At 34.7% G+C, this 70,179-nt stretch overlaps 9 protein-coding genes across 14 annotated transcripts in view; 4 read left to right on the forward strand and 5 right to left on the reverse strand.

The window, feature by feature from the left end:
• Positions 1-2,849: 2,849 nt before the first annotated feature.
• On the forward strand, positions 2,850-4,984 carry LOC109011366 (protein DMR6-LIKE OXYGENASE 2-like). The gene is made up of 4 exons (XM_018992528.2): positions 2,850-3,179; positions 3,277-3,524; positions 3,772-4,114; positions 4,706-4,984. The coding sequence occupies exons 1-4, from the start codon at positions 2,883-2,885 to the stop codon at positions 4,949-4,951; spliced, it is 1,134 nt and encodes a 377-aa protein (XP_018848073.2). The 5' UTR covers positions 2,850-2,882; the 3' UTR covers positions 4,952-4,984.
• A 1,865-nt stretch (positions 4,985-6,849) lies between these two features.
• On the reverse strand, positions 6,850-13,614 carry LOC109011347. Its single transcript, XM_018992509.2, has 8 exons — positions 13,342-13,614; positions 11,790-13,172; positions 11,139-11,257; positions 9,324-9,950; positions 8,903-9,215; positions 7,693-7,858; positions 7,368-7,470; positions 6,850-7,241 (listed from the first exon to the last, which is right to left on the reverse strand). The coding sequence occupies exons 2-8, from the start codon at positions 12,924-12,926 to the stop codon at positions 7,124-7,126; spliced, it is 2,583 nt and encodes an 860-aa protein (XP_018848054.1). The 5' UTR covers positions 12,927-13,172; positions 13,342-13,614; the 3' UTR covers positions 6,850-7,123.
• An 8,238-nt stretch (positions 13,615-21,852) lies between these two features.
• On the reverse strand, positions 21,853-25,598 carry LOC109011346 (uncharacterized protein SYNPCC7002_A1590-like). The gene is made up of 6 exons (XM_018992507.2): positions 25,218-25,598; positions 24,939-25,129; positions 24,815-24,860; positions 23,897-23,979; positions 23,682-23,798; positions 21,853-22,479 (listed from the first exon to the last, which is right to left on the reverse strand). Exons 1-6 carry the CDS (start codon positions 25,447-25,449, stop codon positions 22,408-22,410), a joined length of 741 nt encoding a protein of 246 aa, XP_018848052.1. The 5' UTR covers positions 25,450-25,598; the 3' UTR covers positions 21,853-22,407.
• Positions 25,599-25,934: 336 nt separating this feature from the next.
• On the reverse strand, positions 25,935-26,590 carry LOC109011345 (histone H2B.3-like). The gene has a single exon (XM_018992506.2). It carries the CDS (start codon positions 26,533-26,535, stop codon positions 26,098-26,100), a length of 438 nt encoding a protein of 145 aa, XP_018848051.1. The 5' UTR covers positions 26,536-26,590; the 3' UTR covers positions 25,935-26,097.
• A 4,393-nt stretch (positions 26,591-30,983) lies between these two features.
• On the forward strand, positions 30,984-38,716 carry LOC109011343 (protein BTR1-like). Of its 4 annotated transcripts, none has more exons than XM_018992503.2 (8): positions 30,984-31,569; positions 32,159-32,397; positions 32,485-32,591; positions 34,312-34,505; positions 35,934-36,058; positions 37,899-37,994; positions 38,068-38,129; positions 38,232-38,716. In XM_018992503.2, the coding sequence occupies exons 1-8, from the start codon at positions 31,485-31,487 to the stop codon at positions 38,326-38,328; spliced, it is 1,005 nt and encodes a 334-aa protein (XP_018848048.2). In that variant the 5' UTR covers positions 30,984-31,484; the 3' UTR covers positions 38,329-38,716. The 4 variants fall into 4 exon arrangements, with proteins under 4 accessions (XP_018848048.2, XP_018848049.2, XP_035547564.1 ...); XM_018992504.2 differs by having other exon boundaries at positions 31,170-31,569; positions 35,997-36,058; XM_035691671.1 differs by having other exon boundaries at positions 31,171-32,035; positions 35,997-36,058.
• A 598-nt stretch (positions 38,717-39,314) lies between these two features.
• LOC109011363 (putative glycine-rich cell wall structural protein 1) lies at positions 39,315-40,311 on the reverse strand. The gene has a single exon (XM_018992526.2). The coding sequence runs from the start codon at positions 40,221-40,223 to the stop codon at positions 39,582-39,584; it is 642 nt and encodes a 213-aa protein (XP_018848071.2). The 5' UTR covers positions 40,224-40,311; the 3' UTR covers positions 39,315-39,581.
• Positions 40,312-52,067: 11,756 nt separating this feature from the next.
• Positions 52,068-59,040, forward strand: LOC109011342 (acyl-CoA-binding domain-containing protein 4). Of its 3 annotated transcripts, none has more exons than XM_018992500.2 (14): positions 52,068-52,407; positions 53,870-53,995; positions 54,198-54,275; positions 54,366-54,482; positions 55,042-55,108; positions 55,229-55,290; positions 55,486-55,625; positions 55,968-56,094; positions 56,490-56,604; positions 56,705-56,793; positions 57,255-57,338; positions 57,908-58,228; positions 58,316-58,375; positions 58,519-59,040. In XM_018992500.2, the coding sequence occupies exons 2-14, from the start codon at positions 53,879-53,881 to the stop codon at positions 58,696-58,698; spliced, it is 1,557 nt and encodes a 518-aa protein (XP_018848045.2). In that variant the 5' UTR covers positions 52,068-52,407; positions 53,870-53,878; the 3' UTR covers positions 58,699-59,040. The 3 variants fall into 3 exon arrangements, with proteins under 3 accessions (XP_018848045.2, XP_018848046.2, XP_018848047.2); XM_018992501.2 differs by lacking the exon at positions 52,068-52,407 and adding an exon at positions 53,475-53,565; XM_018992502.2 differs by lacking the exon at positions 52,068-52,407 and adding an exon at positions 53,608-53,685.
• A 138-nt stretch (positions 59,041-59,178) lies between these two features.
• Positions 59,179-62,335, reverse strand: LOC109011341 (4-coumarate--CoA ligase-like 5). Its single transcript, XM_018992499.2, has 4 exons — positions 60,477-62,335; positions 60,210-60,277; positions 60,021-60,123; positions 59,179-59,928 (listed from the first exon to the last, which is right to left on the reverse strand). Exons 1-4 carry the CDS (start codon positions 61,899-61,901, stop codon positions 59,803-59,805), a joined length of 1,722 nt encoding a protein of 573 aa, XP_018848044.1. The 5' UTR covers positions 61,902-62,335; the 3' UTR covers positions 59,179-59,802.
• A 2,556-nt stretch (positions 62,336-64,891) lies between these two features.
• The window catches only part of LOC109011340 (malate dehydrogenase [NADP], chloroplastic-like), a 5,866-nt gene continuing 578 nt past the window's right edge, over positions 64,892-70,179 (forward strand). Inside the window, exons 1-12 of the mRNA XM_018992498.2 lie at positions 64,892-65,280; positions 65,359-65,452; positions 66,037-66,123; positions 66,900-66,984; positions 67,942-68,123; positions 68,221-68,291; positions 68,381-68,471; positions 68,572-68,646; positions 68,732-68,833; positions 68,955-69,077; positions 69,650-69,718; positions 69,806-69,874. Of these exons, the coding sequence (XP_018848043.2) occupies positions 65,123-65,280; positions 65,359-65,452; positions 66,037-66,123; positions 66,900-66,984; positions 67,942-68,123; positions 68,221-68,291; positions 68,381-68,471; positions 68,572-68,646; positions 68,732-68,833; positions 68,955-69,077; positions 69,650-69,718; positions 69,806-69,874 (1,206 nt within the window). The 5' untranslated portion in view covers positions 64,892-65,122. The remainder of the gene's footprint in view (positions 65,281-65,358; positions 65,453-66,036; positions 66,124-66,899; positions 66,985-67,941; positions 68,124-68,220; positions 68,292-68,380; positions 68,472-68,571; positions 68,647-68,731; positions 68,834-68,954; positions 69,078-69,649; positions 69,719-69,805; positions 69,875-70,179) is intronic.

Raw genomic sequence — 70,179 nt, forward strand, 5'->3', positions numbered from 1 at the left:
AATCTAAAAAATATTCAATTCAAAATATCTTACTGTTATTCATAAATTATGTTATTATTATTGATAAAATTCTCATTTTATCAAACTTCTCAAACGAGCGCTAAGAAAATTACCTCACCAGAATCATATTTTCCATAACCAAAGGTTTGTTCTGTGACGTCAATAAAAACGTGAAACATTCATAGATCACTGATTTTAAAAATAATAACAAGAAGTCGTCTCAAGCCTCTTCTTCTCACTGCGACTTTGAAAAAATTATAAAATTGTTTCTTGACTCGAGCACACCTCACATCATGCTCTTCTTTTTCTTTCCCTTCTCACGCAGATTTATACTTTTAGGACCGATATTGACATATGGCGTTGGGTTGATTAGTTGGAGGTTCGATGTGAAATTTTAAAGAGATGCATGCAATCAAGGTGGAACAATTCAACAAACCTACATCTCACTTTCTTCGAAATTCAACCATAGTTTTCTCTCTATCAATCGTAATCTTTTAAGTGCACATGAAATAATTTGCAGCAGCTAGAATCAGTAGGCCAGATGACAGTTTTATTAATAATTAAGTATTTAAAATAAACTACTCGAAGACTGTATTTGAATGCAGAGTTCAGTTCAATTCTTTATGAATAATAAAGATATGAGTAATGAAAAGAATTATGTGGAGTTTATCTAAATTGAATTTAAACTATGTTTAAACGTTAAGATAAATTTAATACTTTTTATGAGTTATGTAGGTTGCACAAAAATTCACTATAATGAACTCAATAAATAAATAATAATTTAGCCCAAGATTTATTCATTAACCAAAAATACTGCAAAAAATATATATCCGCTGTGAATATATGACCATTGGAAAAAATACAAGTTGAAAGAATATGATGTAAAAAAAGACTATTAGAAAATTCTATCTGTTAGGAATAATATGAAAGTTAGAAAATTAATGTGTATTTTTTAATAATAAATAAATATTCAATAAATGAAAATATCAAAATTAATATTTTAATAGAATAATAAGATATTTGGAAAGTTTGTTATTTGGTCATATTATTAAAAAATGACTAACTAAATTTATAAAAGTGAATTTTCTAATTATCAAATTTTAACAAAACTTTATTGAGTATACTAATATTGCCCTTAGAACTTATATTTGATGGGTCGGGTCTAATTATCTATTCCTCTTTTTCTTCTAATTATTAATTAACAAAAAATTAAGTTTGTGCAGACGTAGTCCGTCTACGTGCATTGACTCAGCCCCTTGGAAATGTTTGTCAACTCATGATGATCGATCTTACTTTATTTTGCAATACTACAACCTGATCATGCATGATACCTTCAAGGCAATTTGGATCCTGTTGGCGGCCGGGGGAGAGATCAGAGAGAGAGAGACAGAGAGAGTTTAACTTCAGAAACTAGATGCTGCTGGAGGTATACATGATATATGTAATCGTGATCTGCAGGAACTTTTAGGTCTCAAAAACAGTTAAGAAAATTAAGCCATTCTCTAAGGAGTTGATTTGGAAAAAAAGTATATACCAAAAAACCATACCCGGCCGACAAAAGACGTATACGTGGATACAGATCAGCATGCAGCGAAATGAATGGAGAAATAGGTCAAATGCGATCTTTGATGGCCAATTGTAGCCATCTTAAATCCCATCCTTGAGCAATAATTTATAATAGTTTAAGAACCCTAAATCACATATATGCTCAAATATATATAATCTACAACCTTCAAAATTAAAGAATATTGAAAGAAAAAAGATATTTGTAATCGTGAATTGTGGAACCGTCGCGTAATTACTTTAAAAAAAGTGAATAAATTATAAGACTCACATGAAAAAAATTAATTTTTAATAGTAAATTCAATTCTTTTTCAAAAAGATTATGCGGCGTTTATACACTTCACGATTGTATGTAGAATTATTCACATTGAAAACCCAATTTTCATGACCACCATTGTATGTATATGCTGTCTATAGAAAATATCTATATATAGCAACAGCCATAACCAAATTAAAGAGAAAACCTTGTGATCTAATGTTAAAGAAAATGGCGTGTAGCAACATTTCGGTTTATTTCCAGTGATTACTGCTAGAATTAGTACTCATTCATCCATCTATATATCTAGAACAGCTGATCATTTCATTTCGCGTGCAATAGAATTTTCAAGACAGACGGCTGCGTAAATAGTACGTATATAAGTTTCAAGTGTATACTATTATTAAACGTACGTTGGAAGCTAGTTTACTGTAGCTGGGATCTTGAACAAAAAGGCAAAACGATTCGGAGAAATTAATTAGCTAGCTAGTAAAAAATACAGAGATAGTCGATATTATATATCCAAGTGAATTTAAGGGAATTTTTTCAGTACTTTAGGTACCTATTGTGTATATATATATATATATTTATATCTGTCTTTCTCAAAGAGTCTCTAATTAAACATCCAAGTATATATATATTGATCGTGTCACCTAAAAATAATGTCTCCCAATTAAACCAATGAGAATTAATCCACGCCCGAGTCTAGGCTAGGTCATGATCATGTGCAGCGTCAGTCATATGCATGCATGACGGTGATGCATGAATTAATACCGGCTGTTGGTTGGGCCATGCAAATACCACTTCTTCCTTCATCGATCACCGCCTCATGTTTTGACTACACTTGGTCAACTACTGGCCGGTTAATTTTGCATGCAATATTGGAAGGAGTACTACTACTTCGTTTACCTTCACCAAACCTTGTCACTGCAGCGCTTACTAAGTACATGCACCCCGTCCCCTAGCTCTCATCTCCTATATAAGTCCACCACACCTCAACTTCTTCTTCACCCTCATCTATCTCCCTCTCCTCATCTCTCGATCTCTCCCATATACATCCATCATGTCGCCTGCGATGAGAAATTTGGCAGCTGAAAGCGAAACCAAAGGGGCAAATGATTCAACAGAAAGCGAATTCCACAAAGGAGTGAAACATTTATGCGAGAAAGGAATAACAGGAGTTCCAAGCAAGTACATATTGCCCGTCCCTGACCAACCAAAGTCATCGAAAGGCTCTGGTAGTGTTAGCAACCAGAATTTAAAGTTACCAGTTATCGATTTTGCAGAGTTGCAAGGCTCCAGTAGATCTCATGCTGTCAATTCCATCAGAAAAGCCTGCGAAGAATTCGGGTTTTTTCATGTAAGTCTTCACAGATTTATTCCTAATTGGCATGCCAAAAACGAAGCTTTTGTGTTTTGGGGTTTCTCTTAACTTCTTAATATTTGAATTGGTGCAGTTAGTAAACCACGACATTCCAAGGGATGTGATTGAAAATATGATTGATGTTGGTAAAAGGTTCTTTGACCTCCCATTCGAGGAGAGGTCCAAGTACATGTCAACTGAGATGCGTTCACCGGTCAGGTATGGGACTAGTTTTAACCAGAATAAAGATGAAATCTTTTGTTGGAGAGACTTCTTAAAGCTAAGCTGCCATCCCTTGTCCGACGTTCTTCCCTTTTGGCCTTCTTCTCCTGCGGACCTAAGGTGATTAGTTCTATTGACTACTCTCCCTCTCTCTCTTTCTGTGATCTCTCACATACAAAGACACATGCACGCACCAGTTATTGTTTACTTAAAATTTTAGCTGAGCTTGATAATTTTCTGACATCGGTTCTGGATTTAAGCTTAGACACGTACGTACGTACATATATATGTTAACCAATATGTTCTTGCAAGAGTCAATTATGTTAATTATCATGCATCAATATCTTGAATTTAAATGTTTGAACAGGCAAGCGGTGGTTAACTACTCAAAGAACACTAAATTATTGTATCTGATGCTAACGGAGGCCATCCTAGAGAGCCTAGGATTGGTGGATACAACGAGAAATGAGAACGAAAATGATGGGTTAAGAGAATTCGAAAACGGAAGCCAACTCCTTGTGTTGAATTGCTACCCAAAATGCCCTGAACCTGATTTAACATTAGGCATGCATCCCCATTCGGACTATGGCTTCCTAACGCTGCTTCTCCAGGATGAAGTTGAGGGTCTCCAGATACAACATGAAGGAAGATGGGTAACAGTGGAGCCCCGCCCTAATTCATTTGTTGTCAACGTCGGAGACCATCTTGAGGTTAGTATTTAATCAAAACAAAAAAAGCCATGGATACACCATTAATTAATTATTCTGCTTAACATCAGAACTTTACGAACAATCTCTTCTTAGAATGTAGATATCTAGATTTTCTTCAAATTTCTATTGACAGTGCATGATTAATATTATTTGGTTGATCTGTGTACGTTATACGTAGGTTGTATTCGATGAAATATTAGTACTTTAAGGCAGATATATATATATATATATATATATATATAAGGTTAATGAACTTCATAATTAATTAACAGTACGTGATCCAGAAATTAATTTTCTGTATAAACTGATATATTCCAAAGTGGAACATGGTATGATCAGTCAATCTGGCCAAAATATTGAAATATTAGGTTTCCTTGAAACGCATGCAACATGATCTGCTTCATGTATGTGTATATATATATATATATACACATATATGTGTGTCTATTTATGTATCATGAATGTATGTGTCATGGTTAGGTATTGATGATGATGATATATATATATATATATATATATATATATATATTAGAGAGAGAGAGAGCTAGTCAATTTTTAAATTTGAATTATTCTTTTTGACGTTTTATGCAGATATTTAGCAATGGTCGATACAGTAGCGTACTTCATCGGGTTCTTGTCAATTCCTCGAAAACTCGAATTTCTGTTGCTTCGTTGCATAGCCTGCCATTCGATAGCATGGTTCAGCCATCACCAAAACTCATAGATGAAGCCAATCCGAGGCGCTACAAGGATACAAACTTCGCCAGTTTTCTTGACTATTTATCTTCCTGTGAACCCAAGAGAAAGAGTTTCCTTGAGTCTAGGAAATTGGCTTGATGATCAATCGAGCTAGCTAGTTATTAATCGAATTATAAGCGCATATATATATATATATGCGCATATATATATATATATATATATATTTCAGAATTAGAAAAAGTACTCTCGAATTAAGCACTATTTGTAACTTTTGAAACATATGTATAATATAATATAATATTGATTCAGGAAAGAATTACTGGCATTAATATGTGAAGAAATTAAATATTCTTGATTATTATTATTAAGTTTTGAATATCATGGTACGATAAATTAAGCAGATAATAAATTTATGATCCAGTTCGTAAGATCAGAAAATTCTTGACTTTTTCTGGTCAAACAAGAAAAAAAACACCTTGTGAATTGTACTATATTTTTCTTCATATTTGACCGATCGAATTCATCAAGTGGATCATTACCACAACGAAAAACTTACACCGCATCTTTCTAGCTAGATCGATTTTGTGAACATAAGAATAAGTCCGGTGGTTGATGATCTTGATCTCGATCACATGACCTTTTATAAATTTCGCCATTTTGAATAATAAGCTGATCATGTCATTATCTTTGGGGCCTATTAAATCAAAGATAAGAATATTCTCGTGCATATTATCAAGCAGCTCGAAAAACACGACCTAGCTCGTTCGTTCGGGCGATCAAGTACTACATGATCATGATCACGCGTTATCACGTTTTTTTTTTTTATATAAAATTATGAAAACAGTATTGGAAGAAAAACAAGGTAATTCATCATATATACTTTCATACCCATATTATATATGTAATATGATCAGCTAGCAAAGCAAATGTAATGCAATTCAGTAAGAAAAAGAAGCTATTTATTAGAGTCGAGGTTGCAGTCATGCATTTAACTATTTAAGGCCGGCATGCATTAGCAAACACTCATCATGAACGAAGATATTGACATCATATATGGAATTAATTTCGTTTTCTGGCCTGACGTAGCTCGATCTCTTTGGCAATTAGCAAATCAAACCAACCAATTAATTCCTAGCTATTTTAGTACCAGCTTAAGTTTTGGCACTTAGCAGATGTTAGTAATTCTGTCTACATTACAAACTAACGTTTGCTGTTGTTGGGAGACCATTGAAAGGTAAGCCTCTACGGCTCTAATTTCTGCCTCTCTTCGTTCATAATTTTCAAAGTCATGCACGTTAAGTTACAACTACTTAAATTACATGATTTCTGTCCATTGATTGATCAACAACCCATGATGTGACGACTTTGAATGGGTCACCAGTCCATTGTAGCAAGAAAAACTTGGACCGGTGATGACTTTTGACTATGACTTTTTTGTTTCAGTGCTCCATTTTCTGTCCTCCGACCAGACGTGCGATCCAGACAAGGCCCTTTATTTATCGAATCCATTAACCCATTAATTTTGGCTATGCTGAGTATATATAGAGTACTTATTGGCTCTTACCAATTTTAGATTTTAGGATAATTCACCGCTTAACACTCACTCTTAGTTCACATATTAATCACTTACACATTTTTATTTTTTACTAAAAGCCAGAAACGCTGCATGAAGTAGTTATGAGTCGTTGTGAAAGTTGAAGGGAGGGTGCAAGACATATCATTAAGATTCCATGAAAGTTGGTACTGTACGTATTTTCCACGCGTGTATAAGTACGATCCAAACCCTCCACTCTATACATATACACATGTATATATATATATATATATATATCACTGATCTATAGTCAAGGGGTACGATCTGGTTATGCCACAATTTAAGTGTTCTAGCTTGTTTGTATTCTCTTCATATGTTTTTCTTTATTTTATTGGTACAGAATCTCATGTGCATATAGTCTTACCAAAAGTCACTGAATGAAGGACATACTTCCAATAAGCCCCGAGTAGAGCCATAACGGAAGGGGAAGGGCCAAAAAAAATAAACGAATGATAGATATTTTATTTACGGAAGAATGGATGAATCAACAGTGCCATTTGTTATTCCAATTATACAATGCAAGATGTTCAGTATATAATCAGAAAAACATTGGCAACTACTGAATACTCTACTTAACTCTACACACAGGAGCCTCAGGAGCTTCCATTTGATGCAAGTGATCCACCCCCATATTTCCTCCTTCAGATCTTTACCGCCCACATTCTAAGCATAATTTTATTTCTTTCTTCTTTTTTCTTTGTTAACACTTCACCTTTTTACAGTATGGAATAAGCTCGGATCACCTCGACGATTGGCGCTCTACACAATGGGCATTTTCCTCCACCACGAACTAACTCATTTGCACATTTTGAACAAGTGCACATGTGCCCGCATCTGCAAAAAGTTCACAGTTTCTGGGGGTGAGGAACCCAGACATAAACAATAACAAAATGGGTATCCCCAAAACAAGAAAGAAAAACTTCAAATTAAAGGAAGTCGTTAAAAGAATATTGAATATACCTGTACAAGAGTGAATCAATGTGGCTATCACAACAAACACAGCAAGTCCCTTTCCTCACATGACCCCATTTTGACCCGTCTTCTGACGACTCAGCGCCGAAGCCTGCAACATAGTTGTATTTTCATGTCAGATTTTATGATAACAAAGACAGAAGCATAAACAACAAACTACTTTTTGACTATGAGCAAAAGAAAACCAATGGTGGAGGTAGCTTGAATGGAAGGACCTGCACTTACATTCTGTTCTAAAAAAAAAAGAAAAGGCAAAAGGACATTTTTGAAGCATATAGAACAATGATGAATGGCATTGAAAATGTAAAGAAACCTTTTTCACCAGCGGATCGATTCAGAGCTGCAGAGACTTCCTGTCTCACAGAGCGCTGCAACTCTAGTTGCATATCCATGCAGGCCTCCAACATCCTCTGCATGTGGCTCATTCCTTGCTGAAGTCTTGCCATATCTGCTCTCAGATCATTAATCATCTCCCATTCCTGATCCAAAACAATATTCACATTAGATGCAAGCATTAACAGGTTCTAAAAGCAAAAGAGGATTTTATAATTGCAAGCCCACTTCCCACTAATCATCAGTAGAATTTTCCAGGAAAAACATAAAATCATCTGTAGAACAGGTCCTATTGGCAGTAAGAATCAGATCTAAACTCCATTTTATTATAAAACTAGCAAAGATGAAGTCCAGGCAATCACACAAAGAAACTGTTAAAAGTTGTTTTTTTTTTTTTTTATCAGTAACTTTTAATTTTTTTTATTGGCACCGGGTGTCCGAGATCAGCATCCGGACTTATCCCGGGGGTGCATTAAGCCATCGGCAATGGGTTTCTCGCAAGTGCACATCGGGTAATTCAAGAAAAAAATCCCCCAGTGGCAGTAAGAATCAGATCTAAACTCCATTTTATTATAAAACTAGCTCAGATGAAGTCCAGGCAATCACACAAAGAAACTGTTAAAAGTTGTTTTTTTTTTTTTTTATCAGTAACTTTTAAGTTTTTTTATTGGCACCGGGTGTCCGAGAACGGCGTCCGGACTTATCCCGGGGGTGCATTAGGCCATCGGCAATGAGTTTCTCGCAAGTGCACCTCGGGTAATTCAACGAAAAAATCCCCCAGTTCGATGGTCCCTAGAGATTGTTTGCACCCAAGGAGATTTGAATCTTAGACCTTTTGTGGTGGGGGGAACATACCCCCAAGCCCAAGGCCTTTACCACTTGAGCTAATCCCTAGGGGTTAATAAGGCATAAAATATTAAGTTGCACCCATAATCTTATGTATAAATTCACATTAGTCATTTCCGAAAAAGGTAGTCACCATCTCACGTGATTGTAACAATATACTGAGAAGAAGTCCAGCCTAAATCCCTAATATTTTTGTTCCAATCCTCCAATAACCCCACATCTGGAGCTATGAGAGATATTTTGTTTAGCCAGGAAGTGCCTGAATTGGGAATGCAGGGGGAAATTTGAGTTTATATGCAATGGTAATATTTAGTTCCTCAAATTGTAGAAGAAAGATGGCTCACAATTTCTGTGCGATGCAGGCTATGCCTAGACCAGCCAGTGTGATGCAAGTCCTGGTGCCAAAGTGGTTGTGGAGGGGGCACCGGTGGAGATGGTAACACAAGTGGAGGTCTGTTAATGGCATCACGTTGATCCTCATTATGCTCATCCCTCTGTTGATCCTGATCCTGGTCAGGTGAAGCAGGAGTTGGTGTAGGCAAGTTTCTATGCAAATCCCAGTCAATGGGAGCACGACCCTGCCTTTCTACATATGACTGTATTAATTGATCCAGACTTTCACGGAAACCACTACGAAGTAGATTAGAAACGCTTCTCCTACAAGATAAGGGAGACAAAAGAATCATTATATGAATGTCAAAAGCAAAGGTCCAACATCCATGCGGTTCTTAACCCAAATAAAGCCTTCTAAAAATGATCAAATACCTGCTCAGAAGTTCCCTGAGTTCCATGCTGTACACATTATCATCATCAGGTGGATGAAATCTATTGAACCTTCTAACTGGAATAGCACGACGAATTCTTGGAGGAGCAGAAGGCCCCTCTGGCCAATTTTCAACAGCCTCCCGAGAACCATCCTCATGCCAAACCCCCCGTGTTCCTTGGGAATGGCCCTCTTCCCCATTTATGTTCCTCAAAGTTTCTTGGGGCCAATCATTGATCGAATTGCCTTGCCAATTTGCATCCATATCTTCAACATTGCCATCTCTCCACCCATTAAATTGACCAAAGGCTGTCTGTTGCCAGTTACCTCTCTCATCTTCAGTTATTTGTTCTTGCCAATCCCCTCCTTGATTAGCAGTTCCTTGCCAAACTATATTGTCGACAGCTATGTTGGTTTCCAAGTTCCTTGTTTGATCAGGCAACTGATTGACATCACTATTCGGACGCCTAAATTGAGATTGCTCATGATTTTCAAGTTGGATATTCAGTGAAGCATTTGTTTGAGTCCAATCATTTCTAGGATCATTGATGTTATTGTTAGATGGGGTATCTGAATGGCTGCCTACTTGGCCACGAACAATGTTTTCCAATCTGGAGCGGAACCCGTCCCTAAATGAGAAAGTGGACGTGTTATTATGCCAATCAAGTAACAAGCATAACAGCTCCATTTTTGTTTGGACAACAATTCTTATACTTCTTGAAATAAAGGCAATGAACAGATCATTTCACTCTTCCCAATAATGAAAGACTATTGATATAGACTATAACCAATATTCCGAATAAGACATTTATATATGCAAATAGTTTGTCTGTATCAAAAATGGATTTTTCAAGCTCGCGTAGTGAACATCAAATCTATATAAAATGTTAAGAGCTTTTTTTTTTTTTTGATAAGTAAGAAGTAAGTTTCATTGATATGAATGAAAAATAGGAATAGCTCATGTACACAGGGAGTATACCAAAATAAAAGGCCTAAATACAGTCTAAGAGCACTAAATTAATGATAACAAATCATGCACATTGTTTCCATTAAGGACAATGGCTGAATAAAATTTTAAGAGCTTTAGTGCATGTTTGGGATTGCGGTAGAAAATATAACTTATAGTTTTAGAGCTTATACCATATAGCTTAAGTAATAAGTTCTACTATTATTATTTGTTGTTTGGTAACCATGAGTTTAAACGACTTTCAAACATGTTATATTTGTTTGGAAATAAATTTAAAAAAATGTGTTATGATGTAGAAAAGACGACGATTTGATTTTTTAAAAATTATGATCATATCCTTGAAAGTTAAAAAATTGTAATTATCTTGAAATTTTATGGGTATTTTTGCCTATTGACAGTCTTTTTAAAATTTGAATTACGCTCAGCATTATCCGGAAAAGCACCAAAATGATGTTTTTCCTCAAACGTACTTTTTAACTTATTTGAGATTCAAAAGTACTTTAATATGTAACACCCCAACAACCTAATTTTTTCATTAAAGAACTTTTAAGGCTATTTAAACACTTTTAAAACTCCTAAAGCAACCCCAAACAGGCCTTTAGACTGTATAAGATACTACTTTAACAAAGGTACTAAAAGTTCATTCCAGAATACTAAAATAGTTATCGTTACATAAACCTCAGTTCCTCTCATTCTAAACCATGTAAACTATGTTCAATCCTTCTTTCAAGGAACAAGGCTACTATTCCAATAGGCTATTCCAAAAATGATAACGTGATCAATTAAAAAGAAGTGAAAAGAAAAAGTTAGAATCATTAAGTATTAAGAAATGAATAAAAAGTTTGTGTACCTTAAACCAGAAACAGTATGTCTTTGTCTTAACTGAACTAACTCACTCGCTGCCATAGAAGGTGGTCTCTCGTCCTCAATAGGTCTTTCATTTCTCAAGAATCTACCTCTGAGTAATGACTGGAAAATGTTACTGCATTAGTACTCAAACCAAAGCTATATATGCAAGAAAAACATCCTGATGACATATAACAAAACTTTATATCAGTCAATAAGTATTAAGCTTTACCTCAATGGATTTCTTACCTACCAAGTACCAAGAAAACATCGTCACATTCTAGGCCACCATTAGTGTGAGATTATTTACAGAAAAATCTTTAGAAAGGCATACATGAAAGAAAGCAATACTCGTGAAACTAGTAAATGTGGATACAATTGGTATTGGAACTATACCCCCACAATATTATTATCATTTGCCTTGCATTAAAAAATTGCCATAAAAAATGTGAATCTATTTTCTCCAAATAATTGAGCGATTGTTGCAGGTTTTGGTCTTCCCTCCACAATATATAGTACCCATTATAATTATAACTATTTGATTACATGGGAGGTAATTGGAAGACTTCGAATTGCAATCTTTTTATACAGGTAGAATTACAAAAGAACAAAAAAATTAAGCACCCTTGACTTGGCTTCATGATAGGCAACTGACCTGAATGCGGTTTCTATGAGCAAAATCAGAGACAGCCCGATGCTCCAATAAACCCTGAAGTTCCCTCTGTCTTTCTCTCTCAATCCTCATAAGCAAATCAATCAGAGCTTGTCTTCCACGTAACCTCAACATGTCCCTGCGAATATGCTCAGGTTGGCCTTCATCATTGTCACCAACCAACCCATTACGAATTTGATCCACCTGGTTACCAAGTCCAGTAGGTTGATCTTCCCTACGGCTCCCACGAGCTCCTCTCTGCTGACTTGTCATTTGCACCCACTCCCTAACATTTCTCACCCTTTCACGCTCTGTTTCACCGAGCCATTCTGCTCTGGGACTATTGTTTCTTCGAGCAACATTTGAAGAATGATCACTAACGCCACTCTCCATCCAGCCCCGAACAATGTGCCTCACTCTCTCCCTCTCAACTTCGCCAAGATCTGGAGATTGCTCCCTACTAGACCTGTTATTATCCACACGTTCATTCTGCAAACCCATCTGATCATGAGCCCAGCTCCCAAACTCATTTTCACTCTCAATTGTATCCCCCAAACTCCCTTGGTTCTCACTCTCCTGACTATCAGACATGTTTGTACTTGACACATTGGTGTTCGACTCAACACCTCTTTGCTGCCTCAACCTCCTATTCAGCAAATGATCATCCTCCAACTCCCGCCACCTTTGCAAGATCGCAGATGCCTGAGTGTTTGGCCTCTCCTCAGCCCCTTGCCGCCTTGAGGTTGGGGACTGAGACTCCCTTAGAAAAGATGAGTCAAGCATTGAAACCGTGTGCAAACCGGCGAGAGCCATCAACTCAGACTCGCGATTTCTCCTCTCAATTGTTGTTATCATCTCCTGTGCCTGCCGAGCAGCCCACCTACTCAAAATACGAGAATGGCGACACCGTGCAGCAGATGACTCTGCCAAATCATCACCCTCCAAATCAGACCTCCTCCGCCTCCGAACTAGCTGATCACCCTCGTTGTCCTCATCATCCGGAGTGCGCGTAGAGCTACACGAAGCAAATGACATACAATCATCCAAGTGCCCACGCACAAATTCCTCTAACCCGCGCTCAAACTCGGAGCAGGCATCGGTAGATTCAGGCTTCTGTTGCAGCGGTTGAAAATCAGTCATTCTTACCCAATCCCCACCAGGGCTACACTAAAAAACCAGCTTCAATCCCTCCACAATGTACCCCAATAAAATTACACTGAGCATTCCATTTCGAAACCAAAAAATAGAATATTTGCTGCTAAACCACCATTCGATCTCTAAAATAAAAACGATAAGTAAAACGACAACGAAAACCAGATTTGGGTCTCAAATTCGCACCTATTAGCACCCTAATCACAAATGAATTCACCTCCCCAAACATACCACCTGACAAACAGATACAAAGTCAGAATCAAAATATTCAAACCGAAAACTTATAAAGAAAATATCGAGATTTATGGATCAATTTGGGACGAATAAGATAGAGCTTTAATAAATCGGGGAAATTAGGGTAAGAAAAGAGAAAGGATTAAGATTGCAGGAGAAGGAAACGTACCTTTGAAGCTTTCTATGCGCGCGTGTATGTTGCTCGTCGAAGTGTGGGGAAAAAAAGAAGAAGGAAAAGCCCTAGCTCTTTTGAAAGAGATGAAATATGAAAATGATGAGAGTGTAAAACAGAAATTTGGTTGAAAACGCAGAAGAGAGAGCGATCAAAGTGGGGATTGACATGACATTCTATAAATTAAAGAAAAGGAAAAAAGAGAGCGGAGGGGGTGAGCAGAGAGCTTCCTTGTATTGATTTTTTTTTTTTGTTTTTGTGTGTGAAGAGGCAGACAACGGGTCTCAAGGGCAGAGAGAGAGAGAGAGAGATAGAGAGAGAGTGGGGGAAGCCGATCTACTGTGGATTAACACGTAGTCGTTTTGTCCTTAATAGATGGGATTATGACACGTCATATCTTAGGAATAAGACCGTACGGTATGCGTATAGATTAATATTTTAAAATTTTACAACATAAATCATTTTCAATTTCAGTAGATCCTTTAAATTTTATAAAATAGTTTCAAATATATTAAAACCTTATAAAAAAAACTTGTACAATTTTGCAAATAATACATAATAATTAATTATATAGAGTGGGTGGTATTAAAAAAAGAAAATTACATTTTATTCTTCAAACTAATATTCCTTTTGCATTATATATAACTACTAAATTATCAAATTTATCATTTTACATCCTAAATTATCATTCTTTGTACAATTTTTCCCATCATTTGAATGGTCATATTGCAAAATAGTACTTGGATAGACATGATAAAGTAAAAATTTTTTAAAAATTAATTAATTATCAATATTAATTCTAACTAGCTAGCAAATATATTATTAGTCAGGTTTGGATAGTAAATTGAGATTAAATTTAAAATTTTAATAAAATATTATTTTTTAATATTATTATTATTTTAAATTTTAAAAAAATTAAATTATTTATTATATTTTATATAAGAATTATAATGATGAGAAACTAGCAATCTAAATCGAGCCCAAAAGTAAACAAGATGACCACTCATTTTTGCCATAAAATAAAACAAACTTTAAAACCAAGGAGTGCGAAAAGGAAAGGAGGCTAGTCATTGTCTGTTGCAAACAATTTGGTACTGTCGGTTCATATTAATTAATTTATATAATATGCCAAAAGGGAAATTGAATAATAAATTACTAAACAGAGAAATAAGCATAATTTGGCCTTGTCATGATCATAGCTAAGTACTGACCTAATTTTAGGTGAGAACACACATTTCCAACTTATTCGGGAATTCTTACGAGCTGAGATGTGTAGTACTTCACCGACATATTTCAAACTCGTGTGAAAATTAAATAATATCCCAATAAGTGAGTCATTTTACCTAGTTTCCCAGCCCTCTATCACCAATTTCCCCCATGTTCTTTTTTTTTTTTTTTTTCCAATAATAATAACAAAAATTCAAATAAGGGTCAATTTGGAGAATAAATCATACATTCGTAAACCCATGCAACATATAGTTTGATATAGATTGGATTGTAATCGGATAAGGAAGAAATAGGCATTATTCGTTAAAAATAACGAGATATAATATTCTTAAACAAGTGTGTAGAGTAGATTATATATTATATACCACTTTAATTATAAGATTTAATTTATAAAATATAACTTTCAAATTTTATATATCAAATCAAATTATCTCATACAAATATTTTATTACGCGTGTTATGTACATTAGTTTGAGAATAAAATTCTTATTTTGAATATAAAAATTTTACTGAGAATCATTTTAATGAGAATATCATGTGATGTTGAGGATATGAAATGGTTTAGGCATCGTTTAGATAGATGAGATGAGATGATTTTAGATAAAAGTTAAAAGTTAAATAAAATATTGTTAGAATATTATTTTTTTAATATTATTATTATTTTAAAATTTGAAAAAAATTAAATTATTTATTATATTTTGTGTATAAATTTGGATAAGTTATAATGATGAGATAGGATGAGATGAAATTGTTTCTGTATCCATACGATGCCTATTTATACAAAAAAAAAAAAAAAAGTAATATTATTATGATTGGTTTGAATAATGAGATGATATGAGATAGTTTTAGATGAATTATTAGATGAGTTAAATAAAATAGTTTTAGAATATTATTTTTAATATTATTATTATTTTATAATTAAAAAAATAAATTATTTATAATATTTTATATAAAAATTTAAAAAAATTATAATAATAAAATGAGATTGAAATAAATTGAAACTATCTCTATATTTTAAACGGGGCCAATGATAGCACACCATAACAAAAAATAAAGCAACAGGTACTGATCAGAAAACGCGATAAAGGTAAGGACTAGTACTCATCATGTGGTTCAAAAGTCGGGGTAACAAGTACAGTAACAACGCAGAGACAGGAGAGAATAAAAGAATAGCTTGTGGCAGTACCAAAGCAAGCAACTAGAAAGTCAAGAAATATAAATAGATTTTAGTATTTTTTAAGAAATTTATAGGAGAAGGACCAGTGTATCTATCTATATATATATTAATATATATATATATATATATAGATAGGACTTGGCACGAGGGAAATATGGTCCTTGTCTTACTCTTAAAGCTTAATGGGAGTTGAGCATGTACCATTCATGTACGTTGGGCTGCCTTTTTCAACGTTGCTGAGTGCTGATGTTGAGAACTGAACTCGAGAAGAAAGGAAAAAAATAATGTCTTGAGAATATATATAGTTCCTCTAGACTCTGCTTGAACTGCTTCTTGCAAAGTCATAGATCATGATCAGTGTTCTTTTCTTGAGAAGCAGGTTGAAGAATATTGTGAGAAGCAGCCCATCCTTAATCTTAATCATTTAATCTGTTAAGCAACCGTAGGCATAGGAGCAAAGGATAAAATTAGTGGGTCTTGTTTGGTTACGTAGTTCAGATAAAATAAGATGAGATATTTTGTTGAAAGTTGAATAAAATATTATTATAATTATTTTTGTTTTCTAATTTAAAAAAATTATAATAATTATATGAGATGAGATAATTTGATTTTGTGTAACCAAACCAGTCGTGTTTATAAGTAGCAGCTCGATCAAGAATATTGTCAGAAGCATCTCATCCTTTCAATCTTAATGCTTTAATCTGTTAAGCAATAATAGATAGAATAATATCAAATACAAGTCATAAAGTATGCAAACATAACGTATTTTAATAGAAAAAGAATGGAATTTACCATTTAAAAATAATTTTTTTTATATAAATTATATATTTATCTACTTTTTTCAATAGATAACTCTATGACTGTATCTTACATTTTTTTAACGTGATAATTGGTCAAGTTATCCAAACGTGGCCGTATGGATACATGAGGCGCACAATGGTAAGAACAAAATCCACTATAAAGGTATACAACTTAAAGCATTCTCATTGGCTTGGTTAAATGAGGAGGTTAGTAAAAATTTATATAATTGATGTCAAAAACATCCCATATTGAATTGGACAAATCTAAAATAATTTAGATTTTTGTTACAGTGGTTAGTTAAATATGGAGAATCACAATTGATTCACCAAACATTAAAATACTAATTTCTCACTCCAAACAAATATTAAAATATTAATTTCTCACTCTAAACAAAAATACTATTTGGTTTGTAATTAAGTAATTTAGATAGAATTTGAAATGAGTTTAATCAAATATTTTTTATTATTAGCATTAAATGACTTTTGAAAATATGATTTTTTTTAATATTAATTTAATTAGAATATAATTATTATTAACATTTAATTGGTAGAGATACAAAATGTGATAAAAATAAATTAAATAAAAAATTATTAAATTAATAAAATTTTATTATTATATAGAGAGTAAATGGATAATCCAATGTGGAGGTTGAGTTTAAATGCAATAGGTAAATATAAAAAAGTGTGATATTGATTAAATTTTAAAGATGAATTTAGTCAAGACAATGAAAATGCTCTTACAAGCTCTCATCCACCATTTTCCCCTTTATTACAAGGTGGAGAAAAGAAGAAAATATCCAACAGTTAGAGAAAGTATATCCATTTATTTCTTGCACCAAACTCCAAATTCTACTAGTATATAAAGAAAGTCCAAATTAAACTTGTATATAAAGAATTATAATCATTACTTAACGTGAGATCAATTATAAATATGATCTTTTATATATTTTATTATAAATACTGGGCCTAACCAATTTTATTTTTCTCCCTTCTTTCTCTTTCTCAGATTCTGATGGAAGATTATTTATATTCATGTAACCGGCATAGGCTACTAGCCAACTACAAGCTTCATTTGGTTACTAAATCCATCTCACCTCATCTCAATTCATTATTATAATTTTTTTAAATTTTAATATAAAATATAATAAATAATTTAATTTTTTTAAATATTAAAATAATAATATTATTAAAAAATAATATTTTAATAATATTTTATTATCTCAACTCAGTTAAACATCGAAACGCAACTTAAAAAAAAAAATTTATCTATATGTGTGTATATATATATATATATATATCATAATTTGTTCTTTTCATTATTCTGGATCCACTTTTTTATTTTGCAGCTCTCGTATGGCATGCAAAGAGTACTGATCCACAACAAGATAATAAAGCATAATTGAAAGCCCTTTAGTGATTGCAGGACAAGATTCTTCAAAGACGTTGCTTTCTCTGAAAGTCAAGAATTTTTTTTCCCTTTAAGACCTAGCGGTAGTGGAGTATTATGATATCATTACTATTTATTATTATTTATTATTTTTAAATCTATTTTTTATTACTATTTTTTATTACTATTTACAAAATATATGAAATAATCTCACTACCCAAACTATCCAAACGCAATTTAAATATAAACTCGAGAAAAATCTAAAGCTCTAGTAATTAAACTACTACTATCGCGTTGGCCATCTTTTCTATAAAGTCAATAATATATAAGGGCTAATATATATATATATATATATATATATATATATATATATAATTATAATAAGACTGTACGGCCATTACTAATAAGACTGATGTTATGATCGATAATGAAAAATTCTGCTTATCATTTTATCATTCTTTGTAGTATTGATGTATGTATTTAAATAGAATGACAATAAATCACATATTAATATATAGTGTGGGATGATAAATAACAATTTTTTTTATGAATATTAATAAATAATCGGTTTTTTCCAATCTTCAAATTTTCTACAACATAACAATGGTCTCCTTAATTAATCAATATTTATAGCCAACTATCATTTTGTTTTTTAGCAGTTAATCTCAATCAATTAGTACAAATCCCATACATGTAGTAGTGTTGTTTGATAATAATCAGCTTGCATAATATATATATATATAAAAATGCTAGGTACAGTCTCTAAATGGGACTGCAATGTAAGTCTAAACTATTTTAACTTTAAAATTTTTTAAAATTATAAAATTATCTCTCTTAAAATGATGCTTTCTCTCATTTAATAATGTGCCTACACATGCAGTTCTCATTTAAAGACTGCAAATATAATTTCTCTATATATATATATATATTATATACACATAAACATCGACGTAATACACGATGATACGTTAACCCCCAATCAAGATCCTTAAAACTCGTTTGTATCGCTAATAAATGAATTCCCTAAGATTCGGTTTCAAGATATAAAAGCATAATAACAAAGTACTGATTTCCCTAGATATATAATACTCCCGGCCGGCCAACTCTCAAAAGCAACGTCGTGGCCATCAATATCTATATCTTATCTTCTCATTTATCCGCATATCAACAGTGTTTTTTGGTTTACAATTTCTCTTCCGGTTTTGTTCCTCGTGATGTGTCTGTCCTCCTGCATAGGATCCGTCGCGCAGCGAAATGAAGAATGTTCCTCATGGAGCCCACGTGTCTCTGCAGCTGCATGATGCCAACATACTCCGTTCCTTCCTCTTGATCAATTTATTTATATATATGTACCCAATCTAATAAGATAAGGATGGGTCTTGAAAGATAATGATCAAATAAACATGAAGTGGATAAAGGGTTGTAAGTACTTGTGTAGTATTGCTTGACACTAATTTGGACTTATCAAATGTAGATCATAGGGTTACATGATTTGTCAGATGTGTCTTTTTTATAAGATTTTTGGAATATTAATAAATCATAAGAGAAATGATAGTTGCAGTCTGAGTATGTAAGTACCGTGCAACTATTTTAAAAAAAGTGAATAAATAAGAAATCCATGTAAAAAAAAAAAAAAATTTTTAACTGTGGATCCTATTCTTTTTTAAAACGACTGTATAATGCTTACGCACTTTATGATTATATGTAGTATTACTCAAATCATAAAATATTTATTGTGTTCTGACTAATTAATATATAAATGTCTTAAGCCAATTTCTTTTGTATGTTTTAAATGTAGATAAGATATGTAAACATGTGATAAGTTGAAGACCACAAGACTCATTGTCGTTGCAAAAACCAGACCGCATCATGTGATGTGGGTACGCGTACGTATGTGCGTTGAGTGGAAGAGACGTAATCCTAGGACAATTATTTATATATGTCCATTAGTATCCGGACGAAGGCTTCGGTATAAGATAAGAAGAAAGCGTACAGGTTAAGTTAGGTAGTGATCTATCTATCAATCGCATCCTTAATTCATCATCTCCATGCAATTTGTCTCCTCTGCATCACCCAAATGATTCTCTAGGGTTCTGCAAAACGCCATCTTCACAACTCCAATTACAAGTCGGATATCATAATTCGATTATTCCTCACATTCTGCACCTTTGGAGTTACATATATGGGGGTTTGGTATTGTATGAATCGAGAACATGAATGGGTCAGAAATGGTGGCCTCTTTAAGAAACAAAATCACGTATTCATGTCTTTGCTGGACTTTGGTGTTAACTTTTTAAAAGCGATATGATATTGTGTACAAGATTAGAATCCTAAGTAGTTACTAGTTTTAGGAGCTGTGAAAATGAAACAACATTGTTGGGTCCATGTATCTGACACACATGACACATATATATACACACTATTTTGGTAGGGCTTTTACTTCATTTATAGTTCCAATTTGGAGAGTTTTTAATCTGCAAACACACACACACACACACATATATATATATATATCACGCATTGTTTACACATTCTATTTATTATTTTTCACTATCATATCGTTAATTTGGAATATAGATTTGTTAAGACCACTGAAGAAATAGAAACTCTTTCTAAGCCCCTTAAATCCACTTTTATGATAGAAAATGCTATTCATAAATATATATCTATATATAAATGTTTTTCAATATCCTCTCATCCCCTTGGAATAAATGAAATCTACTCATTTACGACATGTTGTATTGATCTTATTCATTGAGCTATAGAAGTTCACGTCTAACAATTTGTTAAGTTGTGTTTGAATGTTAAATTGAGTTAAATTGAATTGAGATAATAAAATATTATTAGAATATTATTATTTATTATTATTATTTAAAAATTTTAAAAATTAAATTATTTATTATATTTTATATTAAAATTTAAAAAAATTATAAGGATGAATTAAGATAATTTTAGGTTCAAAACAAAGCTCTCTCTCATGATCTCCAACGCCCATGGACGAGACCCGTGTCCTCTACAGTCTACAGTAAGTCTATCATGTCCGAACTGATTGGACAGCACAAGCACAGAGTCTACACAGAACAGATTTCACTCCATACGTTTGACAATTCAATGTCATATTCATTTTAGTTTGCACGTCCATTTGGTGTTGCATTTTTTTTTTTTTTTTCCTTCAAGAGAATTTGAGATTATTATTAGTGGTAGAGAGTGTCGTGGGTGAAAAATAGTTGTCAAAAAAGGGTGTTATCCATCCACCTACCATAGTACCACGTATTAAATTAAGCTTGCAAATTCCCCAACTAAATAAATTAATTGAGAGATTATTGAAAATGAAAGATTATATAAAGTTAGGATAATATACTTTCAATTCAGACATGTTTTATTTTTCTTATTTTGTTGACCTTTTGGAGTCCTCTACTTGTCTTTATCTCTATTATATTTTGGCATTTACCGATGAAGAGAAAACATCCACAGATTCGCCCAGATAGCCATGGCCTACATAAATTATAATGGAGCAATATCACTGGCTAGCTAGTCTGCTACCATCATTCTAATCAGTAATGGAACACTCACCAGCTGTTTCATATTTATTTATTTATTTATTATTTTTGCTTATAGTTATACCCATCTGAAAAGATATTTACGTCGGCTGTCATACAGGACAGGACATCCATGTTTTGTCATATGAAATTAATTTTATTGGCGTTTTAATCTTAGGCTTGGGCTTGCAAGTGTAAATTGTAATGGTGATGGGCAAGTCCTCACAAGATCACAGAAATTGGTCATAAAGTGACCAATTTTTATGGTCAAAGTGAATCTCTATTATCTATTTTTAAAGGTCGTGGAGTCTGGAGCACCGAAAACGAAGCAGAACAAAAGATGAAAATATCCAAAAAAAAGCATACACATCAACACGATTTAGCAGTTACAACCACACAGAATATATTACGAATCAAGTTGGGTTTACACCAATCTAAGCAATCTGGGCCTTTTCAAGAGTGACGATGATATCAAAAAACATGCCACAGGCCCTTTACCACCACCTACAGACAGTATGAATAGGTCCGATTTCGGAGTGATCTAGGACTTTCTATACTTTATAATTATATGGCCCACTACAATAGAACGAGTTTCACGTCTATAATCCGGCACTACCTGATAATTATTTGAACTTATTGAATAGTGAGTGTGATTTTTTTTCTTTTCAATATGAATTCCTCAATCTCTTGTTCTGTCTTGAAATTCATAAAGATATGCTTAGCTAAAGATTCAAATGATAAATCTCAGCAGGCACAGATCCTACAACCTTGGGGAGCAAAGTAACTCAGATAAAATAGTAACAGTCAACGGCAACACGGAGTTTTTTAATTTTTTTCCTTTCACAATGCAATCTAGGGGTCACAGAAAATGGTATATAGTCTAACCATGTCGCGAAGAACTCGGGGCAGTGGCAAGGGCTGTGATGTATAGTCTCAAATCTGACCTGTCCCAAGAGGCTGCCTAGAGGTATCACCAGATGCCCATGCTTGATAGTCCTTCACAAGCTGACAACCAAGAATGAAAATACAACATCAAATAAGATGAACGCGACGGGTACATGAACCAGATATTATTTGCCTTGAGCAGACAATTACCAAATATTTTAAATGCTAATGTGAGGACCAGAAAGAATGACAATGGAAGCTCATCTAACAGACTTCCACTGAATAAAAGATTGTCTGCATTTAATTAACATTTGAAATATTACACTGTATTGTTGTTATATTTTATGTACAAGGTTCTGCATAGTTACATTATATGTTGTATAATAACATATGGGCTCGTAGTTTATTGCTAAGTACAATCTATGCACAACAGAAGAGAGCAAAATTCGTTGTATTAAAAGGTGAGGTAGTGGCACCCAATCTAATGATGAATAAGCTTTCTCTGAAACTAAGATGATGGTTCCACCTTCAAATGCTCAACAACACAATAGAGCAACTTTATTTGCATGGGGGACAAACAACAAAATATATCCCATACTAGCTGTTAATTTCCACTAGCAAATCTGAGAGAGCATGTCTCAGCCCAAGCTGTGGTAGTCTAGTATAGTTGGAAAACAAGTTTACATTTCTACCCGCAAAATCTAAAATATATTATAACAGCAGTAGTTACCTTTATTTCCAAGAGATCAAGCGCAAAAATTTTGAAAACTTACTAGGCCTCAAGCATAAAAAAGACAAGTGGGAGATCAGCAGGATTCATGCGACCAATTCAGCACCATTCAGCCTATCTATAGTAAGAATTTACCTTTATTTCCAAGAAATCAAGTGCAAAAATTCTGGAAAGTTACTAGGTCTCGAGCATAAAAAGGACAAGTGGCAGATCAGTAGGATTCATGTGACCAGTTCCGCACCCTTCAGCCTATCTATTGTAAGAATGTTAAATCAAATAGGCTCGAGTGCATTTGGTTTTTAGGGAGTACCGTTTGTTAAAAAGAAAAACTAAAGGAGGCCTGGGAGCAACCAAAATAGGTAGGTCTAACCAAAAGAAAGTTTCCACATGGAAGCTTCAATTGTACAATTCAAGGAGGAATTGTCGTTGAAGTTGTTGAATACCAAAATTGATATATGGTTGTCACATCAAAAATTACAACATGCTCCAAACACGCAGCTAAATTTAAGCGGAGTGAATTATTTGAAAGTAGCAAACTGCAACTTTCCTATTTGATTTGGTAAATTGAAAGCTAACTAAAATTTCAACAAACCTGTGCCATAAACCTGGGTAGCATAAGCCTTAGTATTTGCTCGAGAACTTGGGTGCCAGTTGATTCAATCGCTTGCACCGGAATTACACGAAATGCAAAAGGAATCTCAATGCTAACCTGGAAGCCACATAATTATCCCAACACAAGCTTTAGATTCTTATAATTACTTTAAAACCATGTATTATGAATAGAAAAGATCACTTAAAACTCATAACCTCAATCACAGTATCTGAGGTCAGTCGTTGAGCCAATGAGTTGATATGGTTGCTCCCACATGATATTCGGTTCACCATAGAAGCTGCATTCCCATACCAAATTCAATGTCAAAGCAGTCCTGAAAAAAAGGCATTATAAACCAAATAACTCGACATGATAAAGATTTTTCTAGGTGACTTCTATGTCCACCTCTCCATCATTAAATAAATAAACAAATAAATCTTGTCCCAGCTTTTCATTTTTTCACCCAAAGTTTTACTCGTATCACCGGTGAAAGGTTATCAGTAAACTGAGAGCAATTACCCTTCGTGCCTATTTGACACCCTGCCTCCTGTTATTGCATAGCATCAAGGTTATTGAAAGTGACAGCAGTTTATCTCTATGCCCATCCATATCTGTGTGGGGGAAATTCCATATGTAGTTTAAGAGTACAAGTGTTACCCTCGGTAATGCCAGCCATTAGCAATGTGCTTGTCATTGGGGAAGCTGAATAAGTTGTGACAGTCTTTGATGTTGGTTACGCCATTTTTGCTACTTGACTCCTAGTTCAATTAAATCTCCTGACCACCCCCTTTTTTTTTTCCTGAAACACACTTTCTTACAGCTTTCCTAATCAGATCTGATATATATGTTCATGCCATGTAAAATGTAGGAACTTATTTGTTTAGACTGTACGGAAAGCTGGTAAGCCAAAATTTTGAAGACCATGGGAGACTGTCAACCGTGTGTGGCGGAATTTGAATCAATAATCTTTTTAATTAACATAGTTCAAATGCCATAAATAGCCACTCATCCTGTTCTAAAACATACAAACTACAAAGCAAGAACCGACCATATAATTATATCCCATTACAAATCTCGCTCCATTTTGTGCCAAGAATATTAAGTCATAAACCAAATACATAATACTCACTAACCGTCAAATTTGTCATTCTGTGCAGCAACAATCGGCGAACCCTCGAGCTGCAACAACAAACCATCATCAGAACAAAAAGAGTACCACCATAAGCACGCTGCAAGATGAAAAGGGAAAATTCGGACCTTGCATGACAAGAGCCTAATGCAACACCCATTGGGCTGCTCTTCCACTCTGACAAGCAAAACAGGGCAAACCTCAAACGCAAAGAACTTAATACTATATACATAACACCTAAACGTGTTTTCATCCACCCTCTCGATCCGTTCTGCATCCAGCACCGAGTACTGACTCGCCGGCAAGCTCATATACTCAACTGCAACAACAAAGAAACCCCCTCATCAAAACCCCAATTATTTCGAATGTTAACTAAACATTAAAATACATTCGCATCCTATTATTACTTAGTGGCCGTTGGAGTTGCCGAACCAAAATGGACTCTCTACGCCGAGCAACAAATCGGGCTCTCTGTGTTGAATTCGCCAAGATGCGAAGCGAGGGTCTGGGAGATTTCTCAGCTGGCGAAGCAAAACCCAACTGACCATGCCTGAGGCAGAGAGATCTACCAGTGTTCGCGCCTGGATATGAAGGGGGACTCCATCCAGCATTACAATAACAGTAGGAGCCTATAGCCATCTACCCACAAGTCAATTTCTCCCAAAATGATATATACAAAACTATTATTTCTTATCTGGAGGACCTTGAATATTTGCAGGGGGATGGGCTTCGTGTAAGCGCGCACAGAGGATAATTTGGATAAGCGGCGAGGGATCAGGCACGAGGACGCAGGTTGCTACTCCATTACAGTGCGGCAAAGGCGCAAGTTATGAGTCACGTGATTATCTTTTCCTATTTCGGCCTGGCGAATGGGCCAATGGCAAATGCCGTGCGGGGCCTGTTTCTTCAGCTTGCTGCCACATGCTGTGATTTTACGCAGGCGTACATGAAAAATAAATTTAGAACTTGAACTAAAAGGCGCAGGTTGCGCACCATCTTCGCCGCTCTCATCCAAAACCATCAACCTGTCGCCTTATTCCAGTCCTTTTGCCAAAATGGGCCGCTGTGATTCAATTCATTATCAACTAAAATCTAATGAACTTATAATCAAGTGAACGTTCGAATGAAAGGAGAAAAAATATGTATTCCATTCATTAATGCCATCGAATTACAACGAGAGATGCTAATAACCCAAAAAATCTTTACATTCAGGAACCATTAAACCAATTCAGAAAGTACCAAAACAACCCCACTAGAACCTGAATGTTTTACTGGAATACCAAAACCCTAAGAGCTGGTGAACTTTGTGACCGCCTTAGTGCCCTCCGACACGGCGTGCTTGGCAAGCTCGCCTGGCAATACCAGCCGCACCGCCGTTTGGATCTCGCGCGAGGTAATTGTCGGCTTCTTGTTGTACCGTGCGAGTCTGGAGGACTCCTGGGCGAGCTTCTCGAAGATATCGTTGATGAAGCTGTTCATAATCCCCATGGCCTTGCCGGAGATCCCGATGTCCGGGTGGACCTGCTTCAACACCTTGAATATGTACATCTTGTACGTCTCCACGCTTCTTTTGGCCTTCTTCTTCTTCTTGTCGACGACCGACGAGGCCGCTTCTTTAGGGAGCTTCTTCTCTGCCCTTGGCTTCTTCTCAGCTGCCGCCGCCGCTACCGGAGCTTTCTCCGCCGGCTTCTTCTCGGCTGGCTTCTTCTCTGGCTTGGGCGCCATTTGAAATGCTAGAGAAAGAAAGAGCGCTTGATTTGTTTCGAGTTTGTAAATTGGAGGTGATAGAAAGTAAAGGCATGGAGAATTTGTTTATATAGAGGCGCAAGATGAAAGCTGATTGGTTTATTTCGAGTGACGCGGATACATGAGGTGGACGGTTGGATTTTCATAACCAACAATTGATGGTAGAGATTTCATTTTAGATGGTGGGATTTCATAAAAAATTGAATTCTAGTGCGCGTATTTTCATGCATCTTTAGCCTCGAGGTCTCGAGGATTGTAAAAAGGGTGGGTAGTGTGAGCGGCAAACTGGGTCGGTGGGTATTATTGTATTGAAAATGTTCTTGCCACGTTTAGGATGAGTTTGGTTTCAATTCATCATTATTTCAATCTAAATTCATCTCAACTTACTTCAATTCATCATTATAATTTTTTAAAATTTTAATATAAAATATAATAAATAATTCAAATTTTTCAAATCCCAAAATAATAATAATATTAAAAAATAATATTCTAACAATATTCTAACAATATTTTATCATCTTAACTCAATTCAACTCAACTCACTTCAACATCCAAACACAACCTTAATTACAAATTAAATCATCACATCTAATTATTAAAAAATATATATTATAAAAAATATAAAAAATAATTCAATTTTTATAAATTTTAAAATAAAAATAATATTTTATTTAATTTTATCTCATCTTATCTATATAACTAAAAAGATATTTTATAAATATTTTTATAATTGCAAATAAAAGTTATTTTTTAAATTATATTTTCTTTTAAGTTCTATTTTAGATTGGAATCTCATCTTAACTCATCTCATTATTATAATTTTTTAAAATTTTTACACAAAATATAATAAATAATTTATTTTTTTAATTTTAAAATAATAATAATATTAAAAACTAATATTTTATTTAATTTATCTAAAATCATCTCAATCCATACAAATAACATATTTCTTTTTTTAAATATGTTTTATATTAGAGTTTCGATGAAACTCTATTTTCCAAATAATATTAAAACTTTTGAAATAATATTAAAAAATTATTCTAATAATATTTTAAGAATAAGGAGAGTTGTCTCAAAAGTAAGTCGTGCTATTTTTTTTATTTAATGATTAAATAATTATTTTTTAATAATATTATAATTATTTTTAAAAATATTTAAGAATATAATTAAATGAATAAAAAAAATCAAAAATGCCAAATGGTCTTATCAAAATTGGGGACCCATCCTCGGGCTACCCTCGATGGATGTAGCATGACTCATATTTTAACTTTATAATAATTTTATTCAAATTTTTATTTCTTTTTATTTTTCAAAATCTCTTAAAATATTTTAATTCAAATAATTTTATTATTATTTATAAATCATCTCATTATTCAAATAAGACCTAAAAATTCCACAATAACTCGAATTTAAAACTTTAATAGTAACTCAATAAAAGTTGCATTATAGTATTTTATTATTTAAAGAAAAATCTTATTGCAAGCGATTTTACGTATCAAATCATACATGTTAAATATAAGGCATTTATTTAATGAAATAGTACAAATTAAAGATAAAATTAATTTTTGTGAGACAATAATAATATTACAAAATGACATTATAATAATATCTTATTCAATTTTTATCTTTTATCTTAATTCATCTCATCTTAACTCACTATCCAGACTGTACATAATATTCTTCATCTTGAATTTACTAACTTTAATAAATAAATGGATACGATGCAATTTGGATTAATTCAAAGAGTAGAGAAACAAGCTTCTTTTCTCTCGTGATAAAATAGATTCAACTGTAGAGTTTTAAAAAACATGTCCATTTCGTAAGTTTCAAAAAAATAACATAAATTTATTGTCTATTTTACGTTCTCATTTTGCCCATGTAGTATGAAGAAAAATGTTAAATACTCACAAAACACTTACCTTATTCACGTGATTTTTTATAATTTATAATTTTCTTATATTTTATTTATTTTATAATTAAAGCGATGAGAAAATTACGTGGATATGTAATTTTTGTGTGAATACAAATAGCATTGCTCGTAATATGAAAACTATGCTCGATTTGGATTCGCAACTCATTTCATTACTATTTATCAATTTTAATTCACAAATCTCATTACTATTTATAATTCATCTCACTACTATTCACAACTCATCTTAACTCATATTTGAATCCAAACAAGACTTATACCTTCGCCACTAGTTTCCTATAAGCTTGCCTACAAATTCATCATCAAATTGATTAAAACCGCCCTAAATCCTACCAATACTCTTAACATTCGATTGCAATTAGAAACTCACAACTTTCGTAAAATCTCATTATCTTTCTTCAATTCACAATAATCGAAACTAATGTTGAATCTTTGGCTAACGTTGAATGCCAAAGTCCATGGTCTCTACTAGCGTTGTTTTCAAAGAAGATTCTCCAAGTGTCATACTCGTACTATTCAACGAATATCTTATAACAGTCTATAATATTTATTTTTGTAGTCTAGAAATCTAAATGTTAATTTAGACGTTAGTTGTTGTTTTTTGTTATCTTCACGTGAATTTAATAAAATTAATCAAAATTAAGACGTGCACGCATAACTTAACAAAAACGTGCGGTTGATTCTAACATGTCGGGAGGTATTCCTATACAAAAAGAATTAAAGAATAGACATCAAATACAAACAAAATTGATTTGAAAAATAAGCCGATCAAATACGTTGTTAATTTATTTAAAATACAGGACTGAAGTGAAATTATAATGAATCGAAAATGATAAAGAGATCTTAGGCTTCGTTTGGATCATCAACCCATCTTAACTCATCTCAATTAATGATTACAATTTTTTCAAATTTTAACACAAAATATAATAATTAATTCAATTTTTTTAAATTCTAAAATAATAATAATATTAAAAAATAATATTATAATAATATTTTATCATCTAAACTCAATTCAACATCCAAACGTAATTTGTTGAGTAGTATTATTTATTTGGATTTTTTTTTTTCGGCCTAACTTGGAAGGCAATTATTGGCCCGAGTTTTAATCAAGCTGAAAACCAAATTATATACTTATTAGCATCAGGGGTGGTGCAGATACGGGTACCTAGGGGTGCTACCTGCACTATACGGTGCGGGCACCCTCTCCTCACCCCGCTCTCGATACCATGGGTGGAACCGCAACTCGCCCCGCTTTGCTCTCCGCTCAGAACATTAGCAATGGCCTAGCCATTGCCAAGTCTAAATTTTGACTAAAACTTCAAGTTTTGGCTATAGCATTAACATTTGGCTAGGTAAATCCACATTGGGCTAGCCATTAAATTAGTTAAAATAATAATATAATATTATTTTTTAATTTTTTGAATATTTTGTAATTACATTAACTATATATTAATTAATAATTTAATTTAATACTTAAATTATTTTTTTCTAATTATTTTTTTCCTCAACCTATTATTTTTCATTTATAAAAAATATAGAAGTTGCAAAGTTCAATATAGAAGAAGAACTTGAAAATAAGGACATATTTTCAAGTTGGATGGGATTTTGTGGAATAATTTATTGGTTTGGTCTATGTACAGGAATTCGCTAAATATGGCCAGCGGGTGCTTGTCACTGTAGCTCAAAGCCAAAGACTTATGACTTTGACTAGGCCAATGCAGGTAAATTCGTGATAAATGAAGCAAATATTTGGATGGCACTGGCATTTGGCTAGGCCAATGCCAGTGCTCTCAATCTAATTATACTGTGTCTAAAAAATATAAACTCATTATAATTATATTTTGAATTGTCTTAACTTCATAAACAAATCTTTATATAGAAGGCCAAGGAAATACAATAGGCATACTTAACCAATGTAGGATTTATTAACTTGAATTTAATTTCAAATTTTTAACAAATTATATGTATCTATATACTATATATTTATATAAATATTAAAAATTATAATATTTTATATTAAATAGAGGAGGGAAGCGAAGCGGGATAGGAGTTCCGTTGGGGTTACCCCCCCGCCCCGCTAGGGTTGTTTCATGCAGGGCGGAGGGGCGGTGCCCACCCGGGTTACCTGCCATTCGAGTTTACTTTTCTTTCCAAAAAATTGTTATCCAATCCGTACATTCGAATTGATGGATTTCAAAAATTCAAATTATATTAAATATCAACATGAGTTATGATTCCTATTAATAAAAGAGGGTATCCAGAATGCATATGCCATGTACGCTCGAATTTGGATCTAAGTATGATCGGGTGTCCAAATGAACAGTCTTATATGAGAGAGGGGTGCGAATTTCACCTCCAGTGGAGATGACCTATTGAAGCAGGTGGAACTCACCTACCCTCTCACAAATCTATGGACGAATTTTCTACAGTGTCATAGAAAGTAGTTAAGGAGTTCGATATAAAACCTGAGGATACCAAGATTGGTAGGATTTGGATTACGCCCTGTAGTTTTTTTCAGTGACATTTATATCCCAATGAAAAGAAAAAAAGAACGCCATAGAAATGACAAAAAGGTTACCAGAAATTGGGTGAAGGTCAACGTTTGATAATTTAGCCTTACATATGGTAATTCACTTTACCAGATCGGTCTTATTCGTCATGTCATTTCATTTCATTCCATTTCATTTAACACCTTCACATGACACGTAGCTCTTGTTCGCACACGTAACTCTGGTTGGCCCCAAATCAAAAGCTACCCAAAGGGCAGCTCCCCCTTCGGCTTCACCCCCCTTAACCCAAACCCAACCCGCTATTTTCCCCTATAAGTCTATAACGCACACCAATCAATCGGCTGTTGTTCGTCTCTCCCTCACGCATCTTCTTCAACTCCAGCTTGTCTTCCTCTCCAAAAAGCCATTCCAATTGCTCTCCAGCATCTCTCTCCGTGAAATTGCTGCTTTTTCTAGCGGTGGCACAAGGAGGAGGAGGATTTAAAGCAATGGAGTCAACTGAGTCTTCGTACATGTCGTCACCGGAGGCACCGCGTAAGAGATCTCCACCGCCTCCCAAGTCTCCTACCTCAGGTCTCTCTGATCTGATCCGCTCCCTCTCTCTCTCTAAAAGTCTGATTCTCTCTCTATAACTTTCTGTAATTGGTGGCAGCAATTCGTTCTGATCATTACTTTGTTTTAGAATCATTGTTCGTGAACGTTTATGCCGCAGTAGGAAGGTGACGATGTGTAGTTTTCAAATCTGCATTTCTCTTTCTGTCAAAACTGAAACCCTAACCCTAACCTACTGAGAAAATAGAGGAAAAGGGAAGAATCCTATGGTTTATACTGTGAGGCGTTGTTTGCTTTCCGAGTAACCGTGGAAAGAAGCATAATCAGTTACATTGAGGCGTCCCGATAGGGATAGTTAAGTAGTTCCGGGAGGCTCTTTTTTGCATCAAATAATTTGCGGTATTGCACACACAATACAATGTTACAAGTCCATGATATTTTGGTTGGTGGTGGTGAGGATGCATTCTTGACAACGCGGTAGATGCATGTAACGTGACATTACAATAGCACTTTCATTTGATATCTTTTTCTATTATTCTGATTGTTGAAATTCGCCCTGTATTTGTTACTTTTACTCATTGATTGTCTTCTGTGATGCTTGATCTCACAGATTCTATGGAGAAGGCCACATACATGAAGTTTCTCGTGTCAAATGCTGCAGCTGGTTCTGTTATTGGAAAGGGCGGATCAACAATAACTGATTTCCAGTCGCAGTCTGGAGCTCGAATTCAGTTGTCACGCAACCATGAGTTTTTCCCGGGGACCACTGACAGGATTATTATGATATCTGGAACAATTAATGACGTGCTTAAGGCTGTAGAGCTGATTCTTGCCAAATTGTTGAGTGAGGTAATTCTGTTTATTTTTCAGTCAATACTTCTGAACAATTGTTTTGCTTATATCCCGTACTAAGTGAAATTTTCTTTGGCTGGTTAGCTTCATGCTGAAGGAAGTGATGATGTTGAGCCAAAAACAAAAGTCAGGCTTGTTGTTCCAAATAGCTCATGTGGTGGCATAATCGGGAAGGGTGGTTCCACTATAAAGTAGCAATCTGATCCTTTTATCCTTTTCAGTCGTAAAACATGCTTAAGATCCGTGCTCTTAAAAACTTTACCGATAGATAAGGAGTGTTTATAGGCTGTGACATAAACATGCTTTTGTGATTGAATGTTTCTTTTACCAATAAAAAAAGGTTGGAATGTTTCTCTTATCTCGTTCCTTTTCAGAATAGTTGATCAAATGTTGTGCTTGTTTATGTTGAATTTCTTCGTAGTACTCATTTGAATGTTATGTTTATGAGCAATTAATTGTGTCTGTCTTGTATGTCAATTTAGTTTTGAATGGCCGTAGATGATTTTGATATTTGTTGGGCATAATCTTAGATTATCCATAGATAGAAGATGTTTAAATTCTTTATCGCAGTTATGCCATTTCCTTTTCAGTGAGAAAATGAATTAGCGTTATGGTATTTAAATTCTCTTTCTGAAAACGAACATGATAGAGTATGTTTTTAAAAGGAACACGTGCATATGGTGAGATATGGCCTTTGTTTTTGCTTAGAAAACCATATTTTATAGTACACTTAATGCACCCAAAGAAAATAGCGGGTTGAATGTTTTGTAAGGATTAGGTCTTTAGATGAAACAACTTGGGGCAGATTTGAAGTTAACGAGTTCTAATCTTGTTCAATGAGTAAGGGGGAGATAATCTTTTTGATAGGCTTTATTGATGATTCTCAGAAATTCTGCAAATATTTGTTGGAGTTGGAAAAAGACATTGGGTAAAGAATCAGTGATAAAATTGCAAGCCAGGGGTAAGTCCTAACCTTTTACAAGGTGATTATTGAGTCACCTACAAGTTAATTGAAGTGAGGGAGCTGATAAGATAATGAGGAATCATCTTTGTTCCAGGGGATAATTTTTTTTTTTTTTTTTTGTCGGGGAACCTCTCCAAGGCAAGGCCCTTTGGACCTACCCCTGTAGAGTAAATCCGGGTCCCGTGCACCGCGCCCTCGGAAGTTTCCCTATATGGAACTGGTTAAATCACTGGCTTTTCACCAGGAGGTGTGGACCCTAGAGATTGTTTGCACCCAAGGGGATTTGAACCTGGGACTTGGGGAGCATACCCCCAAGCCCAAGGCCTTTACCACTTGAGCCAACCCCTAGGGGTTATCCAGGGGATAAAATCTTTGACCAGACATATCCTCCATTGAATCCTTCATATTTGAGTGTTAAAATGTCGAATCCCTAGTTGTTACATGTCTGTGGCTGTGGTTTTCTTCATCTTATGTTGGAGTTCCTTCCCACAATCAGTACCTATCTGTTGGAAAGATGCACAGTATCCATTATCTCCAAGAGAACTTCTGAGGAGATCTTGGAGTTTTTCTCAAAGAGTGCGTTTATACCGGTTTTTTTTTAATGTTTCTGTCTTATGGCCCTGGCTATTGGAGACTGCATATAATCTAACCTAGTATATGGTTGTAAAGACTCTTCAGATGTGGTTTCCGATATAAAAGGGCTGTAAAGATGATGAGGTTTCTGCTTACGTAGCATGGCAGCTAGTTACCAATTTCATTGTGGTGTTGTTTATTATGATTGTTCAACAGTATAGTGACTATCTTTCCTTAAATTTTAACTTTGTGACCTGACTTCCCTAATTTGTTGATTGTAAGATAAACTAGTAATTGATTATGTGTTGCAGGTCCCTGTTTATGTATTGGCCCTAAAAGTGGCTATTGCTGATTTCTGGTTTTGCATTGAGCAGGTCCTTTATTGAAGAATCACATGCTGGAATTAAGATATCTCCTCAGGATAATAGCTTCTATGGGTTGAATGATAGGCTAGTGACACTGGCAGGAACTCTTGACGAACAGATGATGGCTATTGATCTGATTCTTTCTAAGCTGTCTGAAGACCCCCATTACTCCCAGTCCATGAATGCCCCATTTTCATATCCAGGTGTGTCTTCTGTTATCAGATTATCGATTTAATCATGCTACTATTATACTCAGAGTAGCTTATAGTTTTCCCACATTTCCATATTTTTCCTTTATTTTCTCGGGTCTTATGGTTTAAGTAATGTTCTTGATTCCATGCTGCCACTTTTTAATGTTCTGCACTTTTTAATGTTTTTTGGCTCTGCTGTGAAGTGTTTACAGTTTGGTTAATGCATATTTGAAAAGGGTAATTCTATGCATCAGCCTACACACTTCACACACCATGCATTCAAATTTTTTTTTTTTTTTTTTTAAACCTCAATACACTAAGTGTGTTGAGTGTGTGATGAATAGTAGGCTGATGCAAATATTTTTCCATTTGAAAGATGGTCTGGGTTTTGCTGCAAGAATGCGGTAAATTTCTGAATGAGTATATTTAGATTTCTCTAGTCATGGAAGACCATAGTCACATTATTCTGAGGCCATGAGATTTGGCTAGAGTCGAGAGCATATTCCTCTTCTTCCCTCCCCAAGCCTTTCCCAGGCAGATGGTTCTTCTCTCTCATCTTTCCACATTTTCTGCGGGCCTGTTGCACTGAAAAGTGAGGAAGGGAGAGTGCAACCACATAGGAGTTTTATAAATGAAGATGATGTGTGTTTAAAGATCAGTTAAATTGATTGAAGCTGGCACGATAAGCTTAGAGACCCACTTGAGTAATCAATTTAGTGTGCTCCTTGGGAACGTTGTTTAGGAAATATCAGAATAGAAAAAGGCTTAGAGCTGATTACATTTTGATTCTCCAACTACTGAGTGGCAAGTGCAAAAGCTATATTCATGGCGATGATTAAAATTAACCTTTTTATTTTAATTCCAGTTTTTCTTACTGTATTACTTATATATATTTAAAAAAAAAAAGTTTTCCTTAATTCACTGTTCAATCTAACAAAGGAAACTTCTCTCGTGATGAAAAGTTAAGCTTGGCTTTTTAGCAGTTTCCAAGATTTTTATTTTTGTTTTTTATGAAGCGGTGATTGAAAATGAGTTATTGTCTTCTTATTATCTAAAATTTCATAGAACTTCACGCTCATGTGTTGTTTGCTTGAGATATGATGGCTGATGAAGGTCATGGGAAGAGACTACAAACCCAAAGGAAGATTTAAAAGCTTTGATTCTTTGGGCCATTAGTGAACCTTTTGTTTTGCTTCACCCTCGTTGTTGTTGCATGACAATGTCTAATATATTGGAAGTTTTTTCTATCTTTTAATACTGATTATACATAGCCTTTAATAGATAGAAATAATGTTCTTATAGCACAGTCTCTCCCTTTTCTTTTTTGGATGAAAAGGCAAAAAGCCTTCTACTAGCACATTGTTGCTTATATTGTGTTTTGTCTAGAATTATAGTGGTGAAGTTTGATATCTAGTAAGTTCCCTTCGGCTTTAATCTTAGGTGTTTTCTTCTCCGGTTTTCATGGTACTCCATATACATATGTGCTTCCTTCTGTTGCAACAGCACCCCAGAATGCAATGAGCTATGGAACAAATGGGGCTGGAGGGAAGTTTCAGAACAACAAGGTTAGTTGTGTTCGTAATGTTTTGGTTATGTTGATGTCTCCTGAAGTTAATTGCACTTGTTATATTAATGCTGATTTTCTAAGATTATATTATATCACTTGCGAATCCCTTTACTAGAGCCCAATTTGCATGCATGGGCACAGAGGTCCCAGTCTTTGTGTGACCTAAATGAAAAGACTAGGTTCTGTGCCACATGTTTTCTAGATTGATTCAGCCTTTTTTATACAGTTAAATTGGGATGATCTAGATTTGAAGTATGTTACTGTAGACATGTTTCTGTTTCTAAGCACTTGACTTGAAGGATACTGGCCGTGCCATATTGTTTGTGGTGAATAAGTCAATATAATTATTCTCAGTTGTACGTCATGCCCTGCCTGTAGACCATCCTATTGGAACCGAAATTTGAAGGGACTTTGTTCTAGATTTTTCTACTGCTTAGTTCTTACAGTGAGAAAATATATCCATGAGAGTTGTGTGGCTTGAAAAATGTAACTGTATGGTAATGTGTAATTACATATTCTGGCTGTGTCAGATTCATGGATCTTAAAGTTGATGTAAAATACTTGGTGCTGAGAAGAGGTATGCATGGGCTTGAGTCCTGTGGATGTTTCTCTTCTTTCACTTCTTTTAAGACATTAAGAATAGTACTGTTCATCCGGGTTCCAGGTTGCACCTTTTTTTTTTTTTTTTTAAATCAAAGCCTACATGTTATGTATATCATGAAAAAAAATGTTGATGCAGCAATTAAACTCTATTTATTTAATTTTTTAAATCAAAGCCTACATGTTCCTTGACCACTAATAAAAAGCCACGTGGAAAAGAGAGTTAAAAAGAAAAAATCATAAAATGGATGATTCATTGGACATAATATGCATTTTTCTTTTGAGTTTCTGTGCATTTAGTTGCTAGAAAGGAACCAAAATGAAACATCAAAACATTCAAACTGGGAAAAAAAAAACCCGGGTTCTGGACCGGGTGTACCCGGGTTTTTCTATGCAGGTACCGGCCCGGAACCCAATTATCCTGGTTCAAGACCGGGCTGGGAAAAAACCCTGCCCGGATGAACAGGCCATGGTCAGTAAATTTGAGGTGATGTAGTGTTTTCTGATGCAAGTCTATCCAAGGTGTGATGCTGAGGAATCATAGGTGTGACACATAGGGTTTATCTATTCTTTCTCCTCTTTGTTTTCATTTGAAATTTATAAGAATTTCCCATCAAACTCTAGCGAACATTTAGATCACAATTTGCACTTATTTTTCCCCCTAAATCCTAATCTTTAAAACGCTAAACCATCCATCACCCAAATAACCATAAAATCCAAACCACTATTCCTGAGTTTCTGTTCACTGTCCAGGAACAGCTACTCACTGCCTAAGGTTTTATTTTTTTTCACATTCAATTATACCCTTCCCTTGCACCATTAGAAACCCTACAATTCCTTATATTTTCCAGCCTTTTCACACCAAAACCCCAGCCCTAGCTATCTCAAACCCTACAAACCTCTGTGACAAATGAACTCTTTGTAGCCTGGGGTCCTTCATTTATACTATCCTACATCACTTTCGCCCGATTTATCCCTTCCTATTGTGAACATTGAGAACCAGCAAATTGGTATGCATGGTCTCTAATGTGACTGAGGAAAATGGGTCTCTAATAATTTTGGGCGATATCCCAAGTTGTGATGTTCCTACTTGTCTGTTGCTCCAAATGCAGTAGCTCAGTGAGTGCATACCTCTGTACTTTTAAATTTTATTGGGCATTATTCTTGTTTTGTTTTGAGTAATATTTGTGCTGTGTATTTTGGGATTGCGATTTACAGAAACTTTTGATATTTTCCAGGAGGATCGAAGTAACTCCGTGACTATTGGGGTTGCAGATGGACATATTGGGTTTGTTGTTGGTCGTGGTGGAAGAAACATAATGGAAATCGGCCAGGTACATAAGTAGCAAATGGTGTCATTTTTTACATAGTGCATAACACAAAATTAGAACACATTATTTGCTGCAGGTTACAGGGGCCAGAATAAAGATATCAGATAGAGGTGATTTTGTGACTGGGACGACTAATAGGTAAAAAGGACTCATGGTGGTTATCAGTCTAGTTGCCAATAGGATGAGTTATTTGGCTATAAATTATTAACGGTTCGTCGGTTTTGTACCGTTGTTCTGCAGGAAAGTCACAATTACAGGATCACACAGAGCAATTCGTGCAGCCGAGTCCATGATAATGCAGAAAGTGGCCTATGCTTCCGAGAGGGTGATTGATTAGTTTTGAAATGTTTGCAGTCAAAATTCACGTTGAGAATGTTCGGGGGGAGATCTACCTGTAATTTGCTTATACGTTTAATCATTTAAGGAAGGGAGAAAAAAGAGGAGCCGTTGACATATGTTGGCACATGATGATGTAAGTTGGAAGAAATTTGCATAAGCTAGTAGGGGCAAGAGCGGGAAATTTTCTTGTTGTCGAGAGAGATAATTGTGCTAGGAATTTGTTTTGAGATTAAGTTTATTCCAAAAGAAAACGTTGGAAAAAAAAGCCATTACTCATCGACTATATAGAATGATTCGCTTTACTTCTTCATTCACGGTTGTAAACCTGCTAATTTAGCAAGTACTCTGTCTGATCGTCATCTTAATTCGTTCGATTCTTGATTCAACATGTGAAGATTTTTCTAATGGAGCATTTCTACTGCAATTCATGATAACAAACTCTTGATATTGATTCAGTTTTTCTGTCCTAGTCATCGTTATTTATGCTGGTTGCTTCCCGTGATGCTCCTTTTATTTTTTTTTTAAACGGTGCTTAGGTCCTATTGGGGCGAAGTTGTGGACTGGAAGGATGCCCCCCCAGCTTTCGCTACAAAATCGAACTTGCGAGTTTTTTTTGGCTCATGGGAGCGGGCATCAATTTTTTTGTGCTCCTTATCTCAAGAGAGGAGCTTCTAGGTTAAAGAAATATACTATAATTTATTACCTATACAGAAAAAAAAATGCTATTTATGATTATTTTAATTATCATCTTTTTTATCATATCTTTATGTTGCATTCAATGAGTTTTAAATATATAAAAATAAGAAATAATTTTTTAGTGATCATCACATGATGATAATGATGTCGCTTTGCATGGCAATCGAAGCCATTCAGCACGATAATGGCATATTTGATTCAACTTGAAGTTTCTAGCTGGACATACTCAATGACTCATAATGCTGTGAGGATGCACAAAATTCAAATAGCACATCAATTGCGAAAGCGGAAATCTTAAAGTTACATCACTCTCGAATTAATAATATCAACAAAGTAACTTTTATTCTATAGAGACTAGTGTACGTAGTGGTATATCTAATAACACTAGCAACCATATCTCGGTAGTCTATATGGTGCAAGTGCGCTGACATTTCATGCAGGGTTTGCAACGTACGTCCACCAAAACATAACATGCATTGCATGAGGGGTGAATTCCGCTGCAATTTATTCTATAGTTCCAAAGGCCAAAAGATCAAGAAACTAGTATAAATATATTCATGGGAAATCGCCTTCCCCATTGCCATGTCCGGAGCCATAGCCTTCCCCATAGCCACCACCATATCCAGAGCCAGAGCCATTTCCAGAACCGCCACCACCACCACCACCTCCACCTCCACCACCGCCTCCTCCATGGCCACTACCATGAAGACCTCCTTCACCAACCCCACCTCCATATCCTTCACCACTTCCATATCCTTCGCCATAACCAGACCCACTTCCATTTCCTGAGCCTCCACCTCCTCCACCGCCATGCCCACCTCCACCTCCGCCTCCACCACCTTGTCCGCTTCCGACACCATGACCTGATCCATATCCTTCGCCATACCCAGAACCGCTTCCAGACCCATATCCTGAACCACCCCCGGACCCTCCTCCACCACCTCCACCTCCTCCCTTACCACCACCACCTCCTCCTCCTTTACCATATCCAGCACCACCCCCTGACCCGTATCCTGAACCATACCCTGAACCAGGCCCGCCTCCTCTTCCTCCTCCACCGCCACCACCGCCGCCTCTTCCTCCTCCACCACCAACACTCTTACGATCTATGGCCTTTGGTGATGATCTCGCGGCAAATGTAAGGTCCAGAAGGAGCAAAACCAAGAATGCAGCACCAACCAGCCTAGAGCTGGCCATTTTTGAAGTTCGAAAGCTCGACGTGGGTTGACTAAGATAGGTATTGATTTTGAGACTCCTCTCTATGTTTCAGTACTCACTATGAGAAATCAATATTTTGTGAGTGAAAAGGGGTTGAAGTAGGCCTCTATATATAGGCATCCTGAAGGCTACATTTTCCAAACATTCCTGACGTTCTAGACTCATGTCTAGTGGCTTCCTTTAATGATCTGGCTTAGTTTATTAAATAAAAAAGTTAATTGAAAACGTGTCTGTGCGTTTAGTTTGTTTAGTGGTGATGGTGGTGGGTGGGGGCCGTGGCGATGGTGCAGCGATTGTGCGTGATGGTGGTGGACTTTATGTCTTCTTGTCTGCATGCAAATTCTGATCTCTATAGACTATAATGTTTCCAGTCTGGACTAATGACGAGATGGATCCTGGAAAGTATGCTACAGGGATGTGATCAATTAGTTAGATGCAATCCCACTTCGTCAATTAATCAAACTCAGCCATTACATGACTTATCTTTTAACAATAGACTAGAAATATATTCTGGACCACTTTCAATCCATACTTGCTCAGCTTCCATCTTCACAGCAGTTTTTGCCAAGGCATGTGCCACATAATTACCTTCCCACGAGTGAATTGAACTTTCTAGTGTTCTCTGCATGACAATGCTCTTTTGATAACTTCAATGATGTGTCCAAACCAAACCATATTTTCCTCCTTCTTGTTATTAGCTTGCACAATTGACAGCGCATCTCCTTCTAGAATGACATGGTTAAATCCCAAATCACAGCAATATTCCAAAGCTATCCTGAAAGCTAAACATTCTGCCAAGTTCTGGATAACACCATCCTTTTGATCACGTATTGCTCCAACACCTCTCCCTCCCAATTTCTAATAACAATCCACACTCTCATTTTTCTGCCTTCTTTATCTATAGATACATCACAATTAGCTTTCACATAATTTTCTGGTGGCTTCTTCCATACTACCTCACTTTCTGCTATATTAATATTTGTTTTCTGCAACTGCATACATTCTTGAGTTAGCCTGAACTCTGCCAACATATCTTTTGCTGACTGAATAACGTTTGTAGGGCTACTGAATTTGTTTTCAAAAACAAATTCATTTCTTATGAACCATATCCTCTTCATTGTTGTGGCTATCCATTTCAATTATTTAGCAGCTAATCTCTTCATCAACTTTCTCCATAGCTTCAGAAAATCAATCTCTTCAATACTCCATTCCTTAATTGGATGACCGTATGGAATATTGAGTTTTGTATTCCATCTATATCAAACAGTAGAATCAAATTACTAGGTTTTCTGCGTCCTAAAATATGTTTTTTGTTTAAATTTTGTAACCATAATCATTTTTTTTTCTTTTTTTTAACACGGTATAAAATAAAAGTGAAGAATTACAAATAATTTTCTGATAATTTAAAGTCATTTATAACAAAATTATTAAAAAAATATTAACTAGCTTATAATGGCTAACATTATTCCATGGTCTATATATAAGAATCCACGAATATTTAAAATGACAAGTTTGAGAAGTGAGATGATATGAGAATTTTATAAATAGTAATAAGATAGTTTGTGAATAGTTGTGAGATAGTTTGAGTTAATGTTTTATAAGATTTTGAGAAAGAAGAGAAAAAAAGATTGAATAAAAAATATTATAAAGTTAAAATATTGTTAGAATATAATTTTTAATATTATTTTTATTTCGAGATATGAAAATGTTGAATTATTTTTTATTTTTTTGTTTAAAAGTTTGAAAAATTTGTAATAATTAGTTTGATAATATTTATATTTAAATGATATTTAGAAAGGATATGAGATGAGATAAAATTTTGGAATGAAAATTTTTTTCCAAACAAAGAGAGTCTCTGTTTGGACAGTAAAAATATTTCATCTCATCTCATCATTACTTTTCTAAATTGTCACATAAAATATAATAAATAATTTTTAATTTTTAATTTTTAAAATAATAATAATATTAAAAAATAATATTTTAACTAAAAATAATATTTTAATAATATTTAATTTTTATTTAAAGTCATCTTATTTCTTATTTCGTCTCAACTTACCATCCCAACCACCTTAATTATCACGATTCGGACTACAACATACTAACAATAAATGCAATCCTGCGTGTCATCACGTTGCACCAACATCTTCAGCTCCTTTTTGACTATCCACTCGAATTTACGAGGATATTATAATATATATATATATATATATATATATATAAAATTTCACGCAGACATTCCTCGAGCCAGCTTCTTCCAATACACATAAGAGTATTCGTCAAACTACTCGATCGATCTGTGTGACTCACATGCATATATTATATTATTTATATAAGAAAAAGGAGACCTTTAATGAATTGTAGGCTTGCATTTATAAGCCTTCTTCGGTGAACAGGGGTTTTGAAGTCTCTTTTATTTCTCTTGCAGGACTGAAAGTGGTAGGTCGGACTGACATATAGTACTATATTTCTCTTGAAGGTGTAGTGATGATCAAATCTCCAATACGTTAGTGGGATGCGTCCCTTTTTCCAAGTCTATGCATATAGAACAACATGTGGCAGTGGCACCATATATATATATAGTTTACTCGTATATAGCTGGCGTCCTCGCACCTTGCCTTGCCTTCAATCATATCGCGCAATACGGCCAGCTAGCTTCATATATAAGATCATTGGCATTAGTTTATGTATACGCATATATAAAATTAATTCTTTTATATATCTACTTTATCATTCAAATAAAATTTTTACATTGACTTATGTATATTTGAAACAAAATAATAATAAAATAATAATATTTTATTATTATTACTTTTTTACTAAAATCAATTTTTTTTTATATATTTTACAATTAATATCCACTACATACATTTAACATTAATGATACAAATGTAATAATAAAAAATATAATTTTTTAATAATAATATATTAAAAATATAATAAAATGAAAAAAATATATAATATATTATAATAATAAAATGAATGTGTAAGTGAATGTTTGTTTTGTTGTTGAATGAGGGAGAAAATGAAAGGATTGTGTGAGAGAGAGTGGAATGAGAGATAAATAATTATTAAAATATGATTTGTAGGATGAATAGTGGTTATCCAAATTTGGATAAGCACTATTCATAGGTAGCTAAATATTTGGATATGCATAAATCAATGTGGAGGATTTTAAGACCATATTATGCAAATATAACTTTGCATATGCATATGCATAGACCAATGTTAATGCTCTAATCTTACGCAAGCAGCATGCGCTAGCTAGCTCTCGACCTTTTTCTCACTTTGATATGAACGAGATGAACGGTCGGTAGACTTAAAAGACCCGTTTAGTCGATGAGATGATTTTAATTAAAAATTAAAAATTAAATAAAATATTATTTTTTTAATATTATTATTATTTTAAAATTTAAAAAAATTAAATTATTTATTATATTTTATATAAAAATTTAATAAAATTGTAATGATGAGATGAAATAAAATCGATTCTATATTAAAAAAGAATCTAAATTTAAAAAGGTAAATGATATTTACGATCATGAATAGTGTAAACATCACAATTTTTTTTAAAAATGAATAAATAATAAATTTATATAAAAATATTAATTTTTTAATAATAATATCTATTCTTTTTCAAAATGATTAGATGACAATTACACATTTTATGAACTATTCATATGAAAATGATCCCTTTTTTAACAAATCGATATCTTCGTATTATTTTTAATTGTGATAGCAAATAACTAATAAGTGAAAAAACATTTTAAATGAATATTATCCATTTCATTTTAAATGGTGAGGATTCTTATCCCATAACTCGGGTCCAACAATTTTAATTTGTATTTTTTGAGTGAGTTAGTGGACAACATTAAATGTTTAATAGGATTTATAATACTTATTTTATATTTCTATTTGTTTCTCATTCTATGCGCCAGAGTTCCGAAAAAATTCTCGAATCTAAATCCAATAAAATTTAACTCTAGATTCACGTTTGGAGAGTGGTATGAAATGATAATTTTATAAATAATAATAAGATATTTTATGAATAATAGAGAAACAGTTTAAGTTAAATATTTTTTAGATTTTGAAAAATGAAAAAGAAAAAATATAATAAAAAATAAAATATTATTTAAATATAATTTTATAATATTATTCTTATTTAAAAATTTAAAAAAATTTATTTATTTTTATTTTTTATTTGGAGTAGTACTACACCCACCGTCACTAAGGGTGTAGCACGGGATGGACCCCATTTAAAAAAATGTTTAAGGTTATAAAAAATTGAATAAAAAGAAAAACTTCTACGTTGTGTTTGGTTCCTTGACTGTTCAGAGTTAGACGTACTATTCCTTTGGAATCTAAACTCATATTAACTTATCATTATAATTTTTTCAAATTTTAACACAAAATATAATATACAATTCAACTTTTTCAAATCTAAAAATAATCATAATAATAAATAATAATATTTTATCATTTCAACTTAACTTAACTCAACATCCAAACGCACAAGTCACTAAATTCATCTCAATTCAAAACATCTTTACACGTAAAACCCATAATCTTTTTCAACTTTCTATACATATATCTAAATTCATCTTAACATCTAAATACATCGAAACTCATTTTAACTGGATCTCACAAAATTTACTCTATCATCTCAACTCATTACTATTTATATAAGAGAACAATTATTTTGTCTCCCCAAATGCACCACTTCATAATTTGTTTTTTTATTTAGTAATTAAAGAGGAAATTTTAAGTATATTGATATATTTTTATTTTATTTTTTAAAAATATATAAATATATTAACAAAATATGAATTAAAAAAAAAGTTACAAAAATAATTAACAGTAAAACGACATAGTAGCACCGCCATTTATATAAAACTCAATCCCGTTCAACATCAGGAATTCATACGCGTTACTCGTTAGTCCTTGTTTACGCATTCTGAAAGGCGTGCGGATAATGACATGACGTTTAACGGCTTCAATCGTAAAAGGCGTGCCGATAATGGGCCAACCCGAAACAATATAGGTCCGGCAAGGTTGGGTTTTCTTTTTTCGACTCTGACTGTAGGTCAGGCGAAGTTGAAAATATGGTATTGGGCGTGAATGAATGGACCTTATCTCGTGATAACTTGAGAACGGGCCATGATAGTTAAATTTTGACTGGGCCTAAAAACTAAACACATATATCTCGAAATTTTAAACAGACTTTAAAGTGGTTATTTGAAAATATATCTTACTCTAAAATTTTCATTTTACTTTATTTTTAAATATAATTCAAATATAAAATTTTTAAATTAATCATTATATTTTTTTTCAAACTAATTATTACAACTTTTCTAAACTTTTAAACAAAAGAACAAATCTACTCTCATCGATTGTTGAGTCCCGATTTGATTCCGATAATTTTTGTTTTTATTTTTATTTTATTTAGTGATTAAGTATTTTTTGATTATGTGATTTTTTTTTTTAAATAATTTTTCTTTTTACTCTTATCTTTATCGTGATCAATCTCATGCTAGACCCACGCAGTATTGCTCTAAATTACAAAGAAGTTAGAGCACTCCCAATGGATGATCTATATAATTATATATATATATATATATATATTAAAATATGAATAAATTTGTTCAAAAATGACCTACAATAGATGTTGTATTTCATTTTCATTTTTCATTTTGCTACGGTGATCCCGCTACATATAGAGGGAATTGTTCACCCTGTAAAATATTTTTAATTCATTTCTCTTTGCTAGTCTGATTTTTCCCATTTCCTCAACAAATTTTATCTTCATTTCAGACCACCTCTCTCTCTCTTTCCCACTCTTTCTTCTTTGTTTAGCGTCAAAGACACTGGATTTCTCTCAAATAACACTCCTAGGCACCAAGTTTTGCTCAAATAATAATTTTTAGCTTCTGAGTTCCTTTTGATTAACAATTCCATATCTTCAAGTGAACTGTTTTTCGAACGTAAAAAAAATATATTCTTTTTATTTTTTAAATTAATTTATATTTTGATTTAGCTTATAAATTTGAATTAATTTAAAATAGAACATAATTATATAATATTGTTTATGAGGAGATATTGCAAATATAAAAAAAAAATATGAGGATATCATTGATAGTTAGAGAAAATATTTGAAATGAATAAAAATATTAAAAAGTATAATATTTAAATGATATGAAGAAAAAATAAATAAATTGATGTATGATATATTGTAAAAGTTAATATATAAAATAAAAAAAGTAAATTTTGATAATATATTTAAGCATTAGCATTGGATTATGCAAATGAAAATGTAAAATTTGCATAATATTACATGATTTTGCATTTGGTTATTCTACTTAAAACGTATTCTCACATTGGATTATCTATATAATAGTCAAAATAATAATAAAATATTATAAATTTAATAATATTTTTTTTTTCAAATTGTTTTGTTCTGTTAATTTTTTTTTTTTCTAAATTAAGAGCTATATGGAAATATTAATATTAACTTGGATTTAGTGTGGTCCAAGTCTTAGTGCAGCACTTCTTAAAATAGTTTTCCTTTTACTTCAAGTATATTAATTCTGTTTTGGGAGATTTTGTCTTGTAAGTTTGCTCTTAAGTCTTTCCTATATATCCTTTAATCTTGTGATCAACTTAAGTAGCTTTCAATTTTTACTTAGTTCAGCTCAAGCCACCTTGAACAACATTCTTAACCTTTAACTACTATGTTAATAAAGAAAACATAAATATACAAACATCAATAGATCAACATGCACATGACTCCAAACCAGTGCAGAAAATCTTGTTGTAGCAGTAAGGAAAATATTCAACCTTCCTACTTCTCAACTCTCACCATCTTAGTCACTGATTAACCTTGTTTTAGACCACTCAAAAGAGTATCTCAGTCACCACAACAGTTGTAATTGAAGCACGCAAACAACAAAAAAGAAAAATCAAGAAGAAAATCTACAGTTGTTCATAAATCAGTTTAGTTCAAGCTCTCGGGTCTGCTCTTTCCATTATCAATCTCATTACTAGAGCTAGCCATTGGTTATATATTTTGGTTGCAATTCACTTCCTTCCAAAACAGCAAAACCAAGCGCTAACCTGTCTTTACCTTCGTCACTACAATATACTGATGGCCCAGGCCATAATGTAACATGACAGAAGAAAACCAGCAGCCCGAAGTAAAATCATTGAGTTCAATATTTGGGAACAAGCATGTAATTCAAGATAACATTTGAGTTCTAATTTTCTTTGATTCATCAGCAAAGACTAAAAATAATTCAAAAACTTAGAATTTGTAAAGGGTGAAACCATAGGCATAGCCTGCGATCATATGATCCCACATTTTTCTTTTCCTTTTCTTTTTCCTTTCCACCAAAAGAAAATTTGCACTTCCACCACTAACTCAATAAACTATAAACGAAACACAAACATATGAAAAACATGAAATTTCCCTTGAAAGATTACACTATAGAGGAACTATAGTTACGACAAGCATATGAAAAACATGAGATTTCTTTCAAACCACAACCAGAGAAGCAGCAAGAAGCACAAACTACAAACCATGAACACACAGTTGACCATGAAAAACCACAAATCACGACCCAACCAAAAAGCACGAACCACAAACCACAATGGAAAAATCACTGTCCAGCCACTAGTCTATCAAAATTAAGGAATCGAAAAGAGTATCAAAAGCCAATTCGTGAATATCAAGAAGAAATGAGCAAGATATCTATCCAAGGGTTGTTGGGTTGAAATATGCAAGACGGCGAGGGACTCTTTTGTTTAAAAAACCAAGCAAGTCTACCGAGATGTAGATTCACTATGTTAATGTCGATTCTGACACAGGGAAGATGAGAGAGTTAGCAACTGAGTGGTGTAACTGCGTGCGACGAACACCCAAAACAAGAGAAAATTCCCAAAATAGAAATGAAGCAAAGAAAAGGGAAAGAAAAGCACACACGCACCTGGGACTCCGAGACAAATACTGGGACGATGAGAGAAATCATTTAACAGGTTTCTGGACGCTAGACATAATGAAAATGGTGAAGAGGAGAGGGAGAGTAGGATGGACACTACGGAGAGAAGAAGGAAGCTCGGTTGGGAAACAAAATTTCAAGGGAAAGAGGGAGGTCAAAATGGACGTTTATTCAATAAAATTTAATTTGGTGTTTGTACAGTAGAGAGTCATATATGATCACCGAGTATAATATGCTGTAGCTAAAAGCCTTATGTTTTTGCATTTGGATAATCCAAATGAAGTAATTTTTATGTAAAATGAATCGAATTTTGTATATGACTGGCATTTGGATAATCTAATGTCAGTGCTCTTAAAAGATAGATGAAAAATTCATTTAAAGTGCTTTTAGTATTGGCAATGGTCTAGCCAAATGTCAATACAAGTCTATAATTTAGTTATATGTGAGAAAAAATATCTATATTGGACTAGCTAAAAATCCAAAACTCAATACTTGAGCTACAATAAATTAAGGAGCCTCTCCAATATTGGCGAGTTACTGTTCACAGGCCATCACAATATTTTATGATTTTCGTCAACCTCACCTATCTATTTCCCTCGTTCTTTTCTCTCTCTTCAGACCCGCAAGGCCTCTTCTTTTCCTCGTTCGTCCCTATTCTCTCCTTCGATTGTCTTCTTCCTCGTCATCTTCCAGGCCAAATTGTAAGTCCCTCTTCCTCACTCTTCTCTCCCTACCAAAAGCTTGACGGATGAGGATCTTGATGAGCTTAAATGGTGCTTGGATCTTGGCTTTGGGTTTAGTTATAATGAGATTCTTGAGCTCTGCAACACTTTACCTGTGCTTGAGCTCTGCTATTCGATGAGCCAGAAGTTCATGGACGAACACCAAAAGTCACCAGATAATGCTGAGGCTGCATCCACGGACTCTTGCCCATTAGTGTCGAGCTCGATTGCCAATTGGAAGATCTCTAGTCTTGGTGAGTGTTCTGATTTCTTGGTCTTTTTTTATCTTGTTGGTAAATTTTGGATCTTTCTTGTAAGTGGAAGGGCTTGCTTTGAGTTGATGTTTGATCTGCTTGTGATGCTTTTTAATTGCAACAATGATCTCGGTTTTTTTGGTTATTTTTAGAAAAACTTTGGTTATCACGGCAATTTGTGTTGCTTTTGGTGTTTTGTCAATAAAATGATTTGCTTAGGATTTTTGTCAATGACAGACTTATGTTTATCCATCCTATGGATAGATGAATTTCCATTTGGCTGAGGTTGTAGGAGCAACAAGAAGTTTTGGAGGGGAGGAAGAATAGCGAAAATGAGTGCTAACTTGTACATCTTCATTGAATACTCCATTTCCACTAGTTCTCCCAATCTCTAGTCACTTCAATAGGAACATGGTTCTTGACGTTTTCATCTAAGAACAATTACATTGTTGTATCAATAACAATGTTCTGACTCAGATGTTGAAAAACATCTTAAGATAGCAATGAAATCCAAAGAACTGCTCATGGTCTTGTTATGTGATTTTTGGACTGGTTATGCTTGTTTTGCCATTATTATTAGTAAATTATATAATGCTGAGGGATATGATCTACATGAAGAGCTATAGAACTGCTGAGTTTTGCCATGTAGTTATACAAGATTATAGTTTTAAATGAGAATGAGTTGTAGTTTATATAAGATGCTATGGAAATTAGAGAATGACAAAATTCAAGATGAAGAGAAATATTGCCCATCAAGATTATGCTCTGTGATTGTTAGAAATGATGTCAGGGTAGTATTTTGACATCTCAGTAAAACAAATTTATCTTTAACAGTACTTATAAAATTTTTTTTTTTTTATCTTTAACAGTATGAAATGAGGGTGGACATAAGAATCTATTTATAGTAGTTCAAATTCAATTTTTAATTATATTAATGTCTCTCATACTTCCTTTTTATTTTTGATTATGAGCATATTGACAAATTATATTGTTGTGTCATTGTCTTAATATTGCTTTTGATGAAAGCTTCTAAAGGATATCTACCAGAGGTATGACTGATATATATATGCATTAGCTCTCACCATAAGTATGACTCTATAGTATCATCTTTAGCATTTTTGCTTTCTTTTATGCTTTATAGTTTTAACTTTAAGAAGAAGTAATCAGTTGTGGAATTGTGTTTTCTTTTATGCTTTCATTTATTGTTATTTTTATTTTAACAAGTAAGAAATAATCAGTTGTGAAATTGTGAGGCAACTTTTGTGAAGTACAATTTTATTAATCAACTATTAAAGTGTGCCATTAACCACATGTAAATTAATTTTACTTTTTGCCATAAACTACTTTTTGCGGGCATAACTCAATAAAGTGGTTTTTGAAAATGCTTTTTGCACTCATCCTCCACCTATTTTGGAATTGGATCAGAATACTTAGGAGAGAATGGAACAGAAGAGTGGATCCCATGATCTATTAATTTTGGAGGAGCCTTTAAAAATCTATTACTATCTCTACCCTCAGGGGAGCCTTTAGAAGTTCTTGTTTCAGTTTCTTCTTATGTTTCCTTACTCTATAAAAATTTACTTATTTAGATTCATTAACATGTTCTCTTATTCAACTTGATCGAAACAGGAGCTGGGCAAGTTTATTAATCACTGCAATGAGGTCAAAGCAACCACTACAGCTAACAAGGATGGTGGCCAACTAAGTATTGTCAAGTGCTAGCGAGAATAAATAGTACAATTAGTAGATGATAAGACAGCATAAGCATGGGCCTCGAAAATTATAAGTTGTATTGAAAGATGATGTCAAGCAGCCTTCATGTTGCAATTCCTTTTTCATTTTTGGCTTATGTTTTTTTGTTTTTCTCAGCTTATGTTGGTTGTCATATAATAGTATTGCATAAAACAAGATGTTAATAGCTTGTGCTGCTAAATTTTTTTATAAAGTTCGGCAGATGGTTTTTGTAAAGAAGAAAGATTGGCAAAAATTAGTTTATTAGTTTCAAGAATTGTTGTATAATTTTTTTGTTTGTCAAATATTATTAAAATATATCAAGTGTATTTGCATAATATAAAAAAAATTTGTGAAATATTATTAAAATATATAATATTATATTATTATTTTGACCTTATGATAATTAGTCCAGTGTGGACTCAGAGCATTGACATTGGACTAGTCAAATGCTAATGTATCTTCATATTTTGGCTAGGTATGAGAAAAATTATCTACATTGAACTAGCCAAACTATTAAAGCTCAAGATATGAGCTACAGTAAATTAAGGGGGCCAGTAATATTTGGAGAGTTAATGTTCACAAACCAAACAATAATTTTAATATTTTCCACCAACCATCCCTCTCTCTTTCCCTCACTCTTCTCTCCCTCGCAGGAAATATTTTCCACTTTTGTGCATTATTCTTCTATTTTCTTTTTGGATATTTTCATTTTATCCTTATTTCTTTATTTATATATTTCTCAGTAGGTTTGAAAATTGGGGTCATTGTTTTTATTTATATTTTAGGCAGAAAGAAAGTTTGGTTTGTATGTGTTTGTTGGATAATTAAGTTGAGGAAGAAAATAATTGAGAAATAATAATTTTAAGTAAAAATCTAATAATTAATTAATATATGAAGTGTATTTATAAAATAAAAAAATTATAAAATATTATTAAAATATATAATATTATATTATTATTTTAACTTTAAAATGACTAATCTCACGTGGATTCACATAGTCAAAAATTAATATTATAACTAAAACTTGAAATTCTAATCAAAATTTGAACTCTAGATCATTACTAATACTCTCGCTTAATTAAAAATTGATACTATAATCAAAAGTTAAGATTGTAGCCAAATTCTAAATTTGACAATCTAGGCCGTTGCCAAAGAGCTGATAGTGTTGAGCCTCTGTAATCTACAGTATATATGTTGCCGTGGATATAAATTACCATCCCGAGCTGAAACGACGTTCTGCTCTACGTCACAATTTATCCGAACAGAGGCGCAGTTTTGGGAGGGAAGGAGAGATTGAGAGATCTCTACGGTGCCGTTGGATTCTTCGCTTTGGTCGGAGATCCGTGTTCTGCACCATCCGATCCAACCACATTGTCCTTCCCCGGCCAGTTTAGGTTACCTTGAATCTCGATTCGATCCTTTTTCAACGGCTGCTATTTCCTCGAGCTTCTTCTTGGAATTTTAGGTACGTCATGCCTGTTCCTCATTGTTTTCCGATAATTTTGAACTTATTCATTCGATTTTATATTCTGCTTGAATTTTCGATTTCGGATTTGGATTTTCTTACCGTAGAATTTATTATTTCAACGGGCAATTTTGTTGTCTGTTTGCTTGTTAAGAAAAATGAAACAAACAGAGAGAAAATGAAAACTAAAGTTTTCAATATGATACTTTTATGTTGGCGAAGTGTATGATTAAACAAAGTAGCATGGGCTAACATAGTTGAGTCGATGACATTTTCAAGTGCCGAAGAAGACGCTTTTCTGTAAATAATAGCAATTAGAAAGCTAAATGTTTGAATGAGGCCACTTTCCTGTGAAATTTACTAAAAATCCTTAATTTTCTTGTAGAGAAATTATTGAGTTTCTTATTTTATATATTACAGAATACAGAGCAGCATTTGCAAACTTTTCGCGGTAGGCCATGCTTTTACGGACTTCCATTTTGATTTTTCTTTTATACGTAGTGTTCTTTTTATATATAATTCAATCTTAATTTAATATTAATATTTATCTCTAATCGCGACCTGTGGCCTTCAAGCGAAGATCTTATTGTAGTAGTGTCACACTTTAGATAGAATTTACTGACTGAAATTCTTTGTTTTCGTAAACTGAAATGTTCAATGCCTTCTATAAACTTAACTCAGGTCAACAAAGACCCATCCAACTTCTCGTGGTTGGCGAGACGATTCTTTAGGACCAATCAGCTCATGATTTCTTTGTCAAGCCGTTGACCATTTTCTTTTTGAGAAATATGTTATACAAGTTTTAAATAGATAAATTTTATATATATTTATGTAAAATAATAGACTTTATTTTAAAAAAATATAGAAAAAGTTACTTTTTATTAGGTGGATCTATTTTTTTTTATAAAAAATTTGTATGAAATTTATATATTTAAGACTTATATCTAACAGTATTCATTATTTTTATAAAGTGTTTTATAAAATTATATCTCATTTAAAATATTATTTTGAAATATATTATGAAAAATATTGGGTATAAATTATTTTTCTTTTCTTTTATGGTCTTCTTTTTGCTCTGTTATGTTTTTTAACTTATGCTGGGTCACTATTCTGTCATCTTGATCTCCATTACTGCGATCCCTAATTATTCATAAGAAGGTCAGTGATTTTTAAATCTTATCCTACTAGCGATGATAACTATTTTCTCATAATATATAACGTTATCCTAGTAGTTATTTAAAAGTCTTCCCTATAAATTTTGAGACATCCAAATTTTTGGTGGGTACACTGTTGCTGGATCTGAAACCCTTTGTATCTTCTTTTTTTTCTCGTTATCATTGGATGTTTGATGTTTACTGTGATCTTTTTTTATTTTGTAATAAGCTTCTGTGAATTATCGTCGGTTTTTTGACTGAGATACCTGTTGAAGAGATTTCCAATAATCTACGTGGGTGACTTGCAGACAGCTGGTATGGGAACAGAGGAGGTTAAGAAAGCTTTGGATATTAGCGACTGGAAATCGGGAGTGGCTCATGACCAGTGGATAGCACTCCCCGTCTCTGGTCAACGGCCACCAGCTCGCTACAAGGTGATTTTTTCTCCGTAGAAAATTTGAACAAGATATACTGTTGGTTCCAGCATTTCTACCCCTATGGGGCTTCGGACTGTTAAGGTTGATTCCATTTGCATTTGATTGTCGTAAGTCCATGAGCATTGGCATATTCGTCTGGTATTTTTCTCTTCAATAATGAGCCAGAAACTAATCATACTGGTTTGTCTTTTAACCGTAGCATGCTGCCGCAGCGGTTGATGAGAAATTATATGTTGTTGGTGGAAGTCGTAATGGTCGGTACCTGTCTGATGTTCAGGTATTGGATATGCCCAATTGGCCATCCAATTTTGCAAATTAATTTTTGAATCCTCTCTCGTGAGTCATCAGATGATTGGATATTCTCCAGGTCTTTGATCTCAAAAGTTTGGCATGGTCTAATCTAAAACTGAAACAACCAAATGCTGATGAATTTGAGGACAGAGGCTCACTGGGAATTCTTCCAGCCACCTCAGGTCACAATTTGGTAAGAAGTTCATGCAAATTTATACTGTCCGTATTTATCAGAAAAAAATAAAATAAAATTGTACTCTCCATTTGAGCATGTGTGCTTTTCTGTTTTTTTTTTTTTCCCGGTTATGTCTGACTTCTATCTGTTAATTTACGTATTCTTTGTTAGCTAAATAATTATAAGAAATAGAGGTGACAAGGATGATGAGGTCCATAAGTGAACATTCATAGACTCTTGAGATACCTTGTCGGTCCATAAGTGAACATTCATAGACTCTTGAGATACCTTAGGCACTTAAAAAAACCATAATCTATTTTTCCTTCTTAGTGATGTGGGATTCACTGAAAAGGACCCCGAGGTTTTTGTTTTGCCAAGTATACATGAGGAGGGGCAGGGTGGATAAATGGACCTTGAAGTCCATCCCATGACTCCTAGATAACGTGGATGTTTTGTAAACCATAATCTGTTCTGCCTTCTTAGCAATTTGGAATTCACGCACAGGGACCTAGTATTAGTTTAGGAACTCGACATCTTTTTAGTTAATTACTTAAATTGCTCTTCAATTGTTTGACAGATTAAGTGGGGAAATAGACTTCTTCTCATTGGTGGGCATTCAAAGAAAGCATCTGACAAAATAACAGGTTTGTTTCTCCGAGAGCCATATTGGCATTGGTAAAGGGATTACTGATTTTATCTGTTAATACTGCATTATTATCTTGTGTTGCTTAGAACCTTACTCGGTGTAAATGGACTTGTTCTAGTGTTATTCATCGATCTCGAAACACATCTCTGTGGTGTCCTTGAGACCTCAGGAAAAGTGCCGGTCAGTTACTGATTCTACTTACTACTAATTTTGCTTCTGGCCTTGTGCTTATGCTTCGTCAATTGTTTTCTGAAATTTCATTTGTTATCTATTTATTTAGCCAGGAAAATATTGAATATTCATTTTCGCTGGAGTGGATTTGATTTTCTGAGTTTAATGGTGATTTGATGGTACACTGATAGATTATACGTCCAGGGAGCCTTTGGGGGGAATTCTGCAACTCTTGTTGGTTCCAGAGTGATAGTTTTTGGTGGAGAGGACAAGAGCAGGAGATTGTTGAATGATGTCCATGTTCTTGATCTGGAAACAATGACTTGGGATTTGTTGGAGGCAACGTAAGTATCTAGTCCCAGCTAATTTCTGTGGTCTCAGATCATTGGTTGATTGTAATTGATTTCCATGGCATGTATTTTCATGAATTCCTTGTATCTCTAAACTAGCATGCATAGGCGTTGCTCTTGTATATGTCCCGTATACTTGGGCATTTTGCCTTTTGATTAATAAAAATTTGTTTGTTTACTTGTATACTTCCTGTGTACTTGGTACATGCCTATTTCATTCATATCAATAAAATTTATTTTTTATAAAAAAAAAAAATTGTTTACTGATAAAAAAAAAAAAAAAAAAAATCCTGTGGTTTCGGAAGAGTTCTTCATCACTTTCTTATGTTATGATAGGCAGACACCTCCAGCTCCCAGATTCGATCACACAGCTGCAGTGCATGCAGAACGTTACCTTTTAGTTTTTGGCGGTTGTTCTCATTCTATTTTCTTCAATGACCTACACGTACTGGATTTGCAGACTGTAAGTGTTTGTACAGAAGAATCTCTTTGCACATTTTCTTTTTCATTGTATATATGGATTATTTTTGGGATAAAAAAATATTAATCCTGCTTCAATTCTATGTCAAGAAGTGGATCGCTAGGGTAAAATGCATCTTTCACATTGCCAGTAGAATAAAACTTGGTTCCCTGATGGTTAGTATGTGTCACCTACTGACACAAGTGAATAATGCACATGGACTAACACTATCACACAAACAACACAAAAAGCACATGCATAGTGCCAAGATTTTGGAAAGTTGAAAATTATACTATACTTTGGGCTTCTACTTAGCGTTTGCCTGAACTTTTATCCCTTGCCCAGGCTTTTTTTTGATTCCTAGTATTATAGGCTGAGAAGCTCCATTATACATGCAGATGGAATGGTCCCAACCACAAATCCAGGGTGATTTAGTGACTGCCAGAGCTGGGCATGCTGGAATAAACATTGATGAAAACTGGTATATAGTTGGTGGTGGAGATAATAAAAGTGGTATGTAAAATTATATGCTTATTAAATATATACTGTCTGTGCCTGCAGTTTCTTATCCGCGTTAGCATATTCAAGGATGCGTGACTATATGTTTTTGCAGGTTGCCCCGAGACTTTAGTGTTAAATATGTCTAAGCTAGTTTGGTCTGCATTGACAACTGTGAAGCCCAGGGATCCGCTTGCTAGTGAGGTCACCACTTTGTTCCTTTTCTTTCTCTCCTTTTTTTCATTTCTATCAATTCTGTAAGATGCTTTTGATTGTTTCTAGCAGATTCTGAATGATTGGTATCAACACTTGAGAAGCACCATAGTGATATAATTATATGACAAGTTTCTGGTGCTAGTGTTGGCATTTAACACTGTTTCGAATCCTGAAATATGAATCTTTATTTAAGCATGGATGACCCTGCCAGGGCCTAGTTAAAGAACCTACAGTACCTACTTCTCTGCTTGAAGTGAGATGAACTGTTGAACAGACTCGTATCTTTTTTAGGGTGGAGAGTCATGAATATAATGTGTCTTGTGCTATATCTTATTTATGAAGGGTTTTACTTTCAATGTTCTAATTTAGGACAATGCCTTGCACTTGGAATTCATAGCACATGAATATATTGATTTTGTACATGATCAAGGATATAAACATGGAAACAGGGACTGAGTGTTTGCTCGGCACTAATTGACGGCGAGAAATATTTGGTTGCCTTTGGTGGCTACAATGGGAAATACAGCAATGAGGTATGTTATATACTAACTCCTATTGCTTATTAGACGTTGGGTTAAAAAAATCTCTCTCTTAAGATTGCATTGATTTTGAACACATCAACATATGTTGAAACGAAGTATTTACATACCAAAAAAAAAAAAAAAGATACATGGTATTCAATGAGATTTTCTATTGTGTCATGTATGAGCTCCTCTCATGGAATGGTTGAAGCTTTGAGGATCGTGAATGAACAATGGACGAGATTAAAACTTTTTTTCTTCGTACTTTATTCCATTAGTAGATTGTAATAGACTTCAATGGCACGACCGAACATGATTTCCTTGTATCTTTAGACACTCATGCATAGGTGTTGCTCTTGTATATGTCCCGTGCACTTGGCTTCGCTTATATTAATAAAATTCTTATTTACTGATAAAAAAACATATGAACTCTCTTCATAGCTCACAATTCTAGCATTAGGCCTTAAATCCTAAAACTTATTCATCTGCAAACGCTTATTTTCAAGTTTTCCTCTGTTGATTTTGTGATTGCGACTTAAACTGCATTCTGTGATTTCTGTGTCTGTACTTTTATTCCGTAGGTTTTTGTTATGAAACCAAAACCCAGGGACTCATCACGTCCCAAGATTTTCCAGTCACCAGCAGCGGCTGCAGCAGCGGCTTCTGTTACTGCTGCATATGCCTTAACCAAAGCTGAAAAGTTAAATTTCACAAAAACAGAAGATTCAAACTCTAAGGAGGCTGAAAACAGTTTTTCTGAACAAGATGTTACAAATGAGATTAAGGCCATCAGACAAGAGAAAGATGTGTTGGAGCTGTCACTTGCAGAAGTCAGAGCTGAAAATACTAGGCTTAGGGGACAGATTGGAGAGAAAAATGGCACTCATTCTGAGTTGTCGAAGGTATGTTTTTTTTTTGTGTTACTAATTTATCTGATTATCAATTGGTCAGCCTTTAAAACTTTCATTGTTTGAACCGTATTTTTTCAGGAACTCGTTTCAGTCCAAGGTCAACTAATAGCCGAGAGATCAAGATGTTTTAAGCTGGAGGTTTCCTACTCATTTATTCCTTCTTTTACTTTTTATCTGTTATTCCTTTATAGACTACTGGGTCACTTGAATTATCCTGCTGAATTTAATTGTATGATATGCTGGCCTTTTTTTTTTTTTTAAACGGTATTGGTGATATCCAGGCGCAAATCACAGAATTGCAAAAGGTACTAGAATCAGTGCAGTCCATAGAGAATGAGGTACAAGTACTTCGGAGACAGAAGTCTGCATTTGAGCAGGATATGGAACTAGCTTCAGCTGTTCAGAGGCAAGGTTCTGGTGGTGTTTGGCGATGGATAGCTGGGGGCACTGGCAATGCATAAAATTCGATTATTTGTGCCTAGAAATTTTATCAGGGAATAATTCAATCGGTTAGCAGTCGCTGCTAAGAGTATAATATGTTCTTTAAGCTTTGGCAGATCACAGCAGTTGCTATTTGGAAAACCTCTGGTGATTTTCGACCATGGTTTGCAAGCGCACAATGGGATAAGACTCAACTTTGTACAATAAAATTTGACCTTTCTGTCATTTTTGTTTGTTTTTGGAATGGAATCCCACATTCTGTTCATTGTTATTATTTTTTGTTTCTTCCCATTTATTCTTTCTTGTTATCCCTGTAACCTGAAATTTCATCTGAAGGTATGATAATTCATATTAATCCGTAACGCTATCGCAACATTTGGAAAAATTTCTCTGATAAGCAAAAGGAAGCTGTGTATCAAATTGTATTATACAGACCGTTACACAAATTGATTGTAGTGGATGACTGTAACAAGGAAGATGAATGAGAAATGATACTGAAAATGAGAATCTGTATATTGATAGAGATGAAAGTGAGGCCTGCTTCGAGGGAGGCTCCTCCAAAATTCAAAGAGTACAGAATATTCTGTATTATTTGCATAACTAACTAACTCTGTCAGAGTGACAGACAGACCTAAATAGTACTGAAAGCATGAAAATACTAAACTGCCCTTTAACAGATCATGGGCTATAACTAAAATACATCAGATAGAAAAAGCAAATAATAATGGGCCCAGCAGGTGAAGCTTCCAGTCCACGTCCCCTGTAAAACTGAAGCCCGAGACCATTCCTTCCTTCTGGCCCATGAAGCCCAAAATCACACTTGGGCATCTAGGGCTCGGTCGATCTCTTCTTCCCCAATTCCGCACATTTCTTCATACACTTCATACGCCCCTCCAGCTGCGAATCTCCTCTCCACTTCCCTGCCCTCAGTCCGTCGTGTAACAGATTGACCTCCAAAAGGCCTATCTTCTGCTCACATTTTTTCTGAGAAAATTTGCTATATCCTCGTACTCTCTCGTTATTAGTTTATGCACTGCAGAAACATTGTGGTTTATCGATTTTATTTCTCGAACCTCCTCTTTCCTCTCTGGTGGAAAAGAAAGTAGAAAAAGGGGAGAAAATCGTTATAACTTGGAGATAAGTTGCTGTTTCCTTTGTGAAACGAGTTCCTTCCGCAATATTTTGCCTGCAGCTGACCTTGGAATGGCACTAGTGAAAGCAACTCTTCTTACTTTCTTGTACGGGGCCACCTGAAATTCCCATATAATATCCATAAACTGAGAAACTATTACCGATGGCTACCAAGGAAAGAGAGTGGAAGAGTCATGGGCACATGACAAACCTGATCTGCCACGAATTGAATTACTTGGTCTTCAGTGAGCTCAGAACCAGCTGCTTTTACCACGTATGCCTTTGGTATCTGTCCTGCTTCTTCGTCCTCAAGCCTGCAAAATTTTGATATTTTCTTTTGATGAATACGAGATTTCGATTTTTGTTAGAGGGAGAAAGAGACGGATGTAAGATAACGTACGGAATAACGGCTGCATCAAGAATAGTGGGATGACTCAAAAGTATTGCTTCTAGTTCTGCAGGAGCCACCTGTATACACATTCAAAACATTTAACCTTGAACATGATCCAGAACGCATTATGGTCGTTAATTAATATTTGACATCTTTTTTGGTTCTGATGCCAACCATTGTTGAAGCCATTCATGATCCTAGAAGTTTGGACCTTTAAGTTAAAAACACCTTCTATCTATCATTAACCGATCTTGGTGCAAAAACTGCAAGGCATACCTGATACCCATTATGCTTGATGAGCTCCTTTATACGATCCACGATGTAAACGTACCCGTCCTCATCAAAATAACAAAGATCACCGGTTTTCAACCACCCATCCGAATCAATTGTTGCTGTGGTAGCTTCCACATTTCCCAAATATCCTTTCATAATAGTAGGGCTCTTCAGCCACAGCTCTCCTTTCCTGTAAGGTGGCAATCCCTTTCCTGTTTCAGTATCTACCACCTTAGCACAAAAGCTTGGAAGCAACACTCCTGAGGAGTCCGGACGAGCCTTTGCCTCTCTGCCCGACGCAAAAAAAGTTGCAGCTCCAGTGCTTTCTGTTAGTCCATATCCCTGCCTTAGCTCCACCCATGGAAACCTCTCTCTGAATCTGTCGGCCACTTCTTTGCTCAGCGGTGCAGCCCCTGAGCCCACCCTTCTCAAACACGACAAGTCACTCCCTTCTTTTCTTGCATACTTTACTAGCCCGAGTATCACGGGGGGCACCGCAGGTATGTTACTAATCTTGTGTGCTTGAATAGCATCAAGCATGATTTGGAGCTCGAACTTTTGCATCAACACCGTGGTGACTCCCGAACAAAACAATCCTAGCGCGAAGAACGCAAGCCCGTAGATGTGAAACATGGGAATGAAACACAAAAACACGTCTTTTTCGGATGAGGTTACTTCCACTGACCATTGGAGCAACGTCACGAGGGAAATGAAATTTGCATGTGTTAGAATCACACCTTTGCTTGTCCCAGTAGTTCCCGAAGAATACAATATAGCTGCTGTGTCGGACTGAGCCCGCGAGATTTGTGGCAACTCTAGCGGATCATCACAGCATTCAATCAACTCTTCGATGGACAACAAACCATCGTTGCTGGATTTTCCCGATGTTAGAACTGTGGGCACCCCAGTTGGGACTAATTTGTGGAGCTCTGCGGGCGCTGAAATGGCCAACTTAGCACCCGAGTCACGAACTTGCTTGGCGATTTCTGCCTGGGTATTAAGTGGGTTGGCTGTGGTCAGCACTGCACCAACCGAGAACACGGCGAGGCATATGGTTGGGTAGAGAAGCGAGTTCGGAGACAAGACAAACACCACGTCGCCTTTTCGGACCCCAAGAGCATGGTACAAGCCTGATGCGAGTGAACGAATTGACCTATGGAGCTGTGCATAGGTGACATGCTGATTAGTGGCTGCGTCGATGAGTGCAATCTGTGATTCGGATTTGTGAGAATCTGGGAATTGTGATAGCACAAATGTGGCAGTGTCAAGGTCTGGCCTACTGGGGATCTGTTTCTGTTCACCAAGTTTGACAAGTGAATGGTAGATTCCGGTTTCTGGGTCGAAACCGCTTTTCTCATCGAATCCCCGTTGAGGGTTGGCGGATTCTTCTTCGGTGGTGGTTTTCCACGGCGCCTCTTCGACTGACATTTTGTCTTTGATCGATGAATTCGCTAAGCTGTATCGAATATATGTGCTCAAGTTACTTGATTCTCGGCTATGGCAAAATCTCACATGAATGTGGGTTAAATAGGCTTTGCTGTTGGATTTTGTGACAGAAAGGCTCCAACATATGCATTGGTTAGTACGTCAATTAGGAATATTCTGAGTGTACGAATACTAAGATGCCGGCCAAGGCGATTTAGACCAAGTCGTGAATCATGATATCTTATTTTGTTTTTGGTTCCTCCCTCGCTTGGTTGAAAGAAACAGGATTTTAAAGAAGAATGTAAAGAAGTAAAAGGCCTATAGTTTTGAAGAGGTTGGTCAACTAGTATATATGGCTATGATTCTTTATGGGCCAAGTCATTGTATCTTGTAATTAGAAAATTCATATCGATTGTCCTGCAATGCTTGATAGACATGGCGTTAAAGGTTCGTACTTCATAGTCATAGTTATCAACGGTTTTTGTTGGAACCAAAAAAGTCAGTATACTGTGCCGCCCAAGTCTAAAGATATTGTCAGAATATTAGCAATCACACTTCTGCCGCCCGCGGCTCATATATGTTTTAAGTTTATGAGTTGGTTTATAGCTGATTTTTGTCCTAAACAGTCTGGACTTGGTACGTAGCTCATTTTTGCTCGAGCTCGCTCGGTCAGAACTCAGTGCCAAGGGCTTATTGGCCACAAAAATCCATTTTTTGGGTGTTCTTCATGAGAATTAAACCCAACAACACATTTTTTCTGGGTAAGTCAAGTGGTCAGGTTTTAATCCGGAGTACTTTTGACAAATTGTTATGTGATTTCCTTTCTGAATTGTTCTCCTCTACATCGAGGCAGATGGACTGGAGAGTGCAGCCTCAAGAAAGCACATAAATAATTCTTCTGTTGCTGTCATTGCACAAGCAGCAACAGCAATGTAATAGTAGTGGTGTAAGCACGTACACGATGGGGATTTCTTATTTTATTTTCTTGAGGAAGCAAATCAGAAGGAAGGGCTGAGAAACCCTGTGGAATTACTTCAAGTTGGATTTGCTTAATGATAATCTTATTTTATTTCCCTAAAAGAAAAAAAAAAAAAGGTCTAAAAAGAAGATATAGACCCCCTTGGAATTATGCATTTTGTTTATTTCATATCGATGCAAGAATTACCACAACCAAAACTTATGGGAGCCACCGAAATTAAAGACGATGTACATGTTTTGGATTTTGGCTGTTGGGACTACCCTTCGCAAAGGCTATGCTTCTTCATCAAACAAACAAGCAGAGAATGATAGATATGTACATATTCAACTTGTCCAATTGTATATCTTTGCATATTGCACAAAATAACTCCAAAACTTGTTAATCCGCACTTTTTTTGGGACCATCTTTACATGCTACAGTGGTCATCAGGAGCCCCTCTTGAATAACTTCATATTTAATTTCGTGGGCCATCTGATCGTCGGCTTAAACATACCTTACATTTTGGGCTAAGATAATAAAGCATGGCCAGTGAGTCTGGAGGAGCGGCACGTGCGGAGGTCTGCACATTGGATGGAAGTTATTAAAACAAATAAAACAAAATTAAGAAAGGAGAGGATACATTACATTCACCAATCTATTGATTACACATCAGCAATTTAGTTGCACTAGAATATTCTAGAACTAGGACAAGTGTAATGTCTTCATTTGCTGTTGACAGAAGCTCTTCTAGAAGTTTCTGGTGCTGGTGGCTGCCTTGGGTCTTGAGAGCAGGTCGTGGTAGAGGCTCCTTCTTCATTGTGGCTGGAATTTAGGGGTGGCAATATGTGACACGACCGGTTAACCCAACACGAACACGACACGATAAAAGCGGGTTAGGATTTAGCCTTAACGGGTTCGGGTCAAAACGGGTTGACCCGTTAAGACACGATTGCTTAACGGGTCACTAACGGGTCAACCCGTTATGACCCGTTAAGAAAATTAAATTTACCTTTATACCCTTAGACCTAAAGGGTAGGGAGGACGCCCCACTTCCTTCTTCAAGTTCTAAATTTGTTTAGATCTGTATTTTTAATTTTTTATTATATTTGAGATTGTAATATTAATATATATACATTGTATGTTTTATCTATTACATTTGGGATGTAATTTTAATAATGAATATTATTACAAATTGTGTGGATTATATTTGTTTGGATTGTAATTTTAGACTTGTAGTTAGTTTTTTATTTTTTATAGATATTATTTATATTTAAATATTTATATAAAATCAATTAAGTCAAACGGGTCGTGTCGTATCGTATCGTGTATGTCCAACCCATTAACGTAAACGGGTTGAAACGGAACGAGTCGTGTCGTGTCAACCCGTTATCTTATCGTGTCGTGTTCGGGTTTAGAATTTTGACACGAAATCCTTATGTTCGTGTTGACCCGTTAAGTGTAATGTACATACCTTGACACGACACGAACACGACCCGTTAACACGATTTGACACCCCTATGCTAGATGCCTTAATAGAAGTAGATCGGACCATTTTCGAGCATTGAAAAAAAAGGATGGTAATGCTATATATAGTTGTGAAAATAAATTACGTGAACAATATTAAATATTGTAGAATTTACATGATGCAATAAAAATAACTAAATTTGTCATAATCTGTCACGATTCGGTCAAATAATTAAAAATAATGATTATTCTAAAAAATCCTTCACAATCTGTCATCTAAACCATCAAAAGCCTAACTAAATTTAATGTATTCGTTTGTATGAAACACCTCAATAAAAGTTGTATATTATCGGATAACCAGAATCATTTTCACCAAAGTTAAGCCCAACATCCCAAATTAGATCCATAAAAAGAAAGAGTACAAAATTATCAGTACTACCATATTCACACGTGTCAAAATAGAAGAGCCTCTACTACTAGGAAGCTGTACTTCCGGCCCATTAAAAGCCCAACAACAAAGAGATTTCATGGCTCGCTTTTATCTGACAAGTGTCTTGTGCGCGTCCTTACACTAACGCCTTTTCAAAACAAAATAATCCTTTCTTACTCCGACTGCCTCTCTCTCCACTTCCTCCACCACTCGCTCCTCCATATCACAGTCTTTTTAAGTTGTCAGAATCTCAACCCCCTCTCCGTTAAGCTCTTTCTATATCTTGTTTAGGAGAGCTTGTCTCTCTGGGCTAGAGCTCTATCAAACTTTTTTCCTCTCTCACCCTCTCTTAAAGCGTCTGTCTCTGCTGCCATGGCGGTTGCAGGGTTATCGCCATCATACACCAAAACCAACCTGCAATCCTCTCAAATATCATTCTTATCGAACCGTCTCTACAATAACCGCCGCTGCGCTTTTCGACAGTTCCCTCCAGCTAGACGCACCGCAATCTCGTGCTCTGTTGCACCAAAGTAAGCTTCTAGGCAATCCCCACCAATTCTTTCCTGAGACCATAGTCTTATGGGTTTTTTGTTTTGTTAAATTCTCAGTCAAGTTAAATCTCCGGTCGCAGTGCAAGATGAGGACCCCAAGAACAAGTCTGAATGCTACGGCGTGTTCTGCCTCACATATGATCTCAAGGCTGTAAGTTTCCGTCCAGGAAATGCTCGTCTTTTTATGTTAGCACAATCACTCATCTTGAATTTAAATGTAAAATTTCGATTGAGTAGTAGTTCCAATGCCTACTATAAATGCATTGATATCGTTTGCCATTATGCGTAGTAGTCATTTGTGGATGCGAGGTGTGAAATCACTATTTATCCTAAAAGTTTACTCCCTCTCGATGAGTGAACCAAGACTTGTGGAATATTAATTAAATGAGATAGAGTGTTGGGTAGGATTCGAACTCAAATATACTATGTGATTTCACAAGTGTTGATTTCACAAAAGGCCCGTATTGCAGTAGATTGTAAAAGTTTCCTTTCCGGTTTCTGAAAGATAAAAGTTGTTCTGTTTTTTTTTAAGTTGTTTATTCTCCCCGTATTCATGAATTCTCTTTCCCGTGCATGTTTCTTTGGAGAGGGTGAGAGTGGGAGAATAGACAAGTCCATATCCTTGACATCTATGAACTCTTTTCATGCGGCAAAGGCTCACCAGAATCAGAACTTTTCTTCCTCTTTTAATCCGCGTTTCTACATCTAACAAGTCTTTTATTGGCGTGATCCCAGGAGGAAGAGACAAAATCGTGGAAGAAATTAATTAATATTGCGGTCTCGGGTGCTGCTGGGATGATATCTAATCATCTGCTTTTCAAAGTAAGAGTTCTTAAATCCAAAGCCTAGAATCTTTTTTTTTTTTTTTTCCCTTTGTTCTTGGGAGGTCATTAAATATATATATATATATATATCATTATATCAATATATATTTTGCTTTAAAAAAAAAAACTAGGCACTCTTTATTAGATTAAAATTGACATTGATCGCCACCAAAATTGCGCATGGGATACTAAGCAATTAAGATTTGAGCCCACAGTTTGACCCAATCATTCCTATCATCATTAGTTTGTTCCCATAAGTTTGACGTAGGAACTCTTTTTGTTTTGAAAAATTGAAACTGGAGGATTCCAGTCTATAGTAAGATTCACCCCAGCCTGTTGATGCAATTATGTACCAAAACTTTTATTTTTTGTGAAAAACCTCTTTTAAGATTTTAGCTGTCCAAAATCACAGGCATAGAGCATAAAATCATTAAAAAGATAAAATGAAAAAAAAAGAAAAAGAAAAAGTTGTTATTTACGTATGTTTTTCATCAAGGTAATGCCTTACTCATTCGGATAACTACTGAAAAGTTGTCATGCACAGCACATTAATTAAGCTCCCTTCGAACTCTTATTGGCTCCTTTTGCAAATTCACATAAATTAAATCCAAGTCCACAGCATTTGAAGCACTAAAACCAAGTCACAACAAACTGTTCAGTGGAGGGAAAGAAGGAAAAAACGCCTAACAGAAGAAATAACATCATGACCTGGTAATAACAGGTGAAAGCTGTTTCTTCTGGACATAGGATCTGACTTTATATTTATTTTTCCAGCTTGCATCTGGTGAGGTTTTTGGTCCTGATCAACCTATTGCTTTGAAATTATTGGGTTCTGAAAGGTCCTTCCAAGCCCTTGAAGGTTTGTTTCTTAATTCAACACACTCTGATGAGAGTTTTAGTTGCAAAAGTTAACAGGGCAGCATTGTTCGACCCAAGCAATATATATAATTGAAATGACCTTCCCCTATTACCACAATTATCTCTGTCCTTAGAACATGGTTTTTTTTCCTGTAACCAATAGGAACTGGCAACACAAATGCATGCATGAGACTTTCATCTTGCATGTCTCCTGAGTTGTGAAGCTCATCTTTTTTCTCTCTCTTTATTACCTTCATAGTGTAGGTATGAGATAAGATCATCTGGTTTGTATCACATAAGAAAATATATCTTCAACCAAACCAAAAGCTAAGGGCATATGCTTTCATGGGTAAAACAAAACCTTTAGTTTATTCTTTGAACAAAATGGAGGACATTTTGATAAAAAATTATTTTTTTAAAAGTCTACTGTTAATTAGGAAGTGTTTAATTTAATCATTTAATTAATATTCCGATATTCCTCTTCACGTGTGAATTCAAACTCCCTTCCATAGGTGGGACACAACTAGCGGAATAGTTAAGTAAAATTTTTCAATGTGGAAATATATGATTCCTTACTGGTGTATGATCCTTCTTTCATAAAGGAGCCGGGGACATATTGGTAGTAACTGAGTTCTCCTTCCTTATTGATCAAGATTATGACTAGAAAATCAAACAAAAGGAAGAAAAAGAATCTCAGTGGGACGGTTTGTATATGAGTTCTTGAAAAAATATTTTGCTGTTCCTTGTTAAGGAATTGGGCGAACTTAAATTCCAGTTTAATTATCATGCCCAATATTCTATTTTACGCTATTAACAAAGTATAGATAGCAGAAAAAAAATCTCTCTTTAATCTTTTGTTTTTTAATGTAACTATTTGTCTTCAGATTTACTATTTTCTAAGAATAATTTTTCTAGAATGATGTTCTGACATATTTCCATGTTGAGCTAATTCATACAGGTGTTGCTATGGAATTGGAGGATTCTTTGTTTCCTTTGCTGAGGGAGGTTAGTATAGGCATTGATCCATATGATGTGTTTCAAGATGTAGAATGGGCCCTTTTAATAGGAGCAAAGCCTCGAGGGCCTGGGATGGAACGGGCTGATTTACTAGACATAAATGGGCAGATTTTTGCGGAGCAGGTATCTCTCACATTTTCATTTTGGTATGAATCATAAAGTTTTCTGCAAGGCTATACCAAGTTGATTCATGTATTCTGTTTTTATTCCATCGTTTTAGGGAAAGGCTCTCAATGCCGTTGCATCCCGTAATGTCAAAGTAATAGTTGTAGGCAACCCCTGCAACACTAAGTAAGTGGATTTGTTTTTGGTTGCTGGATATACAGTTTTTTGTTTTCATATTGTGCCTGTAACTGTGTTGTGTTTCCTCTCCTATGCAGTGCATTAATTTGTATGAAGAATGCTCCAAACATACCGGCAAAAAATTTTCATGCTTTGACCCGGTTAGACGAGAATAGAGCAAAATGTCAGGTACAATTACCTCATGAAAATTGCTGGCAGCAATTATAAATAGTTATGGTTGTCATGGCCAAAAAAGAATTATTCTAAATAATGGCTATGATTTACGCAGCTGGCCCTCAAGGCAGGTGTCTTCTATGATAAAGTGTCAAACGTGACCATCTGGGGAAACCACTCAACCACACAGGTCGTTAAGAGATCCTGTTGTAATAGCAAGCATGAAAAAATTCCCTCCTCGTCTTCTAAAGAATCTCTGTATTTAACTTTACCAGGTCCCAGACTTTTTAAATGCTAGAATCAATGGCTTGCGTGTCAAAGAAGTTATCAAGGATCACAAGTGGTTAGAAGAGGAATTTACAGAAAAGGTCCAAAAGGTAAGCATTGCAGAACAATAATAGACAAAGATGCTAACATAGTTCAGTGCAATAGCAAGGTCAACTATTGACCAACAGGAGTTTCATCTTCAGGTGCTAAATAGTAAATTTTGAGTTGCAGAGAGGTGGTGTGCTGATCCAAAAATGGGGAAGATCTTCTGCTGCATCTACTTCTGTGTCTATTGTCGATGCAATCCGGTCTTTAGTCACTCCCACCCCCAAGGGTGATTGGTTTTCATCTGGAGTGAGTTCAATTTCATTAGAATGCAAGCATACAGATATAAGCTATTTTTCTGCTGTCAGTTTGTTGAGAACCAAATCGAAAATTGCTAAGCAATCGTACCGTTGGGGAGGTCCACCGACCCCACTCATACCAATGGTGGGAGTAAAGAAATCACAACATATATGATGAAAAACAGAAGAGGCTCTTGGAAATCATTCAGTTATAGTCTTGGGTTTTTGTTTTGCCAACTTCTCTTCTTTTTCTTCACAATTTGTCAAAACAAAGAGTCCCATGTTCTGTAATATATGAAAGCAACAGATCAAAATGAAAAAGTCCTTCAATCAGTAAGCATGGTATTAGATTTACGAATAGTAACAGTGTGGTGACTCAATAGTGAGATATTTGTTATCAGAGAGAGTATTTTTTGAAGTGAAACTGTTAGTTGAATGCCACTTTAACTGGAAACTCCTGCCCAGGTAGCATAAGTAATCGGGTTATATAGTCAATTCAAGGACTATCATAATCATGTTCCTCAACTGACACATTAAAGACTGGCTTTAGTCTCCAGTCTCATAGTTACAGTGTCATTGTAGGTTTATACCAACGGAAATCCTTATGGAATAGCAGAGGATATTGTTTTCAGCATGCCATGCAGATCAAAAGTAAGTTGAAGTCTGAATTCTTTTTCTTTTTTTTTCCATACTATTTATTTGACTTTACCCTCATACGTTATTCTTCCCATCCTCCAGGGAGATGGTGATTATGAATTTGTCAAGGATGTAATATTTGATGACTACCTTCTGAAGCGAATAAACAAGGTGAGCTATCTTCTGATTTAAGAGGTGTCCGGATTCAATATGACAGTAGAACAAAATCCGTTCTTCTCAATGGTGACAATCATTGTAGTATACATATGTATGAATGATCACGCAATGAAGTGGTCGGTTAAGCATGCATCGAGCTAAACTAATATTCATTTGCTCTGAAAATCAGTACTCATCTAGTATGTACTTGAACAGAATATGAAGAGAGTTCATTTTGGTGTAATGTCACTCCAAGTCATGGTCAGTTAGCAAAAAGAATTTAGGATCTCCCCAATCGACATAATCTTTTTTCCCTTTTC

This window comes from Juglans regia, chromosome 7 (genome assembly GCF_001411555.2).
Source record: "Juglans regia cultivar Chandler chromosome 7, Walnut 2.0, whole genome shotgun sequence".
Lineage (NCBI taxonomy): Eukaryota > Viridiplantae > Streptophyta > Magnoliopsida > Fagales > Juglandaceae > Juglans > Juglans regia.

Bases quoted from the DNA above. Each gene is read 5' to 3' on its own strand.
- LOC109011366 (XM_018992528.2), top strand. From the start codon at position 2,883: ATGTCGCCTGCGATGAGAAATTTGGCAGCTGAAAGCGAAACCAAAGGG. The intron at 3,180-3,276 runs GTAAGTCTTCAC...GAATTGGTGCAG, and splicing joins AAGAATTCGGGTTTTTTCAT to TTAGTAAACCACGACATTCC. The intron at 4,115-4,705 runs GTTAGTATTTAA...CGTTTTATGCAG, and splicing joins ACGTCGGAGACCATCTTGAG to ATATTTAGCAATGGTCGATA.
- LOC109011347 (XM_018992509.2), bottom strand. From the start codon at position 12,926: ATGACTGATTTTCAACCGCTGCAACAGAAGCCTGAATCTACCGATGCC. The intron at 9,951-11,138 runs GTACACAAACTT...TTTCTCATTTAG, and splicing joins CATACTGTTTCTGGTTTAAG to GGACGGGTTCCGCTCCAGAT. The intron at 7,471-7,692 runs GTTTCTTTACAT...ACTATGTTGCAG, and splicing joins TCGATCCGCTGGTGAAAAAG to GCTTCGGCGCTGAGTCGTCA.
- LOC109011346 (XM_018992507.2), bottom strand. From the start codon at position 25,449: ATGGCTATAGGCTCCTACTGTTATTGTAATGCTGGATGGAGTCCCCCT. The intron at 25,130-25,217 runs GTAATAATAGGA...TTGTTGTTGCAG, and splicing joins GCAACTCCAACGGCCACTAA to TTGAGTATATGAGCTTGCCG. The intron at 22,480-23,681 runs GTTTGTTGAAAT...CTTGGTTGTCAG, and splicing joins TACCCAGGTTTATGGCACAG to CTTGTGAAGGACTATCAAGC.
- LOC109011345 (XM_018992506.2), bottom strand. From the start codon at position 26,535: ATGGCGCCCAAGCCAGAGAAGAAGCCAGCCGAGAAGAAGCCGGCGGAG.
- LOC109011343 (XM_018992503.2), top strand. From the start codon at position 31,485: ATGGAGTCAACTGAGTCTTCGTACATGTCGTCACCGGAGGCACCGCGT. The intron at 32,398-32,484 runs GTAATTCTGTTT...TTGGCTGGTTAG, and splicing joins TTGCCAAATTGTTGAGTGAG to CTTCATGCTGAAGGAAGTGA. The intron at 32,592-34,311 runs GTAGCAATCTGA...TGCATTGAGCAG, and splicing joins AAGGGTGGTTCCACTATAAA to GTCCTTTATTGAAGAATCAC.
- LOC109011363 (XM_018992526.2), bottom strand. From the start codon at position 40,223: ATGGCCAGCTCTAGGCTGGTTGGTGCTGCATTCTTGGTTTTGCTCCTT.
- LOC109011342 (XM_018992500.2), top strand. From the start codon at position 53,879: ATGGGAACAGAGGAGGTTAAGAAAGCTTTGGATATTAGCGACTGGAAA. The intron at 57,339-57,907 runs GTATGTTATATA...TTTATTCCGTAG, and splicing joins ATGGGAAATACAGCAATGAG to GTTTTTGTTATGAAACCAAA. The intron at 58,376-58,518 runs GTTTCCTACTCA...GGTGATATCCAG, and splicing joins CAAGATGTTTTAAGCTGGAG to GCGCAAATCACAGAATTGCA.
- LOC109011341 (XM_018992499.2), bottom strand. From the start codon at position 61,901: ATGTCAGTCGAAGAGGCGCCGTGGAAAACCACCACCGAAGAAGAATCC. The intron at 60,124-60,209 runs GTACGTTATCTT...AAAATTTTGCAG, and splicing joins CTTGATGCAGCCGTTATTCC to GCTTGAGGACGAAGAAGCAG. The intron at 59,929-60,020 runs GTTTGTCATGTG...TGGGAATTTCAG, and splicing joins TTCAATTCGTGGCAGATCAG to GTGGCCCCGTACAAGAAAGT.